This window comes from Lissotriton vulgaris, chromosome 1_1, assembly GCF_964263255.1.
Source record: "Lissotriton vulgaris chromosome 1_1, aLisVul1.2, whole genome shotgun sequence".
NCBI classification, from domain to species: Eukaryota; Metazoa; Chordata; class Amphibia; order Caudata; family Salamandridae; genus Lissotriton; species Lissotriton vulgaris.
In genome coordinates, this window is record NC_141685.1 from 1,238,216,657 (window position 1) to 1,238,288,745 (window position 72,089).

Consider the following 72,089-nt stretch of genomic DNA (forward strand, 5'->3'; position numbering starts at 1 on the left):
GTCTTGGGACACGGCATGATAGAACCACAGATTGAGAAGGTCAGGGCTATTATGGACACCCCTTTCCCCTCCACCCGGAAAGAGATGAGGGCCTTCCTAGGGTTGGTCGGGTACTATAGGAGGTTCATCCCTCAATTTGCCAATATAGCTGCACCCCTTACGGATGCCCTCCGCCAACCCGGTAAGTCCAACTCCCCCATCAAGCCCTCTGAGAGCATGGCCGATGCCTTCAGTCAGTTGAAAAGAATCATAACATCTACCCCTGTGCTCACATCCCCTGACTTCTCAGTCCCGTTTCTGCTGCATACGGATGCCTCTGAGTATGGAATAGGTGCTGTATTGTCCCAAATAGGTAAGGACGGACTGGAACACCCAGTGGTATACGTCAGCCGAAAGCTCTTTCCCCGAGAACTCAAATATGCCACCATTGAGAAGGAGTGTTTAGCGGTAAAGTGGGCTATTGAGAAGCTAGCATACTATCTAGAGGGTCGACCATTCCACCTGTACACTGACCACGCTCCCCTCTTGTGGATGTCCAGGAACAAATCTAACAATGCTAGGGTGATGCGCTGGTTCCTGGCACTACAGCCGTATTCCTTTACGGTGCATCATAAGAAGGGAACTGAAAATGTTAATGCGGACTATCTGTCCCGTCATCCCCTCCCCGATCGGGAGCGTCCTAGGGGGGAGGTGTGTAACGGGGTGTACAAAAAGGTGCCATGCAAGCTGACCTCCGTGCCTCCCGGCGAGGGGCTACGTTGTAAAAAGGGGGAGTTCGAGGGGAGGTCCGAGCTAACTATTGTTCCCACCCCACCCCTCTCTCTGTCTCAATCACAGAACCCGCTAGCGAGCTGGACGGAACCGAGTGAACTGGACTGGCCCTTTAACTCTGAAAGACAAGACGAGTGGGAGGAGCCGACTGACCTGCCCTGCCCCACAAAAGGAGAACCTGATGAGAGACAGGTGTGCTTGTTCACCTGGAGGACGGAAGGAGAGAGAGTGCAACAGACGGAGATTCAAGAGGAGGAAGATATCGACCGGAGGAGGACTGAAGTACTGAAGAGAAGACCGGGAGAAGACGTCGGAACCACCGAGAGCCGATCAGCCGGGGAACAACTCAGGAGTCGGACTCCCGGAGAAGAACTGCCTGCAGAGTCGGCGTCCGCCCAGGACGGAGGAAAGCCAGGAGGCCAACGTTTCCACGAGCCGCCCAGCCACTCACCCAGGGGAGGTGCGTGGCTTCTCCAGGTACGTGACCGTTTGAGGGGCTGGGTCGGAGGTCCACGTACGCTAGGTACAAAACCGCGGGACGTATAGTTTAAGGGGTTACTCTTGCACCCGTCACATTCGCTCACGCGTTAATTGGAGCACCGGGAGTCCCCTCACTGCCCCACCCCCACCTGTCGATGATCTTGGAAACAGACCCCTGACACTGTTCTTTCTTTTCTTTCCTCTGGTTGGGTGATCGCTGGAGAGCTACTCCAAAAGTCGGGACGGACTCCGAGGACGAAGAAAGCCCTACCCGACGACCGGACGGGATCCGGAAGAAGGAGAAGGACACACGTCGTCGACGAAGTAGAAGCCGATCACCGAGGAAGTTTCTTAACAGACAAAGCTGTACCGATCAATTACTTGCTTCAATAAAACCGAAGTTACCCAGAGCTCGCTTGTTGCCCTTGTCTCCCGCGCCGCAACCCGCTCCCAGTGTAACAAGGACCTTCCAGCTTTTTTGTCTTTTTTATTGTATGGTCTTTTCCGTTTCCTAATGGCACCTTCACTTTCCCCCTGGGTGTTAGGATAGATAGAACTCTCTTCAGTAACAGAGATGATGGAAACATTGTTACTATCAGGGACATGGTTGATTTCAGCTACAGTAACAATTACATTTGCCATAGTATCAGAGTCAGCTCTTGGCGGATTAACTACCTCGGAAAGGGGAGGTTGGACATCCACCACAGAGGTAAGGTTGTCAATAGTCTTTCCGGTGTTTTCGCATTAGCCAAAGTCCCCATGGAAGATCGTTTTAGAGACATTAGTTCTTTCGATAGGCGTTTCTCCAGAGTAGTGATTTCTTTGTCATTAATGTTATTCGCCCTAATAAGGAATTTTTCCATACCTCCAGCAGCAGAAGAAGATCCTCCCGCTAACAAGGACTTACTCCGTGTTTCCCGTCCAGCCATGGTCCAGGTGGCAGGTGGATACAAAATTGTTGGAGGGGTGGCCCGGTCCGGTCACTACTGGTCACGAACGGGCACCAACGGGCCCGCTCTTGGCCCGGTCTTCGCCCGTGCGCGTCCGCGCGCGTCCCGCGGGCCGATAATGAGTATCCAACAATATAGATCCTTTGGGAAAGACCACGCCCCTGATTTAAAGGCACAGGGAGGAGGCGGCGGGAAGAGGACCAGCTGTGGCAGGTTAACGCACTGCCCGCTGGTCCTCGCAGTCCCGCGGCAAGCCTAGGATGAAATGCGGCTTCCCAACTCACTGTTGCCGATATTGCCCAAGGACACGAGCGGCGCCCGCGAAGCGGGAGCCGCGAGGCGTGGGTCAGGGTCCGTGTAGGCAGCAGGTAAGGCAGGGGTGCGTCCACAATGCAGCCCGTTCCTCCAGGAAAGCACACACAAAGTTCCAAACCGGCCCCTGATTTCAAGGCACAGGGAGGAGGCGGCGGGAAGAGGACCAGCTGTGGCAGGTTACCGCACTGCCCGCTGGTCCTCGCAGTCCCGCGGCAAGCCTAGGATGAAATGCGGCTTCTCAACTCGCTGTTGCCAATATTGCCCAAGGACACGAGCGGCGCCCGCGAAGCGGGCGCCGCGAGGCGTGGGTCAGGGTCCGTGTAGGCAGCAGGTAAGGCAGGGGTGCGCCCACAATGCAGCCCGTTCCTCCAGGAAAGCACACACAAAGTTCCAAACCAGCCCCTGATTTCAAGGCACAGGGAGGAGGCAGCGGGAAGAGGACCTGCTGTGGCAGGTTACCGCACTGCCCGCTGGTCCTCGCAGTCCCGCGGCAAGCCTAGGATGAAATGCGGCTTCTCAACTCGCTGTTGCCGATATTGCCCAAGGACACAAGCGGCGCCCGCGAAACTGGAGCCGCGAGGCGTGGGTCAGGGTCCGTGTAGGCAGCAGGTAAGGCAGGGGTGCGTCCACAATGCAGCCCGTTCCTCCAGGAAAGCATACACAAAGTTCCAAACCGGCCCCTGATTTCAAGGCACAGGGAGGAGGCAGCAGGAAGAGGACCAGCTGTGGCAGGTTACCGCACTGCCCGCTGGTCCTCGCAGTCCCGCGGCAAGCCTAGGATGAAATGCGGCTTCTCAACTCGCTGTTGCCGATATTGCCCAAGGAAACGAGCGGCGCCCGCGAAGCGGGTGCCGCGAGGCGTGGGTCAGGGTCCATGTAGGCAACAGGTATGGCAGGGGTGCGTCCACAATGCTGCCCGTTCCTCCAGGAAAGCACCCACAAAGTTCCAAACCGGCCCCTGATTTCAAGGCACAGGGAGGAGGCGGCGGGAAGAGGACCAGCTGCGGCAGGTTACCGCATTGCCCGCTGGTCCTCGCAGTCCCGCGGCAAGCCTAGGATGAAATGCGGCTTCTCAACTCGCTGTTGCTGATGTTGCCCAAGGACACGAGCGGAGCCCACGAAGCGGGAGCTGCGAGGCGTGGGTCAGGGTCCGTGTAGGCAGCAGGTAAGGCAGGGGTGCGTCCACAATGCAGCCCGTTCCTCCAGGAAAGCACACACGAAGTTCCAAACTGGCCCCTGATTTCAAGGCACAGGGAGGAGGCGGTGGGAAGAGGACCAGCTGTGGCAGGTTACCGCACTGCCCGCTGGTGCTCGCAGTCCCGCGGCAAGCCTAGGATGAAATGCGGCTTCTCAACTCGCTGTTGCCGATGTTGCCCAAGGACACGAGCGGCGCCCGCGAAGCGGGAGCCGCGAGGCGTGGGTCAGGGTCCGTGTAGGCAGCAGGTAAGGCAGGGATGCGTCCACAATGCAGCCCGTTCCTACAGGAGAGTGTGTCACTGCTGCTGCAGTTTGGTGAGATCAACTAATCCCCTCAACTGCATAGCAGAATCCAACGCATCACTCGACGCCTCTCGATTGTCGCACCCATCATCGGAACAGATGCATTGCTTTCACTGCCCGGAGAAGATTGACAAATCCTGCATCGGCTGGTCTTGACATCGATGCATCTCGCTATTTGTGACTAGGAAAGCTGCTATTTTGACCTTAGCCTGCCTGGTCCTGTAGCCGGCCGACGCTCCATTGTGCTTGGCTGAACTTTGAGTTTGCCCCGGTCCAGTGCAACCTAAAGTAATCTTTTTAGTGCTACTTGCATTTATTTATTTAAAATTCAATATCTCAACTTCTATAAATTAGATTTGGGGCATTTTGATCTTGGTTTGTTCAGAATATAAAGATCTATTTTTGTAAACCTGTCTGGAGTCTTTTTGTGGTGAATTCATTGTATTACTATAGGTGTGGGTTGCACAAGTACTTTACACATTGCTTATTTAGATAAGCCTGACTGCTCTGTGCCAAGCTACCAGAGGGTGAGCAAAGGATATCTTTTAGTGTGTATCTAGCTTACCCTGACTAGAGTGGTGGTTCATGCCCAGACTAGCTGCATACCTCAGCCAACTAGGAATTCCATTTCTAACAATCCATAAAAGACAAAGCTACACCTTAAGTAACTTGTGATTGGAACACTGAACACATATAATTGTAAAATAATGTACTTTAGAAATATATCTGTATGACCAACTTTATGCTTTAACTGGGGGCTGCTTATTTCAGAGGGATAAGCGTACAGACATATATACAAACTGTATGTATGAATACATAAATGCATACAGTTTATTGGAACTGTTTATTGGAATATTACAACACGTTAAGGCTCTCTGCATATTTCAGAGTGAGCCGTCTCCTTGATCACGGGTCAGGAATTGGACACTCAAGGCGTCATTTATTGCACTCACATACAAACATTAAACAGTGAAAAGGGACTCAATACATCTAGAATAGTGCAATGTGTTGGTAAACATGGGCACCATTTTAACCTGAGATCACTCTTTCAAGACCATCAGTGTTATGAATCCCACTCTGGCTCAGGAAATTGAGTCCCTGTTAACATTTTAAAATTTAAATGTGTCCACTATTGTGATATACACAGCACAGTTGTATTCCATCACATGAAATGATCCATTGGGAGATAAAATCCATTTAATATGTTATTTGAACATTTTAAGGAGTCAGAGAGTCACACACCTACTCACAGACTAACTAAGACACTGATATACCCACTCACAAACCCATTCAGAAATTCATGCTCCCACTCACATACCCATTCACTCATTCACACACTCACTCACAGAACTTTTCAGAGACTCATGTACCCTCTCACAGTTTCACTCAGAGACTCATGCACCCAATCACAAATCGAAGGAGAGAGTCTCACACCCACTCATAGAGCCACTGAGACACTAACACACTCCCTCACAGACCCACTCAAAGACTCATGCATCTACTCAGAGACCCATTCAGACTCATCCACCCACTCACAGACCCACTCAGGGACTCATGCACTCATTCACAGACCCACTGAAAGACTCATGCACTCACTCACAGACCCACTGAGAAACTCATGCACCCACTCTCAGACCTACTCAGACACTCATGCATCCACCTACAGCCCCATTTAGACACTCACAGAGTCACTCACCTACTCATTGACTCACTCAGAGACTCACGCACCCACTTACAAACCCGCTGAGAAACTCATGCACATACTCACAGACCCACTCAGACACTCACATACCCACTCAAGGTAACACTTAGACACTCAAGCACCCACTCACAGACCCACTCAGATACACATGCACCCACTCACAGACCATATCAGACTCATGCACCTACTTATAGACCCACACAGCGACTAAAACACTCACTTAAAGACTCACTCAGAGACTCATGCACTCAATCACAGACCCATTGAGACTTATGCATTAATTCACAGACCCACTCAGAGACTTATGCACCTACCCTAAGACCCACTCAGACACACACTCATTCACCCACTCACAGACCCACTTAGACAGTCAATCACTCACTCACAGACCCACGCACATTAATACACTGACTCACTCGGAGACTCACACATCCACTTACAGACCCACTCAGACACACATGCACTTACTCACAGATTGACTCACACACTTGTGGAGGCACTCGCAAGCCCACTCAAAAACTCTGGCACCCACTCAGAGACCCACTTATACACTCACACACCCTACTCACAGAACCTCCCAAACACTCACACACCCACTCACACACCTAGTGAGACACTTATGCAACCACTCCCTGCCCCCCTCAGTTATGGTACAAAATAAGAACAACATAGAACATTCCATACTATATGGGGTGCATCCATCCACAAGAACAAGCCTTATGACGAACTAGTTTACTAAATATGGTGAACTATCTTACCTCAGTTTTTATTTCCCAGCAATTTTATAGAATTAGAACATATTTTGTAATCTTTTAGCATTATTTAAAGGTGAAGCTACATTATGTGAATTAATGTTTTACTTGTTTGGGAAGGTTTTAATTAATCATGCAATAAATTCATTATTATTATTACTATAGTCATTTTGCACCTATGTGGAGATCACCCAGAACCCCTGAATGCGTAAAAGACTCTTTGGCAAAACCACTGAAAGAAGCAGGAATTACACAATGGGGAGAACTGCTTGACTCTGGTAACTTACAAAGTTGGGATTTACTGCTTGAAAGAACAAAGGAGGAACTATCCAGGTTCAAATATTATCAGCTGTCAAGCTGGTCAAAGGATCAAGAGAAAAACTCTAGAAACCACTGGAAAATTAGAGAATGAACTACAAAATGACCACACAAGAAAGGAGATATCGAAGTGGTATTGGTATTTAACTCAAAAAGAGGATGACGAATTCAAAACCCCAGACGATGTATGGAAACGTCCTTTCCAGCTCAAGAGTTGCAACTGCAGTAGCAAGTATCCTGCACTTACCTATGGCACACTCTTATTTCAACACCCCTTACGAAAAATCACTTGTTTACTTTACACAAGTCATATTGGTCACCGGAAAAGTTATCCAAAATAAATAAACAGGTGATGAAAAAGTGTCCAAAATGCGGGGAACCAAAAGCGAATGTTATTCACATGTTCCACCTGTGTCCTCATCTCAATATTTTTGGGGAAGAAGTAGGTAAGTTCATAGATAAAGCTTTGGAAACGGAGGTTAAGGTAAGCACTTTTACCATTATTTTTGGCATTTTGGACAGTAATGTTTCCACTACGATATTAACTAAAAAACTAAAATATTTATTATTTGTATTAATTTTGTTAGTCAGATGTGAGGTATGTGTAAATTGGATTCTTGCAACTCCTCCAAGGGTGTCAGACTGGCTTTACTCTGTAGAAAAGGTTAGGAAATTAGATGAATCCAGATGGAAGAGTAAAAAGACTAAGTATTGGGAACTATGGGAAAGGAACATGAGGTAGGATAGGGAGGGATGTCCAATGATGTTACCTTATGCGATCTAATCAAATTCGAGAGATCTTTCAGGGTGGCTCAGTGATGGCTGGAACTAAATAATCTGAAGGTTTTTAAGATTTGGTCTCACCTAGTCATATAAAGGTGGTTTCCACATTATCTAGGGTGAAGCGACCTTGTCTACCGTAAAAATCGTATAAATGAGGACAAATAAAAAAAGGTTACAGTCATGTTTTAGTTAGGAAATAGCATTAAACACCCTACTCATAGAACCTCTCAAACACTCACACACCTAGTGAGACACTTATGCAACCACTCCCTAACCCCCTCAGACACTCGCACACCAACTGACAGACCCACTCAGACACGTTCATACCCACTCATAGACCTACTGGGACACTCATCGACTCACTCACATATTCACTGTCAAAGGTTACTGGTTACATCTAAGAAATAAAAAAATTAAAACAATAGAAATTCACTTAAATAAAAAGGTTACAAAGAGGTTATTGTTAGAAACTAGACTTTTTAAAAACATAGAAATTTACTGAAAATAAAATGTTAGAAGGCCGTTATAGTTTGGCTCTGATTTCACTTGTACACAACCATAGCAATTCAGCAGTTATACTTACCTGAGCTAACTATAACTTATGCCCCAGCATTGCACTGCCTATGACCTCACATATTACATAACTCATGACATGGTCAGTGACATCACTAATGACATCACTGATTATATCATCCATGGATCCTCTCACATACCCACTCACACCCCTATACAATGTCTCATACACCCACTCACACACCTACACAATCACTCACATATCCATTCACAGACCCATACAAGTACTCACATAACCAGTCACTCATCCATGCTCATCCATAGTCACTCACACATCCACTCAAACAGCAACTCACACAACCACTCACTCACCCATACAGTTACTCATACAACCGGTCACTCACTCGTACAGCCAATTATATAGCCACATACTCCCCATCACCTATTCTACTTATTAATCAATTCAATCACACACACCTACAAACTCACCCATGCAGCCTTTCAACACAGCCACACACTCATCCACAACAAGCACTCACACACTCACTCACACACCCACACAACCACTAACATACCCATTCACACATCCATAAAAGCACTCACACATCCACTCACTCTCCAATAAACCCACTCACACACCAACTCACTTAAATGAACACTGACTCAAACAGTCACTCATTCACCCATACAGCCACTTACACACCCAGTCAAACACTCATATGGCCATTCAGACACCTGTGCACTCCATATGGTTCCTATATACCCACCCATAGAGTCACTCACACAGCCACTCACTCACCCATACAGCCACTGACATACTCACTCACACACCCAAATAGCCTCTCACATAGCCAGTCACTCTACATCCAGCCACTGACACATCCACTCCCTCACCAAAACAGCCACTCACTCACTGCTAGAGTTGCTCACACACCCACTTATACACCCATACACCAACTCACACACCCATACATCCACTCAAACACCCACTCATAAACAGATACAAACCAATCACACAGTCACTCGCATAATTTATGTTAGAAATAGTATCACTCATTAGTGGTACACCAAGTATACTAAAGTAACTTTTGGAGAAGCTTAGTATATATGTTTAACAATCCTAAACTCTTAGAAACTACTTACACTCACAAGATGATGTCATCAGTGATGTCATTTGCAAAGTCAGCACTGATGTCATTTAACTTGTCATCAGTGATTGCCACTGACTAGTGAAACCCCAAAACCAGTCCTAGGGTGCTTGTTTCCAGTCCAGAGAGGCCTGACAGTTTGGGCTGGGTTGTTCCCATTGGGAACATGATCAAGCATGATTTGCATATGGCTGGGATTAAAATAGAATGGCATGGGGTGAAATAATATGATGTATTTAGGCCCAGATCTCTGTACTGGGGTGAATGTTCGACATTGTTCATTATTCTGTCCATCAATTGTTCTTTTTGCATTTGTCACCCCAAGTGGGACAGGTATGCCCAGACGTGGGTCCTGTGCTCTCCATGCCACTAAAGTCAAGCTAGCCTGGCTGATGAGGGGTGAAACCCCAAAACCGGTCCTAGGATGCTTGTTTCCAGTCAAGGGAAGACGTGGTCTGGCAGTTCGGGCTCAACTGTTCTAATTGGGAACAGAGTCAAGGCTGATCTGTATATGGCTGGATTTAAACTGGAATGGCCTGTGGAGAAAAAAATATGAATTTAGGCCCAAATCACTGTACTGGGGTAAATGCTTGACATTGTTCAACATTCTGTCTATCCAAACATATGAAAAGTGCATTAGAATTCATGTGGAATCCTCATACTTGTCCTCATAAGAGAAACAACCATGATGAGCCCAGCCTGTTTGTGATATATGAAGAGCTGCTCTTCTAATGAAAATGTAAGGCAAAGGCTGAATTACTAGTTTGAAGGTACAGTTTGTACATCTGCAGTTTTGGTTGCTTTTTTCTTTTTCTTGTACTATTTCAACAAAATAAGAAAGGGCACTACCGTATTTCTTAAGAAGAGAAGTATGGATCAGTTTCAGAAAATGTCATGCATAGCAAAGCTGTGTAATAATCACCAGTACTGCATTGAATGAATGGCAAAAAATTGTGCAGAACCATATGTAGAAGGAGTCCGATGCTGACGTCCTCACGCATTTGTGCTAAAAAGTCATTTTAGCCAGAGGCTAAACTTCATGCAATAGCACAAAAGTGAGGTAGGACTACCAATGAGTGGCGCAAGGAAACCCGATTTCAGACAAATCTATGTGTGTTAAATGCAACACAGTTGCGGCTGGAATCGAACATATGTTATTTTCTTGTCCAACATTTTCCACTTTTTGGAATAGAATATCCGACCATTGCAGAATTAACCAGATAACTATACCGGAGCTTACAGTACAATTGGTTCTATTAGACATCCAGGATAGCAATAGTCCCAACAAGGATCTTATTACGATTTTGCTAGCATGCGCAAGACTAACTATAGCTAGGGCATGGATATCTAAAGAACCCCCTAAAGCGGCGGACTGGCTTACTTTGGTCCACGAAATCAGAACCATGGAATTTTCACTAGCCAAATTTAGAGATCCAAAAGCCCTTATCAGAAAAGAAAGGATCTGGAAACATTTTTTTGAAGGGCAAGAAGGGGGGACAGGTCTCTAATACTTCTTTACTTTCTCTCTTTCTTTTTTATCTTCTCAAAGTTTTGTGGCAAAATGTACTTCTGTTTTTAAGCTTTGAACTGTTTCCTTACCTCTACTCTACTACTGTATTCGTTTATTTATGTTTACTCTTTAAAACGATATCAGTGGTACTATATTGTTAAAAACTGAATCATACTATGGAACGGAATTGTAATGGTTATTGTCGTATCTTGCAATAATAAAAAAAGATTTAAAAAAAAAAAAAGGACTACCAATGATTGAAACATTGACCCTGCTTCAGTGGGAAACGTCGAGCCTGAACTGCAGTCCACTAGAACCAAGCAATGCCAGACTAAAGAGCTCTAAAACTTTCAAACCTGTCTTGGATTCCTTGTATTCCGGTTCAGGAAGGACCTGGTCTGGCAGTTCGGGCTGGACTGTTCCCCTTGGAGCAGGGTCAAGACTAATCTGCAAATGGCTGGGTCCAAATTGAGGTAGCATGGTGTGCAAAATAGCAATTGGCTAGAATGTGGCCCGAGTAATTACCAGTGGCTGGGATTAGTTCAAACATTCCATCCATCATTTTTTTGCATGTGATGTATTAAAAGGAATGGATATGCTCAAAAGTGGATCCTTGCCCACTGAGCCGCTGAAACTAAGTTATACCCAGTTGAGGAGTCCTAATGGGGCAACACCCATCCTGGGTTGCTTGTGTTCGAGTTCATGGAGGACCTGTTCTAGCAGTTCAGGCTGGACTGTTCCCATTGAAACAGTGTCCTGACTGATTTGCAATATCTGGGTCCAAACTTAGGTGGGATGGTGTACAAAATAACAATGGACCAGAATGGGATGTTGAGTATTTACCAGCAGCTGAGATTAATTAGAGCTTTCCTTCCTTCACTTTGTTGTATACTTCAGTTTTTCTTGTTGTGAGCAAGCGATTTTAGATGGAAGCTACCAGACAGAGCAAGCTGCCTGTTTGCATAAGACCAAGGATCTAATTTACAAGACGCCTGCTCGGCATCATGATTCTCTGTTGCTGCAGGCCTCTGAATCATATCCACTAGGCCACAGAAAGCTACCATGCATGGCTTTTCATGGCCTCGTAGATATGGCGTTGCATCACACTGCCCTGGGGAGACTTGTCATGTGTTTTGCTGTAGGCGTTCCCGCTCAAAGCCTATGGTTTTGGACATATTCCCAAATTTACAACAAAGCATATAGCTAGGAATGCATCAAAATCCTGCACCTTCCCAGGGGTGGCATGATGGTTGTTTTTGTGAAGAAAGGTGTCCCTTCCTCCACAAAAACAACCTAATTTCAACGCAGACATCCTTGTACCATGGTGTAAGGGGGCCTGCTTTGGCACATGGAAGCCATTTGTGTGCCAGTGCTGTGAAAGAGGACAAGAATGCACCATATCTCAGAGATACCGCGCATTCTGCCCTTTTCTTGTGATAAAGGGCAGTGCAGCAGAAGCCTTGCAATGCTGCCCTGTGCAAATACTTTGTAAATGAGGCGACGATTATCAGCTTACCAAGATCGTACAGTGGGGGAAAAAGCCCACCCATTGTTTTCCATTGATTGGCTTAATTTTCCTTCCCATTTTGGCTTTATTTTCGATCTCAGTCACTTACTTCTGTTTAGATTGCTTGTCTTATCTTATGTTTGACCCTCCTGTGGAGAATAACCTCTTTAGTTGTGTCCTTACACTCCTCACTTTAAGGGAACTCATTTTGTATTTTCCTTAAGCAGTCTACAAGAGTGCATGTGTTTTCCAGCTGTCTTGTTTGTGTGCATCTCTACTTCTCCCTTTTCTTGTTATTCTTTCTTGTCTGCTTTTCTCACTCCTTACTGCTATCTTTTCTTTTGTTTTGTTTAAGCACTCCACATGTGCATGCATTCTCTAGCTGTCTCCATTGTGTGCTTCTCTCCCCCACACTGTGTTGCTTTCTCTTATCTGTGTGCTTCTCTCCCCATGCTGCCATCTCTCATTCGCATGCTTCCATCCCTCAACTCCACACACTCTCTATCACCTGTGTACTTCTGTGATGTTCTCTGTCTCTTGTGCTTCCCCCAGCTATCATGCACTGCTTTTCCCCCTCCCCCACTCCTGCATTACCAAGCAACCCCACTACCAAAACCTGCAGTTCTTTTTTTAATTGCCTCTTTTGTATTGAAAAAAAACATATTTTTTGTATTTCCTGAGCCAAATGACATCTTTCATCTTGGATCTGCTCATAAAGAAAATGGCATCAGCGTCCTTCCACTGGTGAACACATGCTTTCTGATGCTTGTATGCATCAGTGAAAAGATGCTACCACTAATCTCCTAATATTAAGACCAGGTCAGCAAGTATTGCAAAAAAGGGGCCGGGTCACCAACCAAAGGGAGTCACGGCGGAAGGTAAACGGCCAGGGGTGCAATTACGAGAACAAGCTACAGGCATAAAAGGGAGGAAAGGAATAGAACGAGTGCCGAAAGAGAGTGTCTTATCCAATAGTACTGACTGCCCTAAATCACTGAGAACAGCTAGCAAAGAGACAATCTCTCTGTCATATACCGAACGCGAATTACCAAAGGAGTCGGGTGCCTTGTTTTGGAAAAAACTGGAAACTGTCCTGGAGAAGACAATTCACCCGATACACGAGAGGTTGGACTGTATTGAGACTAGATTGGTATGCCTAGAACTCTCGCTGGCATCAGCCCAGAAGCTGATGGGAAACCGGGGTAGTGGGACAAATTGTAAGCAGACTATCCCGCAAGGTCAAGCTGATGTGGATGTAACTTTGAATTGTTTGTCAAATGGCAGTAGGAGTATAGTGGTAAATAAGCTGGAGGCTCTTAGAGCTACTGCTCCATTGTCAAATGCTGGAGGGGTTAGCCAACCTGCAAGTCATGCCCCCCTATCATCTAGTAACCCCTCAGCTTGTGTGGCACCTAATGCACCTACTGTACAACTCCCCCATGAATCTGCCCCCTATGTGGTCATATTGGCAGGGGTTCCATCATTAGATCAGTGCAAGAGGGAGACACACATGGAATTAAAAAATAAGTGCACATTCTGGCTTAATGCTAATTGGCCTTTGCCAACCCATGTTCGGGCAGAGATTTTATCCGTTAGAAGGGTAAATTGGGTTGGCAGGAGTGTAAAGACAGTTGGGGGGGATTGTGTTATTATTAATTTTAGGGACAGGAGATGTGTAGAACATATCTGCAATTGGCAACATATAGATCCTAGATCCCGGATCCAATCGCTCCAACTAACCAATTTTTACGCCCCAGCACAGGATCCACGCAGAGAAATCCTCCTATGGAATGAGCAATTTAGTTACCACGTTGCACGGAGCCTAAGACTACATAATAGGCTCTCAGACCTTGTCGGGACTGGAGGAGTGCGACTGACAGCAAATAAAGGAAGGGGATGATAGTATGATCATTAAAAGTTCATGTATTCTAAATGTAGCCGGGAGTGAGGAACAAAAGAATGAAAGTGCAGGATTAACTGTGGGTGGGATGAGTCCTAGGGAAAATATTAGAACGGGTATTACCCTCCAAAAAAGTTGTAAATCATTTCCCTTGGTTTCCTGTATCTAAGAAAAGCCCTCCCTCTGTAACTGCCCCTATAATGATGTCACATTCCAACCCCACTTTGTAAAGGGAAGCAATAAATGGGGGACCACGACCTATAGCTTGCTTGACTTCATTGGTGTCATGGAACTTGGCGGGTATGGGGACCAAATTACTGTCACCATGCTGTCTAAGTTTCATTCTCAAATTTGACATCTGTCTTTTCCAAGAGACCTGGTCTGTTGAACCGGTATTTAATTCAGGTTACTTGAACTTCTATGTTGCTGCTGTGAGAGGGCAAAGGGGACGCCCAATGGGAGGAATGGTGATCAGGATTAAACAACATCTATGTTGTAATATTCAATTACTACCAGTCAGGCATCGAGACATTATGGCAGTCAGGTTTAGCTTTCTGGGGGGTCCAAAAATTGATATATTTAATGTGTATGCTAGAGGTTTATTATAAGTAGCCTAGATATAGTACTTGGTAAAATTGGAGCAGATGGAAATGATGGTACCAAGTATAGCCCATTTGAGGAAGTTCATATTGAATTGTTTGACAATCTTAAAGCCCACTTTTGTAAACCAAGTACTGCCGGGGTAAAAGTAAGGAAACAAGTAGAAAGGTGGTATAACATATCATGTAGGGAAGCTCGGGTTGAGCTGAGTTTAGCACTTAAAAACGAGGAATTCAGTGACGATAAGAGCCGCCCGGTGCAACTATGGGAAAATGATTGGTAGGGCAAAAAGAGAATGGGATGACCAGATGTGGCAGGATCTCAAGGGAGCATGCCAGTCTAAAAACCAAAAGCTCTTTTGGGATACCTATAAATGGGAAGGAGGTGGGTGTGCGGACAGCCCACAAAATAATGTTCCCCAAAACTCCTTGATTGAATACTTCAAGCCCAGTATGCTGGCATAGAAGGCCATTTAAGCATTGCGGCTCCGAGTTTTAAATTTTATGAAAGTATTGTTTTTAGATTAGGGGATGTGGATAGAGCCCTGAGCTCAGTAACCGAGGGGCGAGCTCCAGGGATGGACTGCATACCTGCAGACTTATTCCTTAGTGATAAAGATAGATGGAGATTATGCATCGGCTATTTATCTAATGCCATTGCCCAGGGGATGGCTGTACCCAACTCATGGAAAGGTGCAGAAATTGTGCCTGTTTATAAAAAAGGGGACAAGTCCCTAGCGGGCAATTACAGGCCTATTAGCCTGATCAATTCCGTACAGAAAATAATGGGCCGACTGGTCCTGGGAAAGATCCAGGACTGGATGGATGAGGGGGAGATCCTGAGTCCATTGCAAGCCGGGTTCCGCCCTAGGACCAGTACTATAGATCAGGTTTTTTGATTTGTTGTCATATATTGGCGAGTAGTTGTCCTAGAAAAAGGGGTATTATATGCGGTATTTGTTGACCTAAGGGCAGCATTCGACCTTTGTCCCACGAGGGAAACTTTGGCAAGTACTGGAGGAGCTAGGCATGCCCCTGGAATTGCTGATGTTGATTGTCCGCTTACACGAGGACACGTATGCTAGGGTCAGATGGGGCAGGCAGGGTGAGGTTACAGATGCCTTCCCGGTGGAGCGGGGAGTGAAGCAGGGGTGCGTTATAGCGCCAACCCTGTTCTTGCTCTTCGTGAACGGGGCAGCAGAATACCTTTGCCTGGTTCCGACTGATGCCCCGATGATGGCTGGAGAGAACGCCCCGAACCTTATCTTCACGGACGACACTCTGATAATTTCGAAGACTCCCAGTGGACTCCAATGGGCGCTCCAGCGCTTTACGGATTTTTGCCGCTTTTGTGGGTTGGAAATAAACACCGCTAAAACTAAATTTATGGTCCGAACCTAAACGCCCTAAGTCAATGAAACGGTTTAAGGGAAGTGTATTTATGAATAATTGCCAGCTAGAACAGGTTGAATCCTTTACTTACTTAGGGGTCAATCTACAGAATTACATGTCTTGGAGTGCATAGTTAGACATGACCATATTAAGGCACAAGCAACAAGCGGGCATTCTTCTTAAAAGATATAAGTCTTCCTTTACTAAACCTATGAGATCATTGCTGGAAATTTATGGGATGAAAGTTCTGGGCTCTGTCCTATATGGCGCTGAGCTGTGGGGGTTCTCAAATATTAAACAGTTGACATTATTAGAAAATGAATTTCTGAGGAAAGCTACCCATGTTCCCCAAAGTACCCCACTAGTTCCTCTGTTTGGGGATCTTGGAAAAAGATCAGTGCAAGATTTAGCCATGCTGCGTCTAGTTTTATACTGGCGCAGAATATGGACAACTGAGGAATTGTTTCACTACGGTAGGGGTCTCAAGGAAATCATAGAGGACGACCACTTCCACAAAATCAGCTGGTTGAAAGCAATTAGATCCTTTCTAGGGAGAATGGGTTTTATTGACCTGTGGGATGACCCAACAAACGCTGTCTTCCCTTCTAAGGCAGAAATGAAGAGGAGACATTTGAAAATGATTATTACAGAGAAATGTGGCATGAGTTCGTCAACTCATCTCACAGAGCGCTTTCTTGAATTCAAGGCCTACCCAGCATTGGAACCATATTGGGATGCAATTGAAAAATCCTTAGATCGTAAGCTTTACTTTCAACTCAGGGCAGGAACCCTTCCCATAAGGTCATTCACCGCAAGGTGGACAGGGAATACAGAAGATAAATGCCCTAATTGTAAAGACAACAAAGAGACGATAAGCCACTTCTTGTTTTCTTGTCCTTTATATGCAACAGCACATGAGAAATGGATAAAAACAATATGTCGTCAAATTGGCTTACGGAAACATGATGAGGCAGTGAGAATACTATGCTCTGATCCTAGCCTCCCGATCGCTATTGCTATGGCAACATTTTTGAAATGGGCATGGGTAATTCGATTGAAAGAAGATTGTTAGTAGCAAGGGCTTATGTGTATTATTATGTTGTGGGGCCTTCCCCTGGTGAAATTAACCTAGCCTATGTGACAATTAGATAAATATCGGCTATATCGCCCATCCCTTTTTTTAAGAACATTCGACATAATCTTGTGGTGTTTAATTACTTTTTTTTAAAAATTAAATATTTATATAAACGTTTTAAAAAAAGTGATTTTGTATTATGAAAAATGTATGCTTGTGATACTTTTATGATTAATTTGTTGAATAAAGTTTTTGAAATGAAATGCTACCACTAATGTGACTTTCTTTATTTTTTGTTTTGATGATTCTGCATAGCCTCCCAATGGTGTACAGCACTGCTAAAAGCAATTGGCAAAGCCAGTAGGCCCAAAAGACGAGATATACTGGATTTGTCAATGATACGTCGTAGAGATCGTACAGGAAAACGACTGACACACTACCTGAACGAAGACTCAAGAACAACAGAAGAAAAGAGCAATCATGAGTACCACCGGAACAAGCGAGAAGCCCACATTCCAAAAGGACCTTTTGGAGGATTATACCCACAGAGAACTGAAACAATTCTGCAAGGAATTGCACATCGCTACCACAGGTTTGAGCACCAAGGAAGACTTCCAGAAAGCCCTAACAGCCTGGGTAGAGTCCGGGCCACCCTCCCCCCCACCAGAAGGAGACGGCGGCGAGGAAGGGCCGCAGACCGAACCTAGCGCCCGACAGGGTAAGAGAACTGGCTCCCTGGCCCGGAGTCCCAGCACGGAAAGGGGTCTGTCACAAGAGGAGCTGACAGACCGAGAGCGAACCCGAACCCACGAGCTAGAGCTAGCGCGCCTCAAGATAGAAGGAGAGCTCAAGCTGGCCGAGAAAAAGTTGGCCGTTGAACAATTGCGGTTACAAGGGAAACTAGAAGAAAAGAAGCTCCAGAGGGAGCATGAGGGAAAGAAACTCCATCTCGAGCATGAGCGCAGCCTAAAGGAAATTGAGCTGAAAGAAAGAAGTGAAGAGACCCGGCCCCCGGGGAACCAAGAAACCCCTTCCCCGGTGGAGGCCAAAGTACTCATCCCCAAGGATGTAGTAAGAGTACTACAAGGGAGACGACATCCAGCAGTGGTTCAAAGTGTACGCGGTCGCCATGACCTCCCACCGGGTGCCCGAAAAGGATTGGGGGGCCGGATTGTGGGGGCACTTCCGGAAGAGACACCATGCTGGACCTGCCCTCCACCACACTCTGCTATCTCGATATGGGCTCACTCCCGAGATGTATCGGCAGCGGTTCCGAGACTGCAAGAAGCTCCCCGGCACCACATGGGTAGAATACGTGAATTTCTACAGCCGAGCTTTGGAAGGGTGGATCAAGGGCAGCAAGGTTACCACCTTTGAAGGACTATTCGACCTCATCGCCTATGAGCACCTATCCACAAACTGATTTGTGGAACTGAGACAGCACCTTCTGGACAGCAAATTGACAGACCCACGAAGCTTGCTGTCGAGGCCGATTGTTGGACAAACACCCGAGTCCCTAGGGGGCCCGTGGGGGACTATGGCCGGAATGAACAAGGATTTTCCCACCAGAGAGGAGGGGGGGTCAAGGTAGGCAACGAGGATTCCAGTCCGGGTCCCAGCGTAGCCCCCCCCCCCCCGAAACCAGTCCCAAAGCTCTCCTCCCGTGACTAGAGCAAGGCCCTCCTTAGGAAGACAGGGTCCCCGAGCCAGCATAGCCTGCTACAGATGTGAGCAACCAGGGCATTATGCCAGTGATCCCCAATGCCCCCTGAATAAGAAACCCACAGCTGCGAGGCCCCCAGTGTGCCAGATATCCACAGTAGCGCTAGAAGAGGAAGAGATAGAGATAGAGGACACCGAGGGGTGGAAGCCCGCAGCCATGACATTAGTCTCCCTCGGGTATAGGGAGATGGTCCCAGGAGCTCCCCTGCCCGACAACACTGAGAAATACCGTCAACAGGTGACAGTCAACGGGCACAGCATAAGGTCCCTCCACGATACCGGAGCAAGCATCACTGCAGTGCAATGTCACCTAGTCACAGAAGACCAGATTATCCCCCACGCCTCCTGCAGGGTGATCTCAGATGACAATTCCGTCCGCACCTGCCGAATAGCTCAGGTCCCGTTTGAGTGGGGGGAATCTCCGGTTACTTACGGGTAGCGGTCCGCACCGACATGCCCATGGACTGTCTACTGGGCAATGATCTGGAGAGCTCCCCGTGGAAGCAGGTGGAGCGAAGGACTCACCTCGAGATGGTGAGCCTGCCCGAATGGGCCTGCGTGAGCACAAAAGCCATGACTGCCAGGATGTCCACCCCCGGGGGGGTGGAACCAGAGACCCCTAGCCCGGTCTCTGACAACCCGGAGGGCAGCGAGCAACCCGAGGTCCTCGAACTACCCCCGGTGAAGAAATTGAACCCGACACAGGTCCCCTAGGCCCTCCCGTCGAACAGACCCCGACCTTGGACAACCTCCCTGAGTTAGCCCAGTGGCACCAGGAAGGAGGACCTTTCCTGAGAGGAATTCTGCCGGGAACAGACCTCCTGTCCTTCTCTAGTTGGGCCGCAGCAGCAGGCCGCCGCCCAGGCTGCCGGTGACCAGTCTGGCTCCCACTTTATCTATTGGGAAAATGGTCTCTTGTATAGTGAACAGAAGTCCGCCGAACTAGGGTCAGCCCGGGTGCTGGTGGTACCCCTACGTTTCCGCAGCTTCCTCCTGAACCTGGCCCATGATGTGCCCCTGGCGGGACACCTGGGACAAGACAAAACCTATCACCGCCTGGTCACTCATTTTTCTTGGCCCTGTATGCGAGCCGATGAGGAGACCCACTGCAAGTCCTGCCCCACGTGCCAGGCCAGCGGGAAGAGCGGAGGGAAGCACAAGGCTCCTCTCAAACCCTTCCCCGTTGTCAGTACCCCCTTTGAACGGGTGGGAATAGACATTGTGTGGCCCCTGGACCCCTGAACCTCCTTAGGCCACCGGTTCATCCTCTTCTTGGTGGATCATGCCACCCGGTACCCGAGGCCATTCCCCTCCGGACGGTGACGCCCCCATAGTGGGGCGAGCCCTCATGGGGGTCTTCTCCCGGGTGGGACTCCCGCGAGAAGTGGTGAGCGACCAAGGAACAAACTTTATCTCCAAATACATGAAGTCCCCGGGGCAACAGTGTGGGGTGATGTACAAGTTCACCACCCCATACCACCCCCAAGGTAACGGCCTGGTTGAGCGATTCAACCGTACCCTCAAGGGAATGATCATGGGTCTCAAGGAGCCCCTGAGGCGCAAGTGGAACATCCTCCTACCCTGCCTCCTGTTCGCCTACCGGGAAGTCCCCCAGAAATCCTTGAGGTTCAGCCCATTCGAGCTGCTCTATGGGCATCCCGTCCGGGGACCCCTCAGCTTGGTCAAGGAGGGTTGGGAAGCGGCACCAAAGGATCCACCCCCAGATGTGTTTCGAAACATTCTGGCCCTCCGGAACCAGACTCGGAAGTTCTGGGAAATTGCAGAGGCAAACCTTGAAGCAAGCCAAGAAGAAATGAAACGCTGGTATGACCAGAATGCCACTCTGGTCGAGTTTCAGCCCGGCAAGCAGGTTTGGGTGATGGCCCCGGTGGAACCTTGTGCCCTTCAGGACAAGTGGACCGGGCCCTTCAAAGTGGTGGAGCGCAAGAGCCAAGTCACCTATCTCATAGATATGCAGTCTCCCAGGAACCCCTTGAGGGTCCTCCATGTGAACCGCCTCAAACCCCACTTAGTTCGGTCCGAGTTGGGTTTGCTCCTCGCCACCGACGACGGAGCGGAAAAGGACACGGAGCCTCTCCCCGATCTCCTGTGTGCGAAGGAAATAAATGGCTCCGTAGAAGGAGTGAGTCTCTCCTCCTCCCTCACCCCCGAGCAGCGCGAAGACTGTCGCCAGTTCCTGGTACAGTTCTCTGACCTTTTCTCTCTCATCCCCGGTGTCACCGGATGGTGCGTCCACGATGTGGACACCGGAGACAGCCCTCCGGTACGGCACAGAGCCTACCGCGTCCCTGACCGAGTCCGGGCCTGCATCAAGGCCGAAGTCTCTAAGATGCTAGCCCTGGGAGTGGTCGAGGCCTCTGACAGTCCATGGGCCAGCCCCGTGGTCCTGGTTCCAAGGCGGCCGCCCCCATCGCTGTTCCCGAGCTGAGGTTTTGTGTGGACTACCGAGGGCTCAACGCAGTCACCAGAACCAACGCACACCCCATTCCCCGAGCAGATGAACTAATTGACCGACTTGGGTCTGCTCACTATCTCAGCACCTTCGACTTGACCTGCGGGTACTGGCAAATCGCAGTCACGGAGGGGGCCAGGGAAAGATCCACTTTCTCCACCCCGGATGGCCACTACCACTTTCGAGTGATGCCCTTCGGAATGAAAAATGCCCCCGCCACCTTCCAGAGGCTGGTCAACCAGGTACTGGCTGGGTTGGAGGGATTTAGCGTTGCATATCTCGATGATATCGCGGTGTTCAGCTCCCACTGGACCGAACACATGCAACACCTCTGGGAGGTGTTAATGGTCCTGGGTCGAGCGGGCCTCACCATCAAAGCCAGCAAAAGTCAGATCGGACAAGGGTCCGTGGTCTACCTGGGGCACCAGGTCGGGAGCGGCCTAGTGGCCCCCCTAGAAACCCAAGATCGATGCAATCGTTGCCTGGGTGGCCCCCACGACCCAGACGGAAGTACGGGCTTTCCTGTGGCGCACGGGGTACTACCAAAGATTCATAAAGGGGTATGGCAGCATCGTAGTCCTTTTTTTTTTTTTTTTTTTTTTAACAACGAGGGGAACAGAGAGAGGACGATATTTAATGGGGTCCAGTGTACATGTCCTAAACCAGAGCACACAGAGGAGTACAAAGTTCCCCAGGGATCGTGAAACAGTGTGGAGAAGAGAGTTAATATGAAGGATCAGGGAACTAGGAAGGTTCCCTTGTCGGAACTAGAGAGCCTCACACACCCAGAGCGTTAGGTGTGAAACACACCCTGACTGAAGGATGTCCAGTATCATCATCGGCTCACTGCCCCTCGTCAGACCGGCACTGCAATGTCCGACGGAGTCCCCTAGGGTACTCTTTTGGCGGGGATCTTTTGTTCCTTGCCGATGGTGAGTGTGAGTGAGGATGAAGTGGAGTGTAGTCAGTGTAGAGTGAGTGAATGTTAAAAAGGGTAGTCAGTCCACAATAAACTTTATTGACGTGGCTGATTCCCTAATTAAAAGGGGTGGGAGGGGAGTTAGAGGCTGAGGGGGTGTACAGACATCTAACTCAACCCCCTGGTGTGGTCAACATGTTTCTCGCCAACCGGCGATTCGTCAGGACCTAAAACAAGGTACTACACAACAAAACGAAACAGTGGTGCGCTCATGCACTAAGTAAAGAGCAAATACAACCTCTCAGGGTCGGGTGCAAAGAGGGCCACGGGGTCCTGCTCTAATTAGGCGACCTAGAGGTAGAGGAAAAAGGGTTAAAACAGACAAGTCAAATCATGGCTTAGTTGAGTGACTTCAGTGAACGCTCTCCACACTGTGAGGGGTGAAGGGGGATGTGGAGGGAAACTGATCATACCGAACACTGAGTGCAATTTCCCTTCATAATCGGTCAGGAGATGGCACGATTATTATCTCTATTTAGAGCAAGCAGAATATAGGCAAACTACTAGTCTGAAGTGTGAAGCCGAATATTTCAGAGTGACACCCATTCCTAGGAGAGTAGTAGGAAAAATCTTACCCTAAGGGAAAGTAACAAGGGCTTCGCAGCATGCTCCCGTGAGGCCAGCGCTGTCTGGTGGGTAAACCTGCAGGGAGGGGTGGGGAGTTAACAAGTGTGTTGCACCCCAAGGGGGGGGGGGGGGGAGTTTTGGATGAGATGGTTGAGTTAAGAACTGGAAACGGAGGCTAGTGCGACAATTGACCTCCAAGGTTTTAATCCAGGGATTCTTGTGGCTACTCATAGAGTAGGAGAAAATTTGAGGGGGGGGGGGGGGGGGTTATGGGTTAGGGGGAATGAAAAACGGGAAGGGAGGGGGAGAGGGGGGGAAAAAAATCGGGACACACACTCTGTCCACACAACATATATTTGATTAAAGGGCAGCGGGGCCCCAGGGTGGAGCCCAATGATGAAGATCTGTAGTATACTGTCAATACATGCTGGCAGGTCTAGAATATATCATTAAACTGGCGCCGTGGTTCCTAAGGTCGCTACGTTGTGTAATGCCCCCAGCATAATGTTAACACAGGGTTGGTTAGGTAGAAGGCACGCTATTACATGCCTACACAGAATGGTTAACATGAGGTTGGTTTAGTGGGGGGCAGGGGCGGGAAGCCGGGGGAAGAGAGGGGGGGAGGGAGCTAGGGGATAAGGCCTCTCTGCGGCTCCGCTAGGCTGGTGACCTTGTTGGGCGTCAACCAGTGAAAGGGTGGGGAGTAATATTCGTAACAGTCCGGGCCGGGGATCTGCAGGGTAAAGAGTCGCCAGTAACCGGTAACTCGAGAAAAAATAAACGCGGTTACAGAACGGAGTTAGGTGCAGTCACCCGACGGGGAATGCTGGCTGGGCTACATACCCTCGGACAAGCCTCGGGTGGTCAAAGCAATTAAAGTAAATCTTACCTCAGTATGGGCGCTGGCACGGCGGAACACCTACCCCTCACGCTCGCGGCACCTGGTCAGGGTGCGGAGCAGCTGGTGAGGGGTCAAAGAAGAGTGCGCCATTAAGTAGGTTGAGGGGTTATCAACCATAAAGCCGTTCAGTAGTGTCGCGCCTGTCTCGAGTCACGCGCATGCGTGGGAGCAGAGCGTTGACTAGCCCTGCTACCGGATCGCGATGGCAAAGCATAGCGGCCATGTTGAGAAGGTCGCTGATGCCGCGTTTAGGCTCAGTGAGGATTGGTGATGGTACAGGTGGCTCCCAGTCAGGCCGGTGGTACCGGTCAAGCAGTGGTGATGGTAAGGGGGGGGGGGGAGTTAAAAAGCAAAGGGGTGCCGGGGTTTAGTATAGTGAGTGCCCCATAGTGGAAAAAAAGGGGGAGGGGAGGGGCGATCGGGCTGGCGCGGGGCTTGTGCCAAAGTAAGGCCACTTGATCGTAGAAGAAGGTCCTTCTATGGTCAGATTGACAGGCTCGAAGTGTAAGCAGGGGGAGAGTCGGTAATCATGGACCATGAGGTCGGGGAGACTCAATCGTGAAGGGTCAATGACGGGACATGTCATGGATCCTATGTCATGGGATGACATATTGCGACAAAGAGGGGTTTGACTGGTCCATTTGGGAATTAAGTTACTGGGCTCAGTCGTGAATTACACTTAGAAGCGGAAGCCCAGGGAAGTGGACCATGAGCCACTATGTCATATTCTTAATCCTATGTGGAGGGAAGATCAGGGCCTGACTAGGATGAGTATGGTAATCACCAAATGCATGGGCTGGTTAGGAGATGTTATCTAGAGACGGTTGCCCAGGGAATAGCGTCATTCAGTCCCAACACATCCAGCTGAAGGCGGTGTATCCATCTTTGTTCAAGCCTGAACAATGTCTGTTTTGTCATGGCTGGTTGGGACTCAAGCACTAACCATTGGATGCTGTCTGCAGAGTGGTTGTGTAATTGGTAGTGTTTGTACAATCTCGTGTGAGTTCTGGAGCACCGTATGTTACTCTTGTGCTCCGTTATTCTGAGTTTGACCTGTCTCACGGTCATTCCTATGTACATTTTGTCGCAAGGACAGATTAGGAGGTAAATGCATTTAGTACTGTGACAGTTTGTGTGCCTGTTGAGTTTCCACGTAAAAGAATCAGTGAGCTTGATTTCTTTACACTGTCTAGTTTGAGGACAGACTGCACACCCACCACACGGGTAGTGTCCGACTACAGGAGGGAGGTGCCAGAGTGTACGTTGTCCGCCCCCGGGTTGTCTTTTGGGTCGTGTGTGGATAAGGGAGTCTTTGAGGTTGGCCGTGCGTTTAAAAGCGAACCTAGGTTTGGGTAACTCAATGCCCCCTGAGTTAAGGATGCCCCAGTGCTTATTCACAGTTTTCTTAATGAAGTTGGAGTTGCTGGTAAAGCTTGTCACGCACGTAATTAGGTCATCACGTTCCTTTTGATGTATTTCAAGGAGGACCTCCCTATGATTATTAAGGGCTCTCTTGCTGGAGTCATGTATCAGCTTGGTAGGGTATCCTCTGTCTTGAAGTTTATGTTGGAGGGTATTGGCTTCTTGCCTATAGTCTTCCCTCGAGGAGCAGTTTCTGCGTACCCTCAGGAATTGGCCAAAGGGAAGGTTTTCGCGTAGTGCTCTCGGGTGGTGACTACTGAACAAGAGAAGGCTATTTCTGTCCGTATCCTTGCGGAACAAGGTGGTACTAAGACCGGCTGGGCCCAGCCGTATCGTAAGGTCAAGGAAAGGCAGAGCCGCCTCAGACATAGAACCTGTAAATTTCAGATAGGGGTTCTGTTGGTTGATCCAAGTACAAAATTGGGTGCAGCTGTCGCGGTCACCCTTCCATAGTATCAAGATGTCGTCAATGTAGCGACGCCATAGAGTCAGATGTTGACTGTAGGGGTTTGATTCTGGGTAGATAAACTGGTTCTCAAAGGCTGCCATATAGATGCAGGCTATGCTGGGAGCAAAAGTAGAACCCATTGAGGTACCCCTGACTTGATGGTACATCTGTTGTCCATATTGGAAAAAGTTTTCCGTTAAGGCAATACTCGCACAGGCCATGATGAATGGTATGGGGGTGGGTGAAGACCATTCCTCCTGCCTAAGGGCAGCTTCTACGGCTTCTAGTGTGGCTGCTTGGGGAATGTTCGTGTATAAAGCTTCCACATCAAGCGTGAGGAGGAGGTCCACTCCTTCTCTGCCATCGATGGAATCTATGAGGCGTAGGACATCCCTTGTATCCTGCAGGAAGGAGGGTATTTTCTTTACTATGGGCTGGAGGAATACGTCACAGAACTTGGACAATGGTTCCAATAGTGAGCCAATTCCCGAGACAATGGGTCTTCCTGGGACTGGACTGGTACCTTTATGGATCTTAGGCAAGGTGTAGAAATAAGGGACCACTGGGTCCGTTGTCAGTAGGAATTCTGCCTCATGTTTTGTGATCCAGCCATTAGTCTCACCTTCGATGATAAGGCTGGAGATGTCTGTACTTAGTCTGTTGGTTGGATCTGCCGGAAGAGGTCTATAGTGGGTGATGTTGGCTAATTGACGCTTACACTCTGTGTCGTAGTCAATGGCGTCTTGTATGACAGTAGCTCCCCCCTTGTCGGCTTGTTTAATGACGATGGAGGTGTCATTACCCAGAGACAGGACTGCCTGTCTTTCAGCTCTGCTCAGGTTATTGAAACTGTTGGTATGCGGTTTATTCTCCAAGGACTTTAATACAGCCCTCTCAAAGGTGAGCACCTCTGGAGGGAGCATCCCATCTGTTGGGGTGAAAGTTGAGGGGTTGCGTAGCCCTGTATCGGTCTTTTCGGTTGCTGGTTGATCTTGGAAATAAGCCCTGAGGCGTACTTTGCGAAAAAGCTGTTTTATCTCGCACATTTCTGTGAAGTTGTCCGGAGTAGGGGTAGGGACAAAACCTAGACCTTTCTCAAGGACAGTCATTTCAGTGGGGGTGAGTACTCGCTTAGAGAGATTGACTATTAGGCTCTCCTCCCTCTCGTTGCACTCCTGGTTTCCATCGGGGCGGATGTCGATGGTTGGTCTTGCCAGTGCACCCCTCTTAATCCGCCCCGCTTGCGCCCTTTTCCTCTGCCCCAGCCTCTGTCGTGAAAAGGGGGGTTCATCGGAGTCCCCCTCACAGAAATGACCTCCAAAAAGCAGCAGAAGAGAGTTAGCTGGACCCCGCCTGCCAGAAGGCGTTTGAAGCATTGAAAGTCGCCATGTGTACCGCCCCAGTACTACAGGCCCCCGACTACTCCAGAGAGTTCGTGGTCCAGACATAAGCATCCGAACATGGCATCGGAGCCGTCCTGTCTCAGATGAATGATAAGGGCCTAGACCAGCCAGTGGCATTCATTAGCCGGAGGTTACTCCCTCGAGAGCAAAGCTGGAGCACCATCGAGCGGGAGGCCTTCGCGGTGGTTTGGGCCCTGAAGACGTTGAGGCCCTACCTGTACGGTACTCACTTCCGGGTCCAAACCGACCATCGCCCCCTCCGGTGGCTAATGCAAATGAGAGGAGAGAACCCCAAACTGCTACGCTGGTCCATCTCCCTCCAGGGGATGGATTTCACTGTTGAGCACCGTCCTGGTGCTGACCACGCCAACGGGGATGGCCTGTCCCAGTTCTTCCGCCTCATTGAAGAGAACCCCCAAGGGAATGGGTAGTTCTCTCTGCCTTTCAGCTGGGGGGGACGCGTGTTGGACCTGGCCTCGTGGCGTGGTTCCCCCCGTTCCGCAGGGTCCCGCTAGCCCAGCCCTGCACTCCGAAACCCCATGTCCTCCCGTTACCTGTCCGCCCCGCTCCCTACACGACCCTACCAACGGACGACCATCCCCGCATGCTCCTCCCAGTACCGGGCGCCCTGAACCTGCATCACCCCACAGGGCCACCGGCCGCCATTACCCTTCCCGAGGTCCCTGACTCTATAGCCTTGCCCGACCCCGGTCCCTGCGAAAATTAGGCTGCAGACGCGCCATGCCCGGCTGGGGGGTAGAGGGCTTCCTGATTGAGATAGGACCAAAGAGTTTCAATTGCACCTCCGGCCTCCACTGGGGGACTGGTTTCTCTCAAACCTCTGGCCTTCCCCTGTGGGCTGGTTTCAATCGCACCTCTGGCCTCCCCGAGAGCTGGCTCCAGACCCTGCTGGGCATCTGGGAAACCCTGGACGCATCTTCCAAAGGATCAAAGGGCTAGCCGACGGAACTCTCAGATGACTAGCCTCGAGTGACGAGATCTCTGCCTGCGAGGGTCCGGACATCAAAGGGCCACTGCGCTATATCAAGGGCCGCCCAAGACCTAGCAGGCAGTTGTATCCTGGACAAGGGAGCCCTGCTGATCTGTTCACGTCTCCACCCTTGGGGAGAAGACTGAAATTTGGAACTTATCGAGCCCTGCTGACGCTGTTGCGGCTCATTCTCGTGGAGAAGGAACTGGAACCTCGAAGCCCTGCTGATCTCGTCACGGCGCATCTTTGAAACTCTAATGACATTCCTTGAACACCCTGAGCCCTGCTGACGCCGTCGCGGCTCCTCAAGAACTGACAGACACTCTGTTCACTCCAGATCGAGCCCTGCTGACCTCGTCGCGGCTCGAGAAGAACCCTGGTCCGGCTGGACCATCGATTCTACCAACACAACCTAGAGCGAGAGGAAGGAGTACAGCAGATAGTACGACCACCATCGCCCGTATCCCCCGGCTCGAGGATTGAGAGCTGTGCGCAGGGTACGCTTTGTACTGGCCTAATACTGAGACTGTCCCGCTTCCCTACTCCTTACAACCGAGACTTTACGATCCCTCGATCGCTTGTTAATAAGTGTTCATTTTGCCTAAAACTCTACTGTGTGATAAAGAACTTGCTTACTGAAATCCACGGTGTGGTGTCCGTTCATAAGTGGGGTGTGAGCTCAGTGTGTACGATCTTAGACCCGGAGTCCTCCCTTGCGAGGACTTCACGATAGGACTCAGCAGTTTTTCTGGGAGAGGTGGGTCACGGGGTGGTCGGGAGAGTATATCCTGGCCCCTGGGATCGCCCCTTCTAACATGCGGCAAGCAAATTTTTAGGGTTTAGGGTGAGTATAGGCTTTTAGCTGATAATGGCTTTTTAGGGTTTAGGGTGGGTATTGTTTTTTTGGGTTAACAAGTGAATATTTATGGTTTAGGGTGGGTGTTTGGGTGGTAATGGGGTTTTTAGGGTTTTGGGTAGGTATGGATTTTTGTGTAGCAAGGGACATTTTAGGGTTTAGTGTGGGTTACGGGTTTTTAGGTGCAAGGGAAGTTTTAGGGTTTAGCAATGTTCAGTATTTAGGAAGGGTGTGGGTTTGGGTGGGGGGTTTTAAGTGGCAAAGGAATTTTTAATGTTCAGCGTGAGTGTGGATTTTTTGAGGGCAAGATAAATTCATGGTTTTGAGTGGGTATGAGTTTTTGGATGATAAGGGAAGTTTTAGGGATTAGAGTGGGTGTGGGTTTTTGGGTTGTAAGGTACTTTTCTGGTTTAGGTTGGTTATGGTTTTTTGGGTGGCCAGTGAATTTTTATGGGGTTAAGGTGGGTATGAGTTTTTGCGAGGGGGGGGATTTTTTAAGGGTAGGGGAGGTATGGATTTTGGGTGGTAAGGGAATTTTTGGGGTTAGGGTTGCACAGAATTTTTAGGGTTTAGCGTGGATATTGATTTTGTGGGTGGTAAGAATGTTTAGGGCTTAGGGAGGGTATGGGTCTTTGGGTGGCAAGGGATTTGTTAGGGTTTAGGGTGGCAAGGGAATTGTTATTTTTAGGGTGGGTATGGGTTTTTGATTGGCAAGAGATTGTTTAGGGTAGGTATGGTTTTTTGGGTGGCAAGGGAAATTTTAAGGTTTAGGGTGGGTGTGGGTTTTTGGGGCAAGGCAAATCTTATTGTTTTGGTTGGGTACAGGTTTTTGGGTGATAAGAGACATTTTAGGAGTTAGGGTGGGTATGGGTATTTGGGTGGTAATGAATCGTTTAGGTGTAGTGTTTGTTTGGGTTTTTAGTTGGCAAGGGATTTTTCAGGGTGGGTATGGGTTTTTGGGAGGCAAGTGAATATTTAGGGTGGGTGTAGGTGTTTGAGTAGTAGGGATTTTTCAGCATTTAGAATGGGCGTGGGTTTCTAAGTGGCAAAGGAGGTTTGAAGGTTTAGAGTGGGTGTGGATTTTTGGGGGGCAAGGGAAATTCATGGTTTTGGCTGGTTATGGATATTTAGATGATAAGGGAATTTTTAGGGATTAAAGTGGGTATGTGTTTTTGGTTGGTATGGTAGTTTTTTGGGTTTAGGTTGGATATAGTTTTTTGGGTAGCCAGTGAGTTTTTATGGGGTTAGGGTGGGTATGGGTTTTTTGGTGGTAAAGAATTTTTGGGGGTTAGGTTCACGAGGAATGTTTAGGGTTTAATGTATCATGTTTTTTGGGTGGTAAGGGAATGTTTAGGTCTTAAGGTGGGTATTGGTTTTTGGGTGGCAAGGGAATTTTTATTTCTATGGTGGGTATGGGTTTCTGTTTGGCAAGGGATTTTATAGGGTTTAGGGTGGGTATGGTTTTTTGTGTGGCAAGTGATTTTTTAAGGTTTAGGTTTGATGTGGATTTTTCGTGGCAATTGGAAAATGTTTTTTGAATGGGTATGTGTTTTTAGGGTGATAAGAGAATTTTTAGGGTTTAGGGTGGGTTTTGAATTTTGGGTGGTAAGGAATTTTTTTTAGGGTTTCGGCTGGGTATGGATTTTTGGGTGGTAATGAATTGTTTCGGTGTAGTGTTTGTATGGTGTTTGGGGGACAAGGGATTTTTCAGGGTGGGTGTGAGTTTTTGGGAGGAATGTGAATTTTTAGGGTTTAGGGTGGGTGTAGGTTTTTGAGTGGTAGGAGATTTTTCTAGGGTTTAGGGTAGGCAGCGGTTTTATGGGTGGCAAGGGAATGTTTAGTGTTTAGGGTGGGTGTGAGAATTTGGTGGCAAGAGATTTTGCAGATTTTACAGTGTGTATGGCTTTTTGGGTCGCAAGGGTTTTAAGGTTTCGGGTGGTGGGGAGATATTTGGGTGGAAAGGGATTTTTTTGGAATTTAGGGCTGTATGGGTTTTTTAGGTGGTAATTAATTATTTAAGATTTAGTGTCTGTATGGGAATTTGGGTCACAATGGAGGTTTTATGGTGGGTATAGGTTTTTGGGTGGCAAGTGAATTTTGGGGGTTTAGGAGGGTGTACGTTTTTGAGTGGACCGGGGCATGTCTTTGATCACACATTTTCTCTTTGGCAACTGTGGTAATATTATGATTCTTTACACAAAGCAGTCACTGATCTCAACCTAATCAACAACCGCATTCAATTTACATCTGAAATGAGTCAACAATCCATCACCTTCTTGGATGTGAGAGTGACAAGGCTTCAAGATCACCTAGAGACCGATCTCTATAGAAAAACAACCGACAAAAACAACATCTTGTACTACAGCTCTTTTCACCAAAAACCATTGAAAAATCATATGCCATTTTCGCAATTATTACGTGTGAAACGTATTACATCTGACACCACCAAGTATGAGGAACAAGCCACCAATATGTTGGAACGCTTTGCAAAGAGAGGATATCCACGACCCATCTTGGTTCATGCAAAAGAACGTTGTGACAGTATCACACGACAGGAAGCCCTGATCACTAAACCCAAGGACAAAAAAAATAGACCAGTGGTCGTATCTAAATATTCTGAGTCATCAAGGGCATACAAAACTGCCATTTTGAAACACTGGCCTATTATCTGTCGAGAACAGGATTTCAACGGTATTTTCTGTGAGCAACCACTGTTTGCCTATAAAAGAGGCAACAATCTCAAGGAACTCATAAAAAAAACCAAATCTACATCGATGATCAAATACAAAGGCAATCAACCTTGCCTTAACTGTCAAAATTGCAACAATATGATCAAAGGTCCGGTGATTAAACATCCTATGAAAGGAACTGACATCAAATTAAAATTGAATGCTACTTGTGACACTGAGAATGTGGTATATATTGTTAAATGCCCCTGCGGGCTGATATATACTGGGAAAACCACACGCAAATTGAAACAGAGAATAAATGAACACAAGAGCAATATAAGGACTGTCAATATGAAGTCTAACCTGGCTATACATTTCAAGGACAGCAGACACAACATCAGTCAGCTTAGGTTCGCTGCAGTGGAGGTGGTCAATAAGCGTGACGACAGAGACAATAACAATTTTTTATTACAGCGTGAAAACCATTGGATCAAATTCCTTCAATCAATGAAACCTTCTGGTCTTAACGATCGGATGGAATTTCAATGTTATTTATAGAAGTCTCCTTCTATTTCTGTGTAAATATCGTTATGAGATGTATAGATCTTCTTTATCTGTTTATTGGTACACCATCATGCAATCACTATAATTTCATGCACTTCTCTATTCCGTTTTTCATTTTCTTTTATTGTCAACTAACTGTTGTATAGATCTTCTTTATCCGTTTATTGGTACACTATCATGCAATCACTATACTCTCCTTTTCTCTTAATTCTATGCACTTCTTTATTCCGTTTTTCACCTTCTCTTATTGTCAACTAACTGTTAGTTTATTTATTACATTTTTCTTCGGGTTTCCGTTTCACCACTCTAACATGGCCGCCTATACACAGTCCTCTTTCTATGCACACTGCTTGCTCTTTATCCACTTCCGCACACATTGAACGCTTGTTGCACACTACATGGCGAAGGGCGCACTGGCTAGACGCGCAATCTCGCTTTGAATTTCTTGTAAGTGCCAATACTTTATTATTTGCGTTTTCAACTTGGGCTATTACACGTAGTTTTCTTTATCACGGAGACTATCTTCCGTTCACGGTGATCGCTTTAGACGCGTTTTCTCGCTTTGAATTTCTTGTAAGTGCCTATACTTTATTATTTGCGTTTTTAACTTGGGCTATAACGCGTAGTTTTCTTTATCACGGAGATTATCTTCCGTTCACGGTGACCGCTTTATCTTTCTCTCTTCATCGAACTCATTTGGTTTAGCGTCTTATGTACACCGCAAGCTGGGCTTGTTCAATCTGTTTTGCACGAGTGGGGACAGTGGGATCTACTTCATGTAGTACACGTTTTTGGTTCACGTCAGATTCACTAATCAGTACCATAAACACATGCATAATCGTTAGAACATGATTTGATTTGTTGAAACTTGCTACCCGGTGAATTATACTTAGATTGCCTAATTTTCATTTTGTTTAGGATTCCCCTGACGAAGGACCATGTGTCCGAAATGCATTGGGATACTATCACCTATATATTGATTTTGGATACACATATACTATGGAACTTCATGGATATTGATGAAATTCATGTGAATTAAACATGAGATAATAACAACAATTTTGGTTTAAAAAATTTTTGGCGACATTTGGATTACATGATATAGAAACATTGCTTTTGATCTACTGGGAGGGTTTAAGGTATTCCAGATTAGGATAGGCGCACAACCGAGTGACCGCAGGGTATTGTGGTGTTGTAAGGTATCAGTTTCCAGGCAAAGGGGCGGGCGGTAATCCCTCGTAACCGCTCAAAGGTGGATCAGAAATCCACACAAAATGCACAAAAACAACAAAAGCCCCTGCTCTAGGAAAATAGCAATAAAGTCTCTGTAGTTTCTGGTTGTGGTAACAATAGTAAGAATATGCACATCGACAATGTTTCAAAGTCAATAGATAGCGGTGTGCCAAGAAAGAAATTTGCAATGGAGTAGAATCCTTGTTATGGAAAACAGTTTATTGTTCCTCTTGTTGTGGCCAACACGTGTTTCATCACAGGGAAACATTGCTTGTTTCACCAAGGTTGTGCTTAGGGAGTTGACATCTACGCTAGGTGTCACCAACCACGAATTTGATTCCCACACCTTCTTTGTCAGGGGGTGATATCTCTGATGCACACCACAACCTGCTTACCCTAATTTCACTGAGGAGTGCGTGACCCACACCTGAACGTAATATTATAGTCGCACACCATCTCTGTGGGGACCTCAACATCTCTATATTCATAAACTATCTCTGTAGGGACCTGGGCATGTCTATAATCACACACTATCTCTGTGGGGACCTCAACATCTCTATAATCACATATTATATCTGTGGGGACCTGTGAATGTCTATAATCACACACTATCTCTGTGGGGACCTCAACATCTCTATAATCACGCACTATCTCTGTGGGGACCTTGACATCTCTATAATCTCACACTATCTCGGTGGGGACCTGGGAATGTCTATTATTACACACATTCTCTTTGGCAACCGTGGTAATACTATAGTCACTACCAACTCTCTGGGGACTTGAGCATTCCTGTAATTACATGAACGCTCTGTTTTGGCTTGAGCATCATCAGCACTGCATTCTCTGTATGAGGCTTTGTAAATATTGTAAAGTAGTAAAGTTAGACATTTGGTCTAAGTTTACATTTGTGAAACTGAAAAGTAGAAAAGTTAGATTTTTTGTCTAAGTTTACCTTTGTGAATCGGGCCCTATTTTAAGGAGGACTTAAACACAATCATCTTCATGCACTATCTCTGTGGGGACTTAAACATCACTATAATAACTTTGTGGGGGCTTGAAAATACTATATTATAACACTATATTTATGGGGACTTCAACATTACTATAAAAACATATCATCTCTGTGAGGACTTGAGCATTCTTGTAATTAAACACAAGCTCTGTTACGACTTGAAGCACCAGGGGGTGCCATGAGGCACATGGTCAAGACTGATTTGCATATAGCTGGGTCTGAACTGGGGCGGCGAAATGAGCTAAAGAACAATGATGGATTCAACCCAGATCTTTGACTGAAGGAGAATGGCGGAAACCTTTCAGCACTCTGTCCATCATCTCCTTGTGTTTGCTGCAACTTGAACATCATCAGCTTCACAATCTCTGTATGGGGCTTTGTGAATATTGAAAGTAGTAAAGTTAGACTTTTGGTCCAAATTTACCTTTGTGAATACTGAAAAGTAGTAAAGTTAGACTTTTTGTCTAAGTTTACCTTTGTGAATTGGGCCCTATTTTAATGAGGACTTAAACACAATCACCGTCATGCACTATCTCTGTGGGGACTTACAAATCACTATAATAACACACTATCTTTGTGGGGACTTGAACAACACTGTAATAACACACTTTCTTTGTGGGGATTTGAACCTCACCATAATTACATACCATCTCTGTGGGGACTTGAGCATCATTAGCTTCACACTCTTTATAATTGGATTTAAGCTTTGAATGTACACTCTATTTAGATAGAGACTTAAACACAATGATCTTTACCCACTATCTCTGTGGGGACTTGAACATCTATTTTGGCAAAAATGGAAGCAGCTAATCAAGCTCTAGGTTACACTTGACCATATTCCTTATTTCCATATGTTAATTGCTTTATGTGTTAGTTCCTTATCTCCTAAGATTTTAAGCACTAATAAATAGGTTAAATGTAGCTTTAAGGGACTTTCTTTAAGCGTGATATGATGTTTTCTGGCACATTAACATAATCTGTCTTTCATGTATACCCCTAGTATATATGCAGCAGTTCATATATGAACAGATTATAATGTTATATGTGTATATTGTTGATAAAATAAGCATTTAACCATGTGCCTTCAACTGTATTAATTCACAAATAGTGTTACGTACTAGGTCCCCACAAGGATGGTGTTTGCTGCAACTTGAACATCATTTATTTATTTAGCACATTTATTGAGCGCTCTGTTACCCGGAGGTGTCCTGGCGCTGGTATAATAGGGCAGACGTGAGAGCGTAGGTTTACTGAGTGAAAAGCCAAGTCTTGAGTCCTTTTCGAAAGGCCATCAAGTTCTGAGTTTGTCTAAGCATGAGTGGAAGTTTGTTCCAGGCCTCTGCCGCTCTAAGGGAGAAGCTCCTACCTCCCCATCGAGCTCTTTTGATTCTGGGGACCGTAACCAGGGCCAATTCTCCTGACCTCAGGGTTCGTGCAGGTTTATGCCAGTGAAAGAGCAGTTTCATGTGTCTGGGGCCCTTGTCATGAAGGGCTTTAAAGACCATACACAAGGCTTTAAATGCAATTCTCTTACGAATTGGCAGCCAGTGTAGAGCCACCAGGTCTTGAGATACCGACGCAAATTTGGGAGTGTCAGTGATCAGGCAGGCGGCTGCATTTTGCAACAGTTGGAGTTTGTTGAGTACACTCTGCTGGGCATTTAACATCAGGCTGTTGCAGTAGTCTAGGCGGGAAAGCACTAGACCAGTAACAATCGTTTTCCTGTGTTTCTTCTCCAGGTAGGGGAGGATTTTTCTGATGATTTTGAGGGTGTAGTGGAGGGAGGAGGAGAGTGCGTTAGTCTGGGGTTTGAAGGACAGTGAGCTGTCTACAAGAATGCCCAGATGTTTCACTTTATCGACCGGCACGGGGAGTGGTCCCATTTCATCTGGCCACCACCTCGGGGACCAAAAGTTCTCTCTAGCTCCAAAGAGCAGAACCTTTGTCTTCGAGGAGTTCAATTTAAGACAGCTTTGTGCCATCCAGCATCCCACTTCGTGCATACAGTTTTTGAATCTGTCTGCGGTGTTGTCAGTGTCGCCGGGTAGTAGGGACACCACAATCTGTGTGTCGTCAGCATAGGCCGTGAGTTGGAAACCGAACGATCTAATCACCGGGGCGAGGGTAGACACATAAACATTAAAAAGGGTAGGGCTAAGCGAAGATCCCTGGGGGACTCCACAGGGTAGTACAAAGGACTGTGATTCGTGGTCACCTAGCGCCACCGACTGAGTTCTGTCGGACAGGAAGGCCTGAAGGATTTTTAATGCTTTTCCCTGGATTCCACAGGCCCTCAACCGGTCCTCCAATAAGTTATGGTGGACCGTATCGAAGGCCGCTGAAAGGTCCAGCAGGATCAGGGCCGCTCTGCCTCCTGTATCCATCACTTGCCTTATGTCTTCCATTGATTTGATCAAAGCGGATTCCGTGCTGTGTTCAGCACGGAAGCCATGTTGGGAAGAGTCAAGGTGATCCCCTGTATTTAGAAAGGTGCTTAGTTGTGCATTCAGGCTACCTTCCATTATTTTGGCAGGAAGGGGGAGTCGGGCGATTGGGCGATAGTTATTCATTTCCGTGATGTCTAGGTTGTTTTTTTTTAGCCGGGGCAGGATGGAGGCTCGTTTCCATCTGGAGGGATATTCCCCTTTCTCCAGCATCTGATTGAGAAGGGGAGTGAGTCCCCTGGCGATGGCCTCTGGTGCTAGTTTCGCTATTGCCGTGGGACAAGGATCATGTGGGGAGCCGGATTTGATTTTTTGTATGCGACTCATCACCTCCTTATCCGTGATAGGTTCGAACTGTTGAAGACTAACCGTGGGTCTGGGGGAATCTGGGTCTTCAGTCGAAGTGGAAATCTTCACCTGGCTGTCTAGGGAAAAGAAGATGTTCTCGACCTTTTCCCGAAAAAAGGTGGCCAGGCTTCACAATCTCTGTATGGGGCTTTGTGAATATTGAAAGTAGTAAAGTTAGACTTTTGGTCCAAATTTACCTTTGTGAATACTGAAAAGTAGTAAAGTTAGACTTTTTGTCTAAGTTTACCTTTGTGAATTGAGCCCTATTTTAATGAGGACTTAAACACAATCACCGTCATGCACTATCTCTGTGGGGACTTACAAATCACTATAATAACACACTATCTTTGTGGGGACTTGAACAACACTGAAATAACACACTTTCTTTGTGGGGACTTGAACCTCACTATCATTACATACCATCTCTGTGGGGACTTGAGATCATTAGCTTCACACTCTTTATAATTGGATTTAAGCTTTGAATGTACACTCTATTTAGATAGAGACTTAAACACAATGATCTTTACCCACTGTCTCTGTGGGGACTTGAACATCTATTTTGGCAAAAATGGAAGCAGCTAATCAAGCTCTAGGTTACACTTGACCATATTCCTTATTTCCATATGTTAATTGCTTTATGTGTTAGTTCCTTATCTCCTAAGATTTTAAGCACTAATAAATAGGTTAAATGTAGCTTTAAGGGACTTTCTTTAAGAGTGATATGATGTTTTCTGGCACATTAACATAATCTGTCTTTAATGTATACCCCTAGTATATATGCAGCAGTTCATTTATGAATAGATTATAATGTTATATGTGTATTTTGTTGATAAAATAAACATTTACCATGTGCCTTCAACTGTATTCAATCACAAATAGTGTTACGTACTAGGTCCCCACCAGGATGGTAGCACGTGTTCAACTCCCCACAAGTATGGTGCTGTGCGCACGATTAAATAACAATATATTTGCAAATTTGAAGCAGGATCCCGTATCATTGATTTTTTCTTAACATTTTTCTGTTATTAGTGAGTTGTCAAAATATTGGGAAAGGTTAGTCCTCACAAGGGAGGGGTGGGTGGGTGGGTGGTGTGTGTGTGTGTGTGTCTACTCACTTTGCAATCTTATTTTTTTAGTAGCTATTTTCCTTGAAAAGCTAAGAAATGCACATTTGATTGAATACTATTGTTTTACATTTCCGACACATGACCGAATCTCTATTTAAGAAATGGTACACTTCATCATCTTATCAGTACTCATGGATGTGACAACAATACAAATATTTAAAAAAGGCAAATCAATGTCCAAGAAAGTGGTAAAGTATGGTCATTTTCTTTAATCCTTAACCTGAAGTCCCCTTTAATGTATACTTTGGCATTAAACTCATTAGTTTTTAAAAGAATATGTGAGACTTTAGGATTCGTTTAAATTCCGAGCACCCTATTGAAATAATGACTGCGTTTACAACACTGTATTTTAAACATCCCCGGCTTTGCTGGTAGTGCATGTAATATATACATGAAAGCCCATTCAAATAAAACAATTTTGTACCAAAATATGAAATCACGCAGCACGCTGTTTGAATCACATTTAAATTTGCTGCAATGTGTTTTGCTGCAAGGAAAGAAAATCCCTTGTTGTAATACATCAGTTGGAAATGTTGGATTTTGCCTTCAGAGGAAACCTAAGACAGTACTTTAGAATGGGCAGCTGCAGACCTGTAAATGCACACTTGTGCCTAACAAAAAACACATTAGCACGAATGCAGATCAGGGTCTGGAAGCTCTTGAAGTTGATTAGTCTGTCCGAGTTGGGGGTGGGTGCTGCTGACATCACACTTTTGAACAGAGTTGTAGTTCAGCATGGGACAGGCAGCAGACTGATCGATGCGTTAAGGTATTCTTTATTGTAAGATTACCTAAAATCATTTACAAATACTGTACATATTACTTTCATAATTTAAAAAGCATTTGGTTAGTTAAAATAGCATCTAAAAGAGTTATAAAAACAGCTGATGACTTTTACTTCATAAATCAGTGCACTGTTTTTGATGCATATAATAGGTAAGACATGATGCAAGATGATGCAGTGATGATATTGCATCCCGACAGGAAGCGTAACTAGTGTGTTATTTTGCAGTTATTATTATTATTTTTTTGTTCTTGAGTTTGGCATAAAGTCTTTCCAGCTACAGCAAAAAACTTCCCGACATGTGCGAGCTCCATTGGCACTGTAGTGGTATAGATTAATGTTAGAGCCTCCTTGCATGTTCTTACTTTGTTTTGAATAAACAATGTTCTTAGGTAAAGGCACCTCGGGCTTATCAAAACTGGGCAGCAACGGACGACATGCTCTGCAGATTCTGTATGATACTGGCACAAGCAGCATCTGCTGCTTCCTGTTGATGTCGTTTTCCAGTGTGTCTCGTAGACCTGTATTGGTAAAGTTAGAAGCCTGGTCCTCAAAACCTTTTGAACAGCTTGGCTGTCCAGTCCTAATTTCAGATATAGAGTAGCTTCGTGTGATTGAACAAGACCCTCTGCTCCACAATTGTCCCTAATCCTTTCAAATGTCCTAGTGTCTTGAAATGATCTTTAGCAGGTTTTTCAAGCTGGCTGTTGGATGTCCGTTAGGGAATCAGCTGCCAGGCACAGTGTGTTATTGGCCGACACGAGGCACCTTGCCCATCGGCTAGTATTGTCAGTGAAGACTATTTGGAGTGCTTTCCTGAAAGTGCCTGGGCTTGCCTTAGTCGCCTGATGATGGAATTTCACTATATCTTTCTTACATTCTATTTCCATTGTTGTTAAATTAAACTCTAGTCGAATTAATGTGCGGCTTGTCGAGTATGGCAACCTAAAAACCTTTCTGAAGGCCATGACGTGCAGATGCTCCAATTTGTCAGTCAATAGGCCCAGGAAGGCAAGATGGCCGTAGCTCAGTGTTGGAATTAGCTTGGCTTTCATTACTCATCGTATGCCCTCCGTTGAATGGCTTACAAGTTACTGGTGTCATCTGCATAGGACGTGTGAGCCTTGGCCGCTTTTGCCTTCAGTGTTTTGGCCTGCAGTATTGTTCTACAGGTATCTGAGATTTGTACTGTAGGTATACTTGTTTGCGGTGGTAATTCGTAATGGTCAGAGATGCCGGCCAAGTAAGGATTTTTAACTTTATGACCGAAGACCAGTACCTTTGTTTTAGTTGCATTGGTTTCGAGTTTGTTTTCCATATTGTGCAAAGACGCAAGTAAAATGAATTAAAACATCCAAGCAATTTGAAAGTGAAAACCAAAATGCCCCCAAACGAAGCTTTAACAGAATGTGGCAAGCTGCCTCACACGTCCGCCCTTCCTGTCCCCACCCCCCCTCCAGCCGAGCCTGCTACTTCCCCTACAGTGCTTTCACCACCTCCTGCAGCTATGTATTACTCATAGCTGTGTTGTAGAGGATAAAGCTTCTGTTTGATTGAGATTTCTCTATGTCTATTGTATTCTGCAAATAACCTGATGTGTATGATGCTCTGATCTGATGCAAAAGTTTATCTTGATTTTGCTGAATCTGTCAATAAAGGTTTGAAAATTTAAAAAAGACTATAAGATTTCTAATCCTAGCTTCTGCTTTTTTTTTTAAATACAAGTAGATCTAATAAGCACTGCATTATATTTTTCACAGGGCTGCCAACAGTGCATTTGTCCTTGAGGTCAATCTCTGGGCAGTTGGATCAGAATCTAGCTACTCCACCATAACTGTAGTACTGTGAGCAATGTGGAACTATGAAACATTATTATTATTCCCAACCTTCCCGCTAAAAAACTGTTTGCTTATGTTATGGTCAATCACATTTTCAACACATAACTCCGCTGCCATTTACTTTAGAACTGCACAGGAGCGGTAGAGGGTGTGAGGATACTACCACAGACAGTTGAAGTGTATTACTTGCTGTCTTGAAGTTGGAAGGTGGATATTAAGGCACTATATGCACTCAACGCCACACAAAATATAAAACACAATAAAAAACATTTAAAGTTTTGCCGTCTACTCAGCAGGAAAAATGAATAGTTCAAGAATTGGGCTTTGTGTGCTTGTATTTGGAAAAAGAGACATGCTGACTAAATCAGAAGCCTGTTTACACTTAATTTTCATTCCCCATGATTTTAATGCACTGGAAAACAAACTTTACACAGAGAATGCTACATTGCTGTCTTTTTTTGAACTGCAGGGTTGTTTATCCCCCCCTTGCCCCCTTTCTCCAAGTCCCCATTACCCCCCTTCCTCTGCATCCCCGTAACACCCTTCCTCTGTGTCCCCGTTAACCCCTTTCCTCTGCATCCCTGTTAACACCCCTTCCTCTGTGTCCCCGTTAACCCCCCTTCCTCCACGTCCCCGTAACCCCCCTTCCTCTGCGTCCCTGGAACGCCCCCTTCGTCTGCGTCCCCGTTAACTCCCCTTCCTCCGCACCTCTGTTAACCCCCCTTCCTCCGCGTTCCTGTTAACCTCCCTTCCTCCGCGTCCCCGTTAACCCCCCTTCCACAGCATCCCCGTAACCTCCTTCCACAGCATCCCCATAACCCTTCTTTCACAGAGTCCCTGTTACCCGCCTTTCTCCACATCCCCGTTACCCCACTTCCTCTGTGTTCCTTTTACCCCCATCCTCCTTGTCCCCATTACCTTGCCTTCATCCTCGTCCCCGTTACCCCCTTCCTCCTCGCCCCCATTACCCCCTTCCTCCTCGTCCCCGTTACCTCCCCTTCCTCCTTTCCGTTACCTCCCCTTCTTCCTCATCCCCATTACCTCCCCTTCCTCCTCATCCCCTTTACCCCCCTTCCTCCTCGTCCCAGTTACCTCCCCTTCCTCCTCGTCCCCTTTTCCTCCCCTTCCCCCTCATCCCTGTTACTTCCCTTCTTCCTAGTCCCCGTTACCTCCCCTTCCTCCTCTCCGTTACCTCCCCTTCTTCCTCATCCCCATTACCTCCCCTTCCTCCTCATCCCCTTTTCCCCCCTTCCTCCTCGTCCCAGTTACCACCTTCCTCCTCGTTCCCATTACCTACTCTTCCTCCTCGTCCACGTTACCCTCCTTCCTCCTCGTCCCCGTCCCCCCCCCCCCTTCCTCATGTTTCTCAAAAAGTAAACATTTTCTTTCTTATATAAACGCAAACTCTGAAGGGTGGTGATAGGTTTTAGAAAAATGTGACAAACTAATCAACTCTCATGTTAGAATACAGAATTATTTTATGGGGCATGTCCCAGCTTACTGGAGCATCCATTTTATCATTGCAACTCAGAAAACTCTTGAAGAAAGTGCCTGTTCCCTTGTCAGGTATCCTGTAAGGTTTATGCTTTCAATTGAGTTAAGGTTCAATTATATCTAGCAAAAGAAGATTTAGCATCAAAATGTTCACCTGTAAAATTATCGTTTAACAACGAAAATTATTAGACTTAGAGATCCTAGATGTTAGGAATGTTTTTCCCAAATCCTTCTTCCAGAAGGGAATGCGCCCATATGGCAATCATAAAGGTTAACATAAGACCATTCCCAACCATACATCTTTGCTCTGCTCATTTCTTTTATGGCATCACTCTCAGCAGGCACACTCCAGTGCCTTACGGTGATAGAGTTTGCAGAGTGTGCTGTATAATATACACTTTACTTTCTTTACTTCGCGTATTATTAATTTTATTCTGCTTAAGATTTCTAGATCACAGAAGTAGGTGCTGGCAGGGGACTTAGGCTATGTAAAAAGACTGATTGTGTTTTTTGGATAGGGAGCTCAAAAATTGGGAGCATCAAAATGTGTGTCATGTAAACTGTGGGCTCTGCTACTGTGTATCAACCTATTTAAACACATTTTCTATTTTGATAAAGAAATTAGGCAAAATCGTTCAAAATTAGAAAACTCCCAACCCCGACATGTAGTCTAAACACCCCCCAAGTGATAAGTTGTTGCGTATGTCATAGAAAATCTTTAAAGCTGTCAGATCAGGTCTTTACAAGCTGATCTTCAGCACTTATTGTGTTTCTGCGCCCAGTGTCTGTTAAACTGCATTTCTAACTTTTATTCCACTTCTGTACTAATATAGTCCACTTTGTCAAACAATTTATTTTAAGCCACTTCTGCCAGGATATTTAATGAGAGCTTTAATTTAAAGAAAAATAGCACGTTTCATTAATTGGCAGTAATACAGCCCAAACTTATCAGGATAGCAACAGAGTAACAACCGCCAGTTGGGATTTGTATTTTCCAGTAGCATTACACTTCACTTATTAACAATCACATTTTGTACAAATCCACAATGTTAAGCATCAGATGACACAAATTGCTCAGAATCACATGACTTATGAGCATGTGGTGGAGTCAGGATTACAACCCAAGTTATATGTGTTCAATTTAGCAAATGCACCTCATATGTGTACTTGTATATTGAAACAAACCCCCTAATTATAGTTAGCTAGCATTACACAAGCATTGTCAAATCCAATTGATCTTGTGTCGAAAAGGTGCTGCAAGTGTTTTTCATGAGCACTTATTATAGGCATAGAAACTGTTTTAGTGTACTTCACCAGGATATGCAGTTCCTATTTGATCTTAGTAAAGGCACCTAGGGTTTGAATTACTGAATTCTGAAGACCGTGTAAGCCCACTAAAAATAAATTAAAAATATGTTATTACTAAATAATGTTACTACCAACTTTAACAACCTGAGCAAAGCTGAGAGACAGGCGGTTCAGGATCTGTCCAACGACACTTCCATCGTCATCAAACAGACTGACTAGGGTGGGGCCACTGTGATTCAGAACAGTAACGACTATGACACGGAATGTAAACGCCAGTTGGCGAACACCTCCCACTACAGACCTCTGACTACAGATCCTACTAAAAGACTTACCACAACTATCACTAGCCTTATCATGGAAGGTGAAACAAATGAGTGGATCACCAAAAACGAAGCTGGTTTCTTGTTGACCACCGACCCGGTGATTCCCTACTTCTACACCCTATCAAAGATCCATAAAGGGCAAAGTCCAGTCCCTGGTAGGCCTATTGTCTCTGGGATTGGCTCTCTACTTGAGCCGCTTTCAAAATTTTGCGACTCCTTTTTACAACCGATGGTGAGAAAGATACCTTCTTTTTTACAAGACACCAGGGATGTGCTCCGTCTGATAGATAACATCGAGGGGAGGGAGGATGTGGATCTCCTTCTCACATTAGACGTCGAAGCGCTGTACACTAACATCCCCCAACAAGCTACCCTGGAAGCTGTTGAAACTACCCTGCTACAGGAAGAATGGTGCTCACCTACACGCATTTCATTTATGCTGGCATGCGCAACCATAGCCTTAACTGAGAACTTCTTTCAGTATGGTACCCAACTTTACCATCAAATCAGAGGCACTTCTATGGGTTCTACTTTTGCTCAGAGTCTAGCGTGTATCTACATGTCTACTTTCGAAGAAAATGTAATCAGGTCCCCTAACAACCCCTTCGAAGACACCCTTACTTTGTGGCGAACGTACATAGATGATATCCTCGTGCTATGGAAAGGAGACCGGACTACCTGTGAGTCCTTCTTTACATGGATCAATCTGCAGAATCCCTTCCTCAAGTTCACTGGCACTATATCAGAGACGACTATTCCCTTTCTCGATCTCAGCATCAGCCTTAACCCAGACGGGTTAAAGACCACACTCTACCGGAAAAGTACCGATAGGAATAGTCTCCTTCTCTATGGGAGCTACCACCCGAGAGCCCTGAGGGACAATCTCCCATTCGGACAGTTCCTCAGGGTGCGCATAAATTGCACAGATAGAACAGACTTCAACCATGAAACAAGCATCCTACAACACAAACTACAGGATAGGGGGTACCCGGCTCGACTTGTGTATAATTCCCGCAAACAAGCCCTGAACAATCCCAGGGAGGCATTACTGGAGACAATTCCCAAAGAGTCCGATGATCTGATCACATGTGTCACCTGTTTCACAAAAAATTCAGGTTATATCAAGAAAACCATAAACAAACATTGGCACATCATTAATTCTAGTGGTCTGAATATTCCACTACCTCGGCTTGCATTCAAACGAACGGCCAATCTCAAGGACTCTTTAAATTCACACATGCCCAAGAAACAAAATGCCAACAGTCAAAGCACCTTGTGGGGCCTTCCTCCAGTGACAGGTGACTTTCCCTGTGGGGGATGCGCTGTTTGCCCCCAGATTCGACAAATCAAGGAGATTACGCTCACGGAGACATTAACCTGGCAGTTGCGTAAACATACCAATTGCAACAGCACTAGGTGTATCTATATGCTAACTTGCCCATGTAACAAACACTATATTGGGATGACCATGAGACAAGTAAAACTACGTATCATGCAGCACAAAAGCAATATCAGGTGCCTCAAGGCACACACCAAGCTGTACGATCATTACACACAGCAAGGCCATCTGGCAGACAGCATACACTGGTCAGTTTTGGAGTACCACTCCTCCATCACACAGCAGGCATTGTTCAGAATTGAACAAAGATGGGTCCACGGTCTCCAACTCGACACAAGTGGCCTGAAAGACTCGGTACCTTGGTCGTCACTGTCACATTAGATCTTACCCATCTGTCACCCCATTATCTTAGTTCATATATTGGTGTTTTACTGTTTCTCTCAGTGTCTGTGCCCTCACTGTTCTATTGTGCCTCACTGATACCACAGAAGAGACCCGTGTAAGCGCCATTCATATGGATCAGTGACCACTAGCCTGAATAGACGGGTGCTCATGACCCCCTCTTTTTTGTCCCGAAGAAACTAGTGCACCTATTATTCTTGGCCTGACCACCACCGAGAATAAATCGTAATTACGAGTTCGGATCCCCACCCAGGTTGTATCTGTCCCGAGCAGTATTGGATTAACACCCATCCATGTCCTTCCGATTGATTGACCTTCCACACCCAAGATGGCCACCACTAATATACCACTTGCATGGCATTACTGACGGCATTCAAGCTGCAGAATTCTGAAGCCTCTCACTCTGACGCATGCGCAACAGTCCCCCGCTGAAGCCCCGTCCCCACGCGGACTCGGCGAGGCAGGAGCTACTTAAATTTCCCACAGACGCTGGTTTCGTTACCAGCTGCTCTGTCCTGACCAGACTGTGGGGGTAGGTGTTAGCGGCGCTGACCGCACGCTATCCGGGTAAGTTTGCTTGAGATCCCTCCTGCGGTTTTCCGCTTCGTGAACCCAGCCGGCTTCAGTCCATGCAGGGTGTGTTCTTGCCGATGGGACAGGAAGCGACCCTTTGATCGCAATTGCTCGACGCCGGTCCTTGGCCACGAGTATTGTCTCTGGTGGCGCCTTACCTACGTACACCTCTGTTGTTTCCTGGACACGGCTTTGGCCGCGGCTAGTCCCTGTTCCCCAGCGATCCTCGCTCCGGTGTGCGGGGACAGCCTGTGCTGATTCAGTGTTTTGGTATTCACCTTGGCTTAAGTGCTGCCACCGGTTTACTTGTTTCCGTGTGGCTACACAGTCGCACAAGTGCGTTTACTGACTTGCAGCTACTTCTTCGGCAACTTCCACTCTGTGAGCTATGACCCCGATGGGATGTTAATATAATACTGATGAGCATTAGTCACTGCTCTAAACCGACGCTCTCATTCTTCTCCCAGGTACCTGACCTATACGTGCAGGTCCCACTGGAGCAGACTGCTGGGCACCTTAGGATCTCCCTTAGGGTAAGATCTGTTACCATGTACCATTCTTTATGTTACTCACATTTCCTCTCAGTTTTAGCGTCTTTTAACCTTTGCAATGCAACCCACTGTCATCTAAACAGAGATATACATGTGAATATAGTTCATTTAGTTGTCCGTTTATACCCACAAGTGTGTTTCCGAGCGTGTTGTTTTATTGACCTTGCATCATAACAAATACAGAACTACAATCACCCCTTTGTTATGTATTTCCCTCTAGGTCGCCTCAGTTCAGCAGGACCTAGTTGCCTGCCCTTGTACGACCTCATGGAATAAGATTGTATGAACACCCCTTTTTAGATTTTCACTTTGTAGTACGTATCACGTAGGTCCTGACGAATTGCCATCCGGGCAAGAAACATGTTGACCTGATCAGGGGGTTGTAGGTATCTCGCTTTGTACTACCTAAAGCATATATCTCCCCTCCCACCATTTTAATCAAGGGCGTCAGCCACGCCAATAAAACTTATTGTGGACTGACCCACCTTTTTTAATTCACCATTTTCTCACGACTACACCTTTTTCAGTCCCTCTCACCCGCATGCACCATATGGCCGGAACAAAAGATCTCCGATAAAGAGCCCCTTTACGGGTGCCCATCAGACATTGCAGCGCCAGTATGACGAGGAGCAGACCCCATATGATGAAGCATGACATCTAGCTTGCTAGGTGTGTGAGGGTTTTAGTTCCAACAAGGGAATTTCCCCTTCTCTTTCTTTTCCTTCATCCTCCACGCTCCACGCTCCACACTTTTGCTCCTCCTGTGTCACCTCGCCTGGGGAACTTTGTACCTTTTTTGTGCTACCAGTCTCTCGGACACATACAATGGGCCCCGTTAAATATCGTCCATTAACGGTTCCCCCCTGTTGTTGATATATTACTAAATAATGGCAAGAAAAGCAAAAGCACGGATAAAGTAAAGTATTGTTGAATAATCCCTTGAACTTCTGTAAACTAATCCAGTTGTGCACCGGTAATGAGGCAAAAAACAGTTGCTCACTGTGACAAAAAGACAAGGTCCTAAGAGGAGGGTCCCGTGCTGCATGCTTTAGTAGGCATAAGCATAATGGATGACTTGAGCAGCGACATAAAGAAAATTGAGGGGGCCCCCCTGCACTGTACATGGTGGGGCCCTCCAGACTATCAGGAGTTCTCTGGCCTAAGTGCTGAGGGGGACCCTGGAGTTTGGGGGGCCCCCCTGCACCGCAGGGGCTGCGGGTGCCTGTGTAATGCCCCTGAATTTAGTTAAAGAAACCAAACTGTGGAAATGGCGGACCTGAAGCCATTTAATGCGCGAATATATTTTTACTCAAGAATATTTCCATGCTAGCTCCTGAATAGACAAAGAAACATGCTTTGGGTGAAACCTTTATTTCTGGCGCCCACTTAAGATTAGATTCTTAAATTTAATTTTGATAAAGTTCTCAGTTTCCTAAACAAATAAAAACCAGTCAACAAGCATACACATGAAAAAGACTGCTTTAAGACTACATGAATTATATGTTTATATTTTGCAATGTGCTTAATTTGAGCAGTTGCGAGGGCAGGTTTGGTACACCGCCACTCGTTTTTAGGGCTCGCCTGCTGTGCGCAAGCGCATAGCTGGAGAAGCTCTATAGGGGCTTAAACAGCGTTTAACCAGGCACGATTCCACTGGCGATTCCACGCAGTGCATGTGCTTTTTAGGTCATTGCGCAAGCGCAAGCCCTAAAAAGCGCTTGCACAATGCCACCAGCCGCATGCCTGACTGCCTCGCATTACCACATCAAAGGCAGCCCAGCCTCCCTCCCACAAGCTTATCAGCGTGCTCTCATCCCCTAATTATTCACGGCCGGCCGGCCGTACTTTCAGTTTCACGGCCGCCGGCCATGTCTCCTTTTATGAATCTGTTCTTTATCTCCTGGTTCCTGTTTAGTACACCTCAAAAACACCACGTAGGGTGCTGACTACTATTTCAGTCCGACTCTGCAGAAAGTGTGGTTTACTGAAGACGCTCTCGGGGAAGAGAAGCCCTGCTCATCTGCATTTATATTTCTTTTGCAGTTATATAGCGCCTCATACTCCTGACGAGGCGCCTAGTTGGTAAACCTTAAGTATTTTTTGTAAGAATAACCAGCCGCTTACTTATACAGACAATGGCCATTTGTATGTTTAACGCATGTGCGTTTATCTCTAGGTGCATTGATTGGGAGGCACCCACTTCTGCGTTCTCCATCATAATTTCCTTCGTTATTCTAATTGCGTTGAGACACGTAGTGCCATGAAATGTGCAGTTAACAGACTGTACCATAACAATCAGATGAGTCGATAGGCGTTCATAAATGCAATAACCTGCATGTCAATCCCAGACTCCTTGTAGCAGGTGGACCAGCCGTCAGCTGTTCCCACGTCCAGTAAACGCTGTCTATGAATATGTATCTATTTTGACCCGTACCTCGTTCCCGCGACGTATCTGTGTTCCCGGATGTCCTGTTGGTTATTCTGAGCGCGTGCCCTGTTGGAGGCTGTTTTAGGCTCTCGTGCTCTGAATGCGCGGTCTTCCTTCAGATGCCGACCGTCCTGCGCCACTGAGTAATGGTAAACAGATGCGCACGTGGGAGTCCGCTTCTGAAAAGAGCACGCTCGAGGTATTTTAATATTGCCTTTCCACTCCCAAACACACTGGAATTTTTGGTGGGTTGTTTTCAGCACCATTTATGGCTTCTTGTTATTAAACGTGCGATACAACTCGACCTTTAGTGGTTTAATTTACTTTTGTTGGCTGTCAGGGTGAACAGGAAAATCTGTTCCCGGGTGGTGTTTGTTCTCCTTGTATCCATCCCCCCATTAACTCATCATTAAAGTAAGTAATGGACCCACGCTATCCCGGTAATCAGAGCCACTGAAAGCATTTTCTCAATTATTCACATGGACTCAAAAACGTTAGTAGCTGAGCAGTTGGCATTATGTATTGAGGGTGGTAATTCTTACTTGTAGCGGAACAAGGCTTTTATGTAAAAAAAAGAAAAACAAAACATAGGGAATGAAGGGAGCAAATAAAATAAAATTGTACCTGACTAATCATTTTTATAACATGTCTAACCCATCTATACTTCTCTAACTTTCAACTACCAGTATTATGCCACGACCAGCACTATACCAGGCTTAGCCATTGTCACACTGTGGATGCCTAAAGTATGTCAAGAATATTAATTATACCAGGGTGTTTATTACACTGTCGAGGGTACCATTGCGGCTGCCCGCAATATGCTTGCAATTAACACCAGCATTCCATTGCGATCCTTATTCCAGGGAAATGAACAATGAATAACACTCAAACTTCGTATTCAGGATAATCAGACAGTGTCAACTCAAAAACACTGAATATTGTTTGTATTGCAAGTATACTCCTTTGAGAAATGGTCTGAAAAGAGACTTAAATCAAATATATAATAAGCATTGGAAAAAGCTAATAAGTCTGGCGTTGGGTTGTGATTTTTTTTGCAAACCTGTGCAATATGTAAAAAAAGATCAAACATACATATAAAAATAAAGGAGTGGTGCAGTAGCCAGGGCACACCAGCTCTCTTGCTAAAGTACACTCCTGCTCAGGTGGTGGTGAGCATTTGATGCTAAATAAAATTGTATTTGGGTTCTTTCAGTTACAGTTGCATGCATTTATAGAGTATTTTACAGTCCTTTACTGCATTACGTTTTTATTCTTCTCTACCCTACAGCGGGTGTCTTAGTTGGATTAGTTAACAGTGGTATTGCTCACAAATGGGTTAAGATCGGGTCCTGCTAAATATTTCATTAAATTTCATTAGCATGCCTCTTTCACTTTCCTAACTACCGTTTGCAAGTAATTGGTGCAATAAGTGCTGAATATGGTTTGAAGCAAATTGGTAGCTCTGCATTTTAATAAATGTTCTGTCGAGTTTAGATTTCTCAGGTGTGTTGGGGCAATGATGAAGTGGTGACATTTGAACAATGTAATCCCATTTTTGCCACTTGATTTTATTTTGATTTATAGATTTATCCGGTCTTTAATTTCTTATTAAAAAATGCAGGGAGAAAACGTTTTCCTTATGAGCCGGCCACTGACGCACAACCACAACCACACACACAACCACAACCACACATACAACCACACACACGCAGACACCAAACACACAACCACAAACACAACCACACAATCAGACACACACGACACACACATACACCCAACCAAAAGCACACACACAACCACACACACAACCACAAACACACACAAACACATATACAACTACAAACGCAGGCCACAAACACACAACCATGCATACAACCACACACACACAACTACACACACACAAACACACACAACCACACACACAACCACACAAAGCATTGGCATAATAATAGGTTTCCCATTTGGGACCTTATAAGAGTTTAGCCCCGCAACAGTTGATGTAGTTGCACAAAGGATATTATACTGCATAAATAAATACTTAGAAGGTCCCAAAAGCAAGCCTTATTGGCCATGCCAATGCTTGTTCTCCCTCTTCCCATCTCCCCCTCTGCCTGCTCTCCTCTCTCTCTCCCTCCCCTCTCTCTCCCCTCCGTCCCTCGCTCTCGTCCTCCCCCTCTCTTCTTACCCTCCCTCTACCCTCTCTCCCTTTCCCTCTCTCCCTTTCCCTCACTTCCCTCTCCCTCTCTCCCTTTCCCTCTCTTCCCTCTCCTCTCTCCCCGTCTCCGTCTCTCTCTCCTCTCTCCCCCTCTCTCTCTCCTCTCTTCCCCTCTCTCTCTCCTCTCTCCCAATCTCTCTTCTCTCTCCCCCTCTCTCTCCTCTCTCCCTCTCTTTACCCTCTCCTTCTCCCTGCTCTCCTTTTTCTCCCTCTCCCCATCTCCCACTCAGCACCACCACAGCATCACTCAGCACCACCACAGCATCACTCAGCACCACCACAGCATCACGCAGCACCACCACAGCACCACTCAGCATCACCACAGCACCACTCAGCACCACCACATCATCACTCAGCAACACCACAGCATCAATCAGCACCACCCCAGCATCACTCAGCACCACTCACCATCACCACATCATCACTCCGCATCACCCCAGCATCACTCAGCACCCCCACAGCACCACTGAGCATCAACACATCATCACTCAGCGCTACCCCAGCATCACTCAGCACCACCCCAGCATCACTCAGCGCCACCCCAGCATCACTCAGTGCCACCCCAGCATCACTCAGCACCACTACAGCATCACTCAACGCAACCACAGCATCACTCAACGTAACCACAGCATCACTCAACGCAACCACAGCATCACTCAGCGCAACCACAGCATCACTCAGCGCAACCACAGCATCACTCAGCGTAACCACAGCATCACTCAGCGCAACCACAGCATCACGCAGCGCAACCACAGCATCACGCAGTGCAACCACAGCATCACTCAGCACAACCACAGCATCACTCAGCGCAACCACAGCATCACTCAGCGCAACAACAGCATCACTCAGCACCACCACAGCATCACTGGTTCGAATATGTTCTTTCAATGTTTCAAGCTGTTTTCAAAAATGTTAATATTTCACTTCTGTTCTTGAATTTTCGTCACAATAAAAAACACTGAACATATTCTTCACAAAAGTTAATTACAAAAGTTTAAGCTATTGCCATTGCAAATTAAATAAATTATTTAAATATTAATTATTTAAAGAAATCTAAAACCATTGGTATTTGTAATATCAATACATCTAAGTCACGTAAATACAAAACATGTTGCATTACAAATGCTATAGGTGCCACATTTGCAAAAGTAATAACTATTGGCATGTAAATGACAAAGCTATTAATTTGGCTATTTTAAAAAACAAAACATAAATAAAAAAAAAGGTCATGTATAAGACAAATAGCTCAAACTTTCCTAATGCGAGACCTATTGCATTTCCAATGCTTGTTGGAGACTGGTACTTCTCTTCCCTCAACTAACTTTGATGCAGAGAAAGAGAAAAAACACAAAAGGAGAAGCAGAGGAAAAGAAAGCTAGCACACTAGTGACAAAGGATGAAAGCCAGGATGTAAAAACTTACTAGAGTAAACAAGCATTTACAATGCAATGGTCTCGGCAATATTATAGGTAGAGCTATTGGCATTGCTCATTATTTTTTATTTTTTTTGTATCCCTAAATAAATGGCATTGTCATTTATATTGGCAATAGCTTAATTGCTTACATATGCGAGACCTATTGCATTAGCAGAGAGAGAGTGAGGTAGTGAGATAGAGAGAGTGAGGTAGTGAGATAGAGAGAGAGAGTGAGGTGGTGAAATAGAGAGAGAGTGAGGTAGTGAGAGAGAGAGTGAGGTAGATAGAGAGTGCGGTAGATAGAGAGTGAGGTAGTGAGAGACCGAGAGAGTCAGGTAGTCAAAGTACAAGATTCTGAAGGAAGGAGTTATCTCGTAATCTTTGATGGTGTTACAACACAATGTCATTTTAATACTGGTGTCTTCTCTAAAGGTTTCCAGGGCACAGGAAACCGAATGCACTCCGGAGGTACTGTGTTTTTCTATTGTTTTGTTGGTACAGGTTACTGAATGCACTCATAGGATTTCTCAAATTTGAGGGTGGGGTTGGGAAATCTAATACAATATTTCCACCAACAGTGCGAAAGTGCAGAATAATGAACCCCTTCAAGGAATGCAACAGGTATTTTTTTTTAATGCATTAGTGATTCTATTTTTCTGCATGTTCATCTGGTGTTTTCGGTGTACAGGTTACAGAAGTACTCAAGTATGTTTTTCTTTTTTACTACTTAAGAGTGTGTTGAATTGGTTTCTGAAAGTGTATTCACATTTTCGGTTCAGTTTAGAGATTATTAATTGTTTTTTTTTTTATTAGTGGGGGTGATGGTGTATGTTGCATGTCCCTCCATTTCCTTAAAGCAAGCATTAGAATCTATATGCATCATTGGAGGTTCTGAGTCTTTTGGAACTCTTTGGATTCCAGTTGAGGGTCAGTTGCACTGTCCCTTAGTCTGAGTAGCTCGTCCCTAGCCATGGGTTCCATCATCTGGACTTAAAGTTAATACATTCTGCACAAGTCTACTGCTGTTCTGGTCTCTGGTCATATCAGCTACACCCCAATACTATAGATTGGCAGCAGATTATACTCTTGCTAATAAACACGAGTTAACAGTGTAAACTGGCATCCAATGGGGGTCCAAGACACACGTGGATTAATGGACAATCATTTGGCTTACCCATTAACACAAACCATGTGCACCACGCATCAACCAATAGAATGAGACATCTGGATTGGGGGGAGGGGGTAGCATATGATGCCACAACCAACTTGAACAAATGAGGCAACTAGAAGCAGAGAAAGCAAAAGGAACTCCTGAATCACGATATTAAAAGTAAAAGTCCTACCTATTCAGCAACACAGTACACAAGCACACTCCACTCTTACAGTTAGTGAATCCATGCTTTTGGGCAAAGTGCACATTCCAACTGCTACTTTTTGCTTTTAAGTTGTTACATATATCACAACCAGCAACCAATATTACATGTGCACTCTTCAGCACATTACCGTCACTTTTAAAAGTCCGCCAAAAAATAAATTTCATCAGCACCTCAATGCCTAGTAATCATCAGCACTTTGATGAGCCCCATAACGTTGGGGAGTGCATCTCAAACCACAGGATAAATCTGTTTGCGTTTTGTAGCAGGCGATAACCCCAGTGTACTCTGAACGAAAGGAAGATGGCGCAGCTTGCAACCTAGACAACAAGCGAGTCACATCTGTAACTTATGTTCCTGCCCCAACAGAACAAACATGTATGTGGCTCGTAAATAACTGAATTACTAGCGGTGTTTACGTATAATCAAGCTTCCATTACCATGAATGGATAAACATTTTATTTTACCATTTAAAATCATTACACATCTCGTCCACTCCAAACTGCAAGATAAATAATGAAAATGAAATCAAATATAAAACATCCCTATCGTCACTTAATACGCTTGGTCTTCAACGAAGATCATGTAAAAATGATATTGTGGATTTTGATTATCTCTGAGGCTATTGCAGCTGTTTGCACGTCGTTCAGTTCCTTGACCGCCGCCTTCATTAACTTAAATAACTGAGCAGGTAATCGGGTTGATGCCCTTAGACAAAACTCGACAGCGTTTCCAGAGCTTATGATTTTAAGATTTTTAAAAAACCGGACTCAGATAAAATGTCCTTAGTGTCTGCAGTTTCGTACAAATACATATCATTGCATAATGATTCTGGAGAGGAGCTGCATAAAAAGTCAAGTGTGTATAAAGAGTTTTAAGTAAAAGGCTTGCTTTAAAATTCTGTGGAGCCGTTATGTTAGCTGACCTTCCTCCAAGTTTAGGAGGGATGCGGTGTTACATTAGAGATTATGTGGCACACAGTGTCTTGCAGAATGAAGTTACGGCATGCTGTATTAACGTTTAGTATGGTATGTCACGTCAATGTTTCACATTACGTTTACCTTGCACAGAAACGGCTGCTGCCTGTCCAAACTATGAATAGTATTTCTCGCTAACCTGATGAATGTATTCTCTCAAAACTGAGATCATGCCACCACAGTCTCCTCTCGTAGTAGGCCCTGCTGCAGCCTCGCTGGAGAACAAGCCTGCTCAATTAGCGTCGCACCCAACCCCGTTCTGAAGTACTAACATTACCCACATCATGCTCACTGTAAGCAAACAAAAGAGTTGCAAGTGGAGCCCTTCAACACCCTTTTTTTAGAACCAGTCTCTGAAACACGTACTGAGGTCGCAGTTATATGGCTACAAATGTGGAGTAGCAATGGCGCTTTAGTTGTAGGCTACAAAAACAAATCAAATAAACTTCTAGGCACCATCTAATTCTCAATCCGGGGGAAACTAATTTAAAAGAGGCCCACAATTGCCGGGGGAGGCAGTTCTTTAAGACTACCGTTGCTATTCGACCGCCTTATCTAATCAAGAAAGTCACTGTCCCGTAGATCCTGCCTCAAGGGAACCCAGCAGCGTCTCTGAGAATAGGTAGTCCATTGCACCGCACCAGCATCGAGCGCATTGCACACAGTAAGTTACATGCACTCGTTTAACAGGCGCGTGGTAGAAAGTTACCGATGTGAGCCGGTATTAATAAAAGGCGTACACTCACGCGCAGGCTCGTCTAAAAAAGCAAACTCTATTGAGTCAGCCGATCGGGAGAAGCATTTCAAACCTGAATCGCGTACCTGATTTGCTTCGGCTCAATGGCGTTGGGGGCGGCTTCCCGATGTCTGACAGAATCGGATAATAAAACAAGAAACGTTTAAAAGAAACGAGTCAGCCGATCCGGAGAAGCGTTTCAAACCTGAATCGCGTACCTGATTTGCTTCGGCTCAATGGCGTTGGGGGCGGCTTCCCGACGTCCGACAGAATAGGATAATAAAACAAGAAACGTTTAAAAGAAAAAACATGTGAAAGTGGCAGCGGGCTGCCTCATGTCCTCTCACGGCCAGACGAGACAAACAATGTCGGACACAAGCTTCCCTTTTTTTTCGGATTTGGGGGCGTGTTCGGTGTTCAAAAGTAGGCGTGACCAAAAAGTGGAAAGAAGAAGACCGAATACACCTCCTAATCCGAAAAGGACGGAGCCTATTCGGAGGGATGGCTCTCTCTTCCAATGGCTGGCCTCCGTTTAGGAAGCCAGCCAATGGGAGAGAGACACAAACAGAGGCGGGACAAATCGTACTTCTAAGAGTCATTGAATCTCGGTACTTCCGGTTTTGCCTTCGGCAGAACCGGATAGTACCTCGACCTAAAAAAGGCAGTGTCTGGTGGTGAATTAACAAGGCATAAGTTACAATTAACATTACACAGCCTTGGTATTTGGCATTCAAAGCTTTCATAAAACGAGCTGCGATCACAAAAACTTTGGGGACAGATTTTTTTTTAAACTAAAAAAGCCCAGACACGTTAGACATCTTAACAATTTTCCTTAAATATTTAACATTTGCAAGAATATGCCATAACGTGCATTGAATCACACAATATACGCTCAAAAGCAGGAACATAGATTAGAACCCAACTTTGGAAGAAGATATCTTAGCCAACGCAACACTCTGGTTAGTGTTATACCTATCAGTAGTTTTGCAAACTGAACTGCCTTGACTGCAATGCAACAAGCATTTCAAAAATGTGCGAACATTAAAAAAGCATATTAAGGTTGGTTGATATGCTTTATTTCGATACATAAAAATATCTTAAAAGCAGTACATACAATAGAAATTAAAAGAGATATGCAACAAATATACATAAGTATTCATCCATGAGATAAAAAGACAATAAAACATTGGAATATGTACAATTAAAAAGAATTGAATTAGTATGTACAGTTAAAAAGGAATTAAATGGATACAGAAAGCCTATTTGATCGGATCAACCAAGACCATTTTAAAGATTTTGAAACGCCACATACTACAAGGGGGGTGGTATCTGTAATTAAGATGCGTAGAGCCACTGAATATTGGCGGGTGCCAAATGATCTACACACAGGTTTAAGCCAGCGCTTTCTGGGGTTGCAATAATCTGGACATTCAAAAAAGATATGGGCAACCGTCTCCACCCTCGTGGAACATAAGGCACAATAGGGGGAGTGCTGGGAGGTAGATTTCCATCTCGATGTCAAATAGCCTACTGGTAGAGTACCCACCCTAAGCCTAAAGTACAGAGCCCTATCGAATGCGATGGAAATCAAATCAATATAGGGTTTGTAAGCCACCACGTCTTTGATTCGTAAGAAAGCTGTGGTGGAATTACAGTGACGTGGGTTGCTAATAAGTTTAGAAGAGACCCAGTCCCAGTACAATTTCTTTAAGGTGGCTTTGGGAGGGGCGGAGCGAGTAACCCATGCTTCGCCCAATCCCAACTCCCCCAAAAGGTTTTTGACATCCCTCAACCATTTTATCTTATGCCAACCCCCCATTGCCATCAACTCGGACAGGCCCTCAGCATATGAGGCAAGTTCTGGGACCTTCCACAAACGAGCCCATAACAACAGGGGCCATAATCGTGCCTGATTTTCAATCGGTCTGCATCCCAAGTCTAGTAATACAGGGACTGTGGGCGTGCTCAAAGGGAGAGCCATTAGATCTTTCAAAAATTTGCTCTCCACTTTGGCTAGTATTTCGAGATTACAAGTACCCCACAGCTCAGCCCCATATAGTGCAGCGGTGACCCCTCTAGCTTTGTATATGTCAATAACAGGGGCCATACAATGTTTGGGGGAAGAACAGTGTTCCCTAAGTAACGCGCCACCCACTCTTTTAATGCTGAGTAACATTTTGTTAATGTGTGGGGACCAGCTCATGGAGTTGCTAAGCCAGATTCCCAGGTAATCAAACTCTGCTACTTTCTCCAGTGGTCAGGTATTCAGCACCGGTGGACGCCCTAGTTTCCTGGGGGGATTCATGACCAGATATTTGGTTTTATCGATATTGATCACCAATCCCCTCAGGGAACAGAACTCCTGGAAGCGGTCGAGAAGCTTTTGCAGGCCTTGGGGGGTCTTAGAAATGAGGAGGGTGTCGTCCGCAAAAAGCAGAGTAGGGATTCGGATGCCCGCCAGGGAGGGTGCATCGGCCGGTTCTTGTTGTAGATACTCCACCACCCCATTCACATACAAGGAGAATAGGGTGGGGGCTAGCACACATCCCTGGCGGACTCCCCTGCACACCGGGATCCTATCAGTCTTTCCCTCCCCCATGCCCCACCGCACCTGTGCATAGTTCCCTGAGTGTAGTTAGGTTAGGAGCATCAATAGGTAGGGGGGCAACCCCATGGTTTGCAGGATCCTCCACAGTTCCTCCCTAGGTACCAGGTCAAAGGCAGTCTTCAGGTCTATAAAGGCCAGATAAAGACTGCCCTTGCCCAGTACCACCACCTTCCAATGCAGGAGCATTAGTCTAAAGGCCTGTACGATAGTTCCAGTTCCTGACCGAAAACCCGCCTGAAAGTCTGACAAGATCTTATTATCATCTACCCATTGGAGAAGCCTCCCCAGGATCGCCTTCCCTGCCACCTTCTGGGAGGAGTCTATGAGGCTTATGGGCCTGTAGTTGGCAGGGCTGTCCCGACATCCCTTTTTGAAAATCGGGACAACCTCCGCCCCTTTCCAGGAATCGGGTACAGGACCTCCCTCCAGGATTGCGTTCAGTAGGGAGGCGATCAACTTACCCCATTCCTTGGGGAAGGCTCGTATCAGGTCGCCCGGAATCCCATCTGGTCCTGCAGCTTTTAGTGGGACCAGGGTCTTTATTACAGTTTCGACCTCCCTAGCGGTGAAGGCATCGGGGAGGTCAACCATTGCTCCGACCACCGTGGATGGAATGTCACTGTTGCCCCCGCCAGGTAAGGAGTACAAGGCCTCAAAGTGGTTGTACCAACTCAGGGCTGGAATGTTACATTTGACCAACAAGGCTACCGGCCTATCCCTATTCCTGACCATGCTCCAGAAACCCCTAGCATCCCTTCCTATACTGGCTGCCAAAATGTCAGTCCAGAACTTTTCCTCCCACTTCTTTTTCGCTGCCTTCAATGTTCGATAATAATCCTTTCTTGCAAGCCTGGTAGCTACTTGGGATTTAGATTTAACTGCACCCACCAAGGCTTTTTTCATAGTCCTACATTTCTTTGTATACCAGCCCTGTTTGATAGGTGGTCCCTCCCTATTATTAGCTCCCCTGCGCCCACCAGGAAGAGTAAATAAATGACTTCGTTCTCTAGTTAGGTTGCAGAAAGTCAACGAGACCTCTTCAGAGACTTGGGAGGACAGGTCTAGTTTGTTTGAAGCTTCAAGCAGAAGACACCCTACGGCTGCAACTTTCTCTGGGGATAAGGTAAATTTAGCCCACTTCAACCATCGATCACAGTTAGAGATATCGACTGCCTGGGGATTGGGGGCCATATGGGGGAGGGATTTCTTCCTACCCTTAAGCCACTGGGGAGAAAGAACAAGCGAGAGGAGGTTGTGATCACTCTCAATAGTCGGAATAATCTCCATATCCCTTAGGTCACCTCATAAGCGTACATCAAGCAGGATGTAATCTATTCTTGATGTATAATTTGGCCTGTTGTAGGTATGGGCCCCTTTTAAATCTGATTTAGACCTCCCATTGACTGCCCTCAAGTCAAATTCCATATTGAGGGAGTTAATCTGTAAAGCCACTTGAGTCCACCTCTTAATGGTGGGCAAGGTCAGAGCAGGAATCCCCCGCCTTGAGTCCTCCTCTTCTGTGCCTAATACATCATCCGAGTCGAGGGGCTCAAACGTGCAATTAAGGTCACCCGCCACCAAGATATGGGACCCAGGGGCGCGCTGCCTAAGGAGATCCTCTAGAAGAGCAATGGTGGCCGATTGTGTACCACCCTTAGTTCCTCTAGCGTAGATGTTAAAGATGTCCAAAAGCAGGACACCCCTAGAGTCCTTTAGGGTGATGTTAAGGAGGTCGGGAGAGTTAGTAGGATGCTCCTCCACCTTGCACTCTAGGGAAGTCTCGACCCAGATAAGGAGACCACCCGAAGGGCGTCCCTTCCCTGCCACCGGGGGAACAGCTGGGACAAAGTGGGTTGAGTAACCCACCTTGTGGCAAGGCTCCCTGCACCAGGTTTCCTGGAAAATACAGATGGAATAACCCTCCACGAGGGTATTCCAATCCGGCAGGCCCAACTTCCTGTCAGTACCCGCGACGTTCCAGCTGCAAATCCTTAGGACTGGATCCGCCACAGCTCTCTCGCCGCGGGATACGGTGCCATCTCTACCCTCCAACTGGTCCTGGCTTCCTATTTCGCTGCCCCTGCTTGATCTCCCATGGGACGCGTTATCTCAAAGTACAATAATAGGTGGCATTGGGCTGTCGACCAAGATGTTGCCCACTGCTGGTACTTTTGGGGCTGCGCCAACTTTACCCATACTCTGTACCCGGGTAGCCTCCCCATTGTTGATGTCAGTTCATTATCCAGGAGGGCTCCATTCCAAACCAGGCCATATAGCACATGGGTGGAACTGACGGCCCACTTGTTTACCAGAGTGAGATGGACCACTACTCCATCCCCTATCAGGATATGGACAAATAGAGATTGCAGCAGGCCTTGGATAGAAATAGGTCAGGTCTACTACGCCAATCCTGGGACCGCCATTTGTATCGCCATTTCTATCCCTGTGGTTGCAAATAACTTGTGCTAGTCTATGGTCTTGGAAGTTAACTATCACACGATCCCCTTCAAATTGCTTTTTGCCATACCCCACCCACCCTACTCTTCTTACTCCCAGGATCAGCCCGTCAACCCTCCTGGGAAGTGGTCTGTTGTTTTTAACCAGTGTAGGGTTTTATTTTTAAGTGTTTGGTGGGATTCGTATTGTCCATCCTTCAGAATTGGTACATTTGTAAGGATGGCGACATAGGGATGACAATCAGGGGGCAGATTAACCGGGGGCACTTTGGGGTGGTTTTTAGCACAGAACCTTCCGGTTTGGTTGTCCCAGATATACTAGTGGAAGTTGGGATGGGACGTGGTGCATGGGCAGTCAGGGTAGTGCTCACTGGGCCCTCCACAACACATACTGCGGGAGCATTTTCAGATGCCTGTAGAATTACTGAGTTTGCTGTGAGTGTTGTTGTGGCGGGAGTTAACTGGGGATGATCCGGGATCACCCAGTTACCAGCTACCCCTCCCTGCCCATCCTCCCTCATCCTAGAATGCAATTTGATAAGGGATTTCAGTGAGAAGAAGTAATCTAGGGTTGTCTGTTCAAACCTGTCCACCCTTTCCCCTAGCCCCCTTATTCTATCAACTATCGGGGACAGTAATGTGTTCAGAATGTTTTCAATTTGAACCAGTGTTATCAGGTCATGGCTGGCACCCAGTTGATAATTAGGAGGGGGGCTACACATACTTCGTTAACTTTAGAACAGGGATGGTTGCCCCTGTTTTCATTTTCGTTATTGTCCTCAACTAAACCCTCCACCATTGCATTTCCTGTACCCCTACCTCCAAGCTTCTTCGATCTCTTATATAATTTGAAGAAACTACCTTTACGCAGACTAGCAATCCTTTTCCTTTTGGCGCGAGAATGGTTCTTGGTTTCCGTCACCGGTAAGGACAATGGAGAACCAGAACCACTAGGAGAGGATGCCGGGCGTGGTGAGGGTGCTGGAGCTTCCTGGGAACACAAGTCTAATCCACTACCAACAACAGGAGCGGGGATGGGTTGCGCTACCAGATTCTCCAGCCTATCAATACTGTCCCTCAAGGAGGCAATTCTTAACTGGTCGGATGGTTGTGGGGTTAGGTTAAGAGCGCCAGACCTGCATCAGGTGACTTAGCCTGGGCTAACAAGCCCAGAGAAGAGCGCTTTGGTGGGAGCTGTTCTTGAGAAAGGCGGTGCTCTGTCATTACAATCTCTTTCTCAATAACTGCAGCTACCCGTGTGATGAACTGGTCCATAGTTCTTATAATGGTACAGGGCCCCGCCTCTCCTCCTCCCCTCAAGATTTTCCCCGAGCGTGTGGACATTGTTAGTAACAATTGGGGTATAGCAACACACTATGCGTGACAAAATCCAGCCCTTACAACAGGGAGTAGCAGATGAAAGCAGGCGGTTTCTCCATATGGGCGTCGGGGCTCCGTCCTCGTTAAATTAAACAAAAGTGCAACATTTTTATTTAATTAAAAAAAAACGTTTTTTGTTGTCAACTTGTCTTCAATAATGATAAAACACAGGGCACACTCTTCCCCACTCCCCGATACTGCTGCAGTGACAATAGCCATTGTGAAGTCTGAATGCATGTTGTCACGTGATGTGAGTGACTCGCCTTGCAATGCATTCTCCCTGGGCAGTTCGAAAGAAGCTTAACTGTTTGCCGGCTGAGAACCTCACAGCCCTGAAGGCTGTGATGTCATCAGCTCGGCAAAGACTTGGCTTCAGGGTCCAGTCTCCACCCACTAATGGCGTGGAGGTTAAGTTAGCCACGGGCGTTTTAATACCAAGCCCGATATTGCTAACCCTCCACGTCAATCAGGGAGAGGAGAGCTTGTTACCACACCCCTTTCCCAACTCATTACAGGGCTTGCTGGGACCCACCCTGTGACGAGTTGGGAAAGGGGTGCGGCAGGCGGGAAGCTGAGGAATCGAGTCTGCAGGTTGCTGTTTGGTGTAGGACTGGATTAAAGTTAACTCCAGAGTTTTACCAGCCCAGGTAAGGCCCAGGCGGGCATTTTTTAAAGTTATTTAAGCCCGATTACAAGGGCCTTGTGTCACATGCATAAATAAGAGAGAGCGAGGCCCTGATAATTAACAGCTGCTGCTAACTGAATAAATGTTTCCTAAACAATTCGAAGCCTTATCATGTTGTGTTTGCCAAAACGAAGCATTTGTATGACGCGTTTCACATTATGTTCATTGACAAACTAGAGGAGGGTTAAACATACGTGCACCGTGGCTGAAAGTGAAAACTTGGCTTGAATGGTCCGATCCTCGTGTGTTTTAACTTAATTGTGCCATTATTTCGGGCTCTCCTTAGCAAATATGTTTGGTATTACTCAACAGCTAAATACAGCTAATGAAGATTATAAACTAAATCTATTTGCAATGTACATTTTCCTTTGCAGCCTTGTAAATCCTGAAAATACCCTTGCGGAGAAGGAGACTTGTAAAATGTTAATGTTAGCACTGCAACAATAATTTGACGCCCCACTACTTTCAAATGTCACCAGCCGCCACTGGATGAAAGGGGGGTGACCCAGCCCAGCCCCGGACGGCCACAGACGGCCCGCCCTTCTCCCGGGACGCTCCTGTGCGCTCCCGCGTCGCGGGAATGGCAGGATGATTATATAGGTTGGAAAGAGGGGGCGCGGCTTGCTCCCGGGCCAGGTGGTGGCAGGTAGAGGATCCTGGGACTTGTAGTCCGCCTCGGTGTTCCGGCGTGACTTCCAGCAAGCCAAGGGTCCGAGTTTACTCCCCACTGTCCTCAGAGCACTCTCCAGGGGTATCGGCGTTGGAAGGACCACTGTCCTGCAAGGAGAATTCACCTGCCTGGCGTTCTTCGCGCTGCGGCTATTGAGATATTTTATTAACTTATTGATCGTTGATACAATTCACACATTTAACACTTCATTGTTTGCGTGGAAAACATATATACTAACAAGAAAAAAAACAATAGTTAAACTCTTTAAAAAAACGAAATGAAAAAGATTTTAGTGACATATCACCTCTTTTTTTCCGATTATAAACGTTGCTAAATTATTTCCATATGAAAACAAGTATGTAGTCAGCACGATAAAACGTATCTGACCAACATTAAACAAAAATTAAACTCTTATTTCAACCATAAAATCACCAACACTGCAACTACCCTTGCTAACAAACAACTAATTTTCTAAACATGAGGAAGCTTGTTGCTTGTAAAGCCGCACAAAGCCCACAATCCTTCGGTGCAGGTCGTGACGTTAATACATGCACAGCCAATAAGGAGAGTAGAAGAGCCTTAAAAATAATTCAAACCCTCTGACGTTCACAAAGCTAATTGACATTCATTATGCAGATTAGGCATATCTTTAAATAGTCGGCGGCTTTACCTCGATCTGTTTGGCTGTGTAAGTTTAATTTGTAGCTGGTAGTCTTTGAACGCGTGCGGCTAATGTATTTAGTAAACAGGGCGCCCAGAAGTTCCTAACATATAGCCTCGCCGTTTCTGTGCAGTGTCAGTACGCCTTCCCATTATTATGGAGCACCAAAACTTTGCCAGCTTTTTTTTCTTTACTTAACAGCTGTAGACACCAACTTCGCTCTTGCGTAAGAGAGGCTCCTAAACTTGTGTTACTGCTAGGGTGCATAGTGCCCACACCGCCAGCGCTCGCCCCGCATTGCACATTATCCACTTACATACCAAAGGAAACTCATGAGACATATTTGTGGGAAAGCAGTGCTGCAGGTTTATTTCGTACAACACAGGTAGCTGTTAAGGTGGGTCATCTTACAAGCGATCCAATGCGGCAGCCCCTCGCTGACCCGCATGCCTAAGGAGCCATCTTGCACGGCGAGACGATGCTCTGACGGTGCAGTAAATTACCATTTCGTTATACTCCCGCCCCCCCTGTCAGGGCGGAGCGATGAGGCACACCCCCGGTCGGTTCAGGCCCCCCGACCGCCCGAAGGACTAACGGGGCGCCGACGCGGTTTCCTGGAACCTCCTTCGGCTCCAGGTTCTTGGCTCAGGCACCCTTACTGTGCCAGGTAGAGGTATCTAGACTGTATCCTTCTGCCGCAGAAGTACCCTTACTGTCCATCTGCTTCCAGATCGCCCTGTGACTCCGCCTGCAACACAAAACATGACCATTAAAAATTCACAACTTTTACCCCGCCGCTCTGCAGCTGGGTCAGGGTTCAGGGTGGGATCAGCGCAGAGCCTAAGGGAATCCTGGCGGGAAGAGAGACCGAGCATAGTTGCTGCGCCGCTTTAAACCATAAGGAACGCCCCATCTCCCAGGTGAGCCCTCCCTATTGGCTGCTAGCGTAAGGAGGTCAGCTCAGGGAGGGGTGCCGTGCTAAGGGCTCTGCTCGCCCGTCGTGTGGGACTAGGGCGCTGTCCCGCCCATGCTCCCCTGCGTGTCGCGCGGTCAGCGGCAGTCTGGGTGAATCGTAAAGTGTCTTTCATTCCATTGCTGGCTGGGGGGATCGGAAGCAAAAGTGGAACTGGCAAAATGTTGCTTCACATGTTCTCAGTTTTGCGTCAAATTGAGCCGAGTGCTGCCATTAGTAGGAAAGGCCGTTGCCCAAGGGTGGGGAAGGTATGGTATACGTATAATTATAGAACTTTATTAATCTTTTTGGCGGGGTTTTGTTTGTGTAAAAGTGTTTAAAATGTAGACACGATACTCTGCCAGAATTAAAACCGCATTTTATTAGCATAAAAAGATACGTCTGTGGGTCCCCTTCCCGGTACTGGCCAATGTTACAAGCATTTTCAAAGCAATAGGTCTAGCATTTACGCGAGTTGAAGATGTTGGCCTTGTAATTGACAGTGCTTTTTATTTAAGTTTAGGTTTTTAAAACCTAAATAAAAGGCATTGCCATTTACAATGCCAATAGCTGAAACTTGCGTAAATGCGCGACCTATTGCATTGCACTCGCTTGTTTCTAGCAGGCGGGGAGGTGTTATTATTGGGACCCCAGCTCTGACTTTCCCCACCGAAACTGGCCGTAAAAGTAGTGGCGTGTTTAACGAGTCTCCTTTCCGAGCAAATGTGCGGCCATGACCTGCACAGCTCACCACCATTGCTCGCAGACTCTTCTTGGGGCAGTTTGAGCAGGGTGGGGCAAGGAGCAGACGGGGCCGGAGGCTGAGAGAGTAGTGTTAGAGTGGTAGGGATAGAAAGCGAAGAGGGCAGTGTGTGAAGAGAATGGTAGTAAGTGTCCAGAGAAAATTAGGGGCGGGCGGCATGTGTGCTCAGGAGGCACAAAGGGGCAGGGTGCGTGCAGAGAGGAGAAGCGGAGATATTTGGCTATGAAACGAAAAGCTTAGATTGGATATATTTCACATGCGGCTAAGCCCGCCCCTCCCCAGGAAGAAGTCACACCTCCTCACATAAATTCTATTTCAGGGCAGGAGGCTCCAATTATGCTAGTCTCATTTCTTTCTTTAGAAATGCCCAGCAGCCATGTAAAAACTACAAGACCCAGAAACACTTGGGATATAACCATAGAGTCTGTACTATAAATAGCCATGAAGACAATCCCACTTCCTCTTTCTTTGCTGCTCCGCAGCCAGATAAGTGCTTTTTCTTCTTATTGTCATTAATATTTGATTGTATACGTGTTACTTGCTTAACGCTGTGTTCTCGCTTGCTGCTACATTTGTTTGCGCTTGTGTCTCGCTTCGGCGCGTTCAATCTTTCATTGCCGCTTTGTTTACGTTTTGCGGCGCTCGCGGCAGGGAGCGTGTGTCACCTCCCGAGTCGGGCGCGTGTCACCTGAGTCCCCGCTGTGTATTGTGGAGTGAAGCTTGGGGTAGAGCAGCCTCGTGCGCGTCCACCGCGAGTTGCTCATTTTCTGTGAGGCACCGGCTGCTGCGCATGCGCGGTGCGCATTTAGTGCATTCCTTTCATTCCTCAGGGAACGGAGCCGGCTGACTGTTCGTCTTCCTGACAACTACGCCCACGGCCCTCACAGCTGTACCCCATTGACGCAGGAGCTTGGAAAAAGGCCCGGGTTGTTATTTGTGCATAGGCTTTGCCTAGAGTGAGGTTTTTTATTGCCAGCAAGCCCTCCCTCCACCCTCTAATATTGTATTTGTCGCAGTTTGACTGCATTGTTTTGCTTGCTGCTGGATTTTTTCACTCCCCCTGACTTTTGCCACGGGCATACCGGATTTTCTGTCACCTAGTGGGCATTGTAATCTACACTACCTGTGTACCATGAGTGATTCTTATTACTATGATGAGGAAGGTGACTATGAGGAGGAAGGGTCGGAATTCCTGGAGCAGGACTTGGTAAAAGCCCTGGACAAAGGGGTTCAGCATTCCATGAATAAGGCGCTTGTTCGCGCCATTACCCCCCTTAAGCGCCATTTAACCAAATATACGCAACAGCAGGGTTGGGTGCCTGCGTCGGAGAAATCTACGACCTCTCCGGGCAACCCTCATGCCTCTGATTTCCGCAGGTTAGCTCAAACTTTGTTTTCTTCCAAATCCAAACCTTTTGCGGATGAGGCGGACAGTGATGACCAGCACTCTTCTTCTTCTTCGGAGGTTCTTCCTCCTCCTCCAAAAAAGAGAAAATGCAAGGAACACTTTGTGGATGCTCCTACGCATCCTCCAGTACTGTCTTTTGAGCCAGCTGATATTGTACATCCGCATTCCACTGCGTGGCTTCCTTCCCCTGCTGTGGCGGAGTATGTGCAACAGCATATCCGTCAGCCCTTTGACAAGGAGGTTCGTGCACGTCTGCGTTCAGAGTGTCCGAGACCAGACTTGGCTAATATTCTAACGGACACACCAGAGGTGGATCCCACCATGGTGACGTATTTGAAAAAATTTGCAAAGGACCCTAAGGAGGGTTTGGATCGGTCCTGGCGTGCTTGCCAGGACAAGGTTTTGGAACTCCTTGGGCCTCTTACCAAAATTTTAGATTTAGGCTTTGTGGCCAAGGAATCCCCTGCCATGGCAGACCCCGATGAGTTAATTGAATGGGCACAGCGGGCGATTTGTCAGTTGGGGATCGCCAACTGCGCCCTCCCTAGTGAAAGGCGGAGGTCCATCCTCCTCAAACTGGAACCTAAACTTGCAGAACTTTCCGCTTCTGAGTCTGGGGCGGCAGCGCAGGGCTTGCTTTTCGGTCAGCCTTTTTTGAAGGAGCTGACTCAATTCGTGAGTACCTTTAGGGGCATTGATAAAGCCCAGGCCTCACTAAAACGGGCCATGCGCCCGGTTTTCAGCAGGGCCGGACGAAACAGGGGACGCTCGTCCGGCCGTGGTCAACAACCACCCAACCAGAAGGGGTATCAGTCCCTCGGAGGAAGTCAGCAGGATTCCGGCTACGCCCAGCGCTCCAATTTCTATCCTTCCAGAAAGGGCCGTGGTCAATACAAGAAAGGACGCTCCGGAGGTTCCTCCGGCGGATATCAGGATTCCGCCACTTCAGGTGAGCTTAATTCCTGCATGCTGTGTTGTTCTGGGGGGCAGGATACACCATTTCCTAGACAATTGGCGCTTGATCTCCAGCGATGCATGGGTGCTGGAGACGGTTTAGGGGTACAAAATCAAGTTTTATCATCCCAAACGTCAGTCCCATCCTCCTTTTCCCCTTTGTTTTTCAAAAAGACATCAAGAGTTCATCACAGAGGAACTCAAGTCACTGGTCTTGAAAGGGCCGATTGTACCGACCGTTCGTCATCCGAAGGGGGTTGTCAGCACAGTCTTCCTTGTGGAAAAGAAGGGAGGAGGTGCGAGGTTAGTACTCAATTTGAAGGAATTCAACGGGGGGTGGTCTATCGCCACTTCAAGATGGAGGGAATCCATCTGTTGAGGGATCTTCTGCGGGAACGGGATTGGATGGTTCGTCTGGATCTCAAAGACGCTTATCTATCGGTTCTAATATTCCGTCCGCATCGCCGGTTCCTTCAGTTTCAGTGGCTGGGGACTTGGTACCAGTATCAGGTTCTAGCCTTCGGTCTTTCGTTAGCACCTTGGTGCTTCACAAAACTGTTGAAGCCGGTTGTGGAATTGCTTCGCAGTCGGGGGGTTCGCTTGATCATTTATTTGGACGACATCCTCCTTCTGGCGATTTGTCCGCACAAGCTAATGTCTCATTTGGAGTGGACCATCGAGCTTCTCCAATCCCTCGGATTTCTAGAGAATGCTCCCAAATCTGTGCTGCATCCCACTCAGCTGATCGATTTCTTGGGGTTTGGGGTCAACTCCCTCACATGTCAACTTCTTTTGCCCAATCAGAAGATTCGGTTGATCAAATGGGAATTGACTTCCGTTATCTTGAGTCAGACTGTCTCATTGAGATCGTTAGCACGAGTTGTCGGTCTCTTCTCTGCAGGCGATCTTTCCGGCTCCAATGAATTACAGAGTGTTGCAGCGTCTGAAGATTCGTCATCTTCAGAAAGGTCTCCGCTATTCGGATCAGGTTCCTCTCTCGGAGGACGTGAAATCGGAGATGCAATGGTGGTTGGATCATATGGAAGCTTGGAACGGTCGAGCCCTCTTCGGATCCACGCCGGAAGTGGTGATCGAATCGGATGCCAGTCGTTGGGGCTGGGGGTCCCGCTGCGGTCCGATATCGACGGGAGGTTGTTGGTCTCCCCAGAAACTCTCACTCCACATCAACTGTCTGGAGCTGTTGGCGGGTTCCTTCGCGATCCGGTGCCTTTCCCCTCTTCAGTCCAACTGCTGCATACTTCTCCGGATGGACAATGTGTCAGCAGTTCGGTACATCAACAAACTGGTGGGGACTCGGTCGAAATTGCTGGCCGAGATTGCCAGGGAGTTTTGGCATTATTGTGTGCAACGCAAGATCACAGTTATTGCGGAGTATCTCCCGGGTTGTCGCAATCTTGTGGCGGATTGGAACTCGAGGTATCTGAAGGATTCAGCGACTGGAGGCTCCATCCGCGTGTGTTCCACCAGCTCATTCGGGCTTGGGGCCCTTGTCATATCGACCTCTTTGCGTCCCGTCTCAAAACTCAGCTTCCCCAGTTCTTCAGTTGGAGACCGGATCCGGAGGCTCTTGCCAGGGATGTATGACGTTACTCCGCATACCGTTACAACTACCTACCATTACAACGCGACCATTACAACGCATACCATTACAACGCATAGCGCTTTGGGGTGCTGGATAGTGGTAAGTATAATTTACTATTCTAACTCCAGTCCCCGTGGACCCTAGGGAAGGTGTTGGATAGTAAATTATACTTATTCCCTATCCTAGAGCGCCCCCCAGCGCAATGCGTTGTAATGGTATGCGTTGTAAAAGTCGCGTTGTAATGGTAGTGCGGAGTAAAAAATGCGTTGTAACAGGTGCATACCTCTTGCCACGGATGCTTTCCTTCAGCCGTGGCCGAATTCCCTGTGTTATGCGTTTCCCCAATTCATGATGATCCCCAGGGTTCTGGCTTACACGACACGTTATCAGGCGGAGTTGATTCTGATTGCTCCTCTGTGGAGGGCTCAGCCGTGGTTCCCAGTTCTCCTAGAAATGGCCTGTGCAGTACCATTCCTTCTTCCTTAGAAGTGGAATCTCCTGTTATATCCGCTTCAGAATCCGCATACCCTGATTAAGTCAGGCTCTCTCCTTCTTCTGGCGTGGCGGATTTCGGGGAACGGTGGGCGGTCCCAGGCCTTTCTGCGGACGCTGCCAAATTCCTCATCAACGCCTGGGCCCCTGGTACTCACAAACGTTACAGATGCTCCTGGAAACGTTGGAGTGATTGGTGTGCTCAACAGCAAGTTGATCCAACATCAGCTGATGTCTCTTTGATGGTCATTTTTTTGGCTTCTTTGTCCTCTTCTGGTTTGGCGTACCGCACAGTGAACAATTTCCGTTCCGCTATTTCTGCGGGTCACCTTCCAGTAGACTGTAAACCTGTTGGAGAACATCCTCTAGTGGCTAAGGTACTCAAAGGTATTTGTTTGGCCACTCCTCCACGTCCCAAATATGTTTATTTGTGGGACGTCTCGGTTGTCTTACGTGTTTTGGACGCCTGGCCGATCAATTCTTTGTTATCTCGGAAACTCTATCGGCCAAGCTTACTAAGTTGCTGTGTTTTCTTTCTTGCAAACGGGTGTCAGATGTCCGAGCTTTAGATTTAGCCGGACGTAGTTTCACTCCTGAAGGCGTCACATTTAGTCTCTCCAGGCGCACCAAGACCAATACTGAGGTCATTTCTTACCCGTCTTTCCCTGCTCGTCCTAACCTTTGTGTTGTCCAATGCCTTAAGGATTATGAGGTGAGTACTTCTCTTCTTCGCTCTGATATGCAAGGTCAATTATTGATTGCGTTACAGAAGCCCTTTCGCCCCGTTACCCCGGCTACGTTGGCTCGATGGGTACGGTGGCTTATGGGGGAAGCTGGCACTGATGTGTCTGTGTTTGGGGCTCATTCTGCACGAGGTGCCATGGCTTCTAATGCCTTCTCTTTGGGAGTCACCTTGTTTGACATTATGAAGGCTGCAGACTGGTCATCGGATTCTGTTTTCAATACCTTTTACTTTAAACCTATTGCTAATGTTGCTTCTGTTGTGGTGGATAAGCTTTAAACAAGCATAATCGGAGCCTCCTGTCCTGAAATAGAATTCAAAATTTGCAAACATTCGTGACAAGAATTTTCAATTCTATTAACGACAAGGAGGCGAGGATTATCCCACCCGTTGTTTGTACATTATTCTTACTGATGAATGTTCACAAATTGATTCATGTTCAAATGTTACCATTGACTTGTTTTTTCTACCCACCCTTCTTTGACATGTTCCTGTGTATGCTGGACGTGTATTACAGCTTTGTTTCTCTTTTCAGGATCTGATCCCAAGTAACGTCCCTACAGTGCGGCGTGGATGTTCCTGCCT